The sequence below is a fragment of the Malania oleifera genome, chromosome 7, assembly GCF_029873635.1.
Source record: "Malania oleifera isolate guangnan ecotype guangnan chromosome 7, ASM2987363v1, whole genome shotgun sequence".
In the NCBI taxonomy this organism is placed as follows: Eukaryota; Viridiplantae; Streptophyta; class Magnoliopsida; order Santalales; family Ximeniaceae; genus Malania; species Malania oleifera.
In genome coordinates, this window is record NC_080423.1 from 14,682,133 (window position 1) to 14,754,221 (window position 72,089).

The 72,089-nt window shown below is 35.4% G+C and overlaps 1 pseudogene; it reads right to left on the reverse strand.

Annotated features, from left to right (window-relative positions):
- Positions 1 to 3,963: 3,963 nt before the first annotated feature.
- On the reverse strand, positions 3,964 to 36,602 carry LOC131160761 (multiple organellar RNA editing factor 8, chloroplastic/mitochondrial-like; annotated as a pseudogene).
- Positions 36,603 to 72,089: the final 35,487 nt, after the last annotated feature.

Below are 72,089 nucleotides of genomic sequence, written 5' to 3' on the forward strand. Positions count from 1 at the left end.
AACGTACTCCCTTATGGTTTTCGCAAAAGGTATTGATCAACCAACGTATTCCCATTTGGTTTTCGCAATCCCAAAGTCAAATTAATTTTTGGATTATTTAAGATCCAATCCACACAATTTATAAATTTGAAATTAACAACCACACAGTTATATATGTGCAGAAAATTAAAGAGAGTTTAGGGAAAGAGAGTGAGATCGAGTTTTTTATGAGGTTCAACTTATATCCACCCTACGTCCTCGCCTTAGGTAAGACCACTTAAGTATTCCACTATAACGTTCCTTTACGGGCGAAACAAACCATTACAATCCCTTATTTAGGGTGGAGCCCCCTCTCCAAGCGATACCCCATGCTCAATACAACGTTCCAACAATCTTGAGCCGTCAAGAAAACAAGAGACAAGAAAGATTTCTTGTGTACAAGAAGCACTCATAGAAAGAGTAAGTTAGTACAAGTTTAAGCACATAGTATACTTCAAAGTAAATATCAATATGCAATGAAATTGAAGCTCAAAGTAAACTTATCACCGGTATGATCTTTCTATGATTGAAAGATTCAGAATTTATGCTCAATTCGGTGTGAGAATTTAAAAAAAAACTCAGTAGAGAATATTAGCAAGATGTGAGCAAGATAGCCTTTGAGAATTGAGAGCACTTGAGAGTATTTAATTGCTGAATAATTTCTTGGTGTTTTAAAATCTTTGCCTCGGGGGCTCTATATAGAGTTTAAAAAGTGTATTCCTTGTTCCCCAAGTTTACTTGGAGTGTTTCTCAAGTTTGCACGAAGTTTGGAGCTCAAGAAACCAAATTTAGAAACTTTCCTGCACTGAACTTTTAAAAAGTTTTGAATGGCAGTCATGTGTCTTAAAAGGGTCAGGTGCCTGTCTTATTCAAATTCATATTTATTTAAAAAGTCAATGTACAGTTAGTCACCTAGCAAAACAAGGTCAGTCGCCTCAGTTGTCAAGGTCAGACGCCTACCAGGTTAAGTTGAGCCGACTGACACCCTTCTGTTTGCCAATCTTAAAAAATACAAAAAGGTCAGTTGCCTGTCTGTTTTAGGTCAGGTTCCTGAGCATTTGAAAAACTTGTTTTTTAAGACTTTTATTTCAAAAACTCTTTTTGCTCTCTGGGCCTTTTAATTTAAAACTTTGAAAAACATTTTTCAAGATCTTAAAATAGGTCTCTAGGTTTTTATTATTCCTAAAGAGCTTCAATGCATTCATCTTGAACTTTAGATTGAAGTACTTACATAAGACTTCCTTAAGACTCTAAAACATTCAATTATTGAAGTCTTCATGTATGTCCTTGCTTAGAGTTCATCTTGTCTTGAGCTTCAACATTCTTTGAGCTTTCATAGGATTTGTCAAACTTTGAGCTTTCATAATATTTGTCAAACTTTGATATGAGCTTTGTCAAACTTTGATACAAGTTTTGTTTGAATCACTTGTTTGTAGGTTTACAATGTACTCTTGTGATTACTTGACTCCGGAAACATTACCACTTTAAAATCATATTAAATTCCATTGATTTGTTATCATCAAAATAAGATCTTAAACCTTGTAAGGCCAACAAAAATTAAATCTATGGTTCAAAACCAATGCTCCCAAACATAACTAAGGCTACCAAACAAAGGATCAAACTTGGCTTTTAATGGGTAAAAGTAATAACTATTTATTTTTGGTTTAAATCAATTTAACATATAAATCCAAGATTTGAACAACTCTTTATTTGGGAGCCTGGAGTTAGGGCTACAAATAAGACGACCTTCGAGCATACGCCTTTTTAATTATTGAATTTTCAGTTGATTTCAAATTTAAAATAGAACTTGGATGTACTTGTTCATCTTTTCATTAGAGTATGAGTTGAGTATGAGCTAAGTCAAGTTGAGTTGATTTTTACTATGTTCTAGCTCATAGATCAAATTTTAATTAAAGTATAGAGGTAGAATCGAGCTTAAAAATACTTATTCACTCGAACTTGCTATTGGAATTGCAGACACACACTTTGTCCAGCGGCCAAATATAACAAAAGAAAATACTTCTTTTATTATTACATGATTTATACAAATACAACACGAAAAAAAAAAAAAAAGAGGAATATAGTAGGGAAAAATACAAAAAAAAAAATGATGAAATACACGGAAAATTATGAAATACAGCAATAAATAAATACAAACAAAAAAATGGTTAGCTGTTAAAATTAAATGGGCAGATGAGAGATTAGCAACAAAAATGTGGCTGACTGTTAAAATTAAATGGGCAGATGGGAGATTAGCAATAAAAAGGTGTTTGACTATTAAATTAAATGAGCAGATGAGAGATTAGTAATAAAAAGGTGGTTGACTGTTAAAATTAAATGGGCAGATGGGAGATTAGCAATAGATAGGTGGCTGGAGGTTTGAGTTTAAATGTCACAATCAATGCTCCCCAAGCCTATAAATTGAAGTTTTGTGAAGGAACACAACAGCCCCAAAACTTGTGGCACAACAGCTCTAAAATTTGTAGCATAATAGCCCAAGAATTTGCAGCACAATAGCTCCAAAACTGCCCCAAATTTGTGGTAGCAGCAGCCCCAAAATAGCTCCAATTTGCAGCACATAGCAACCTTAATTTGCAGGACACAAGAGCCTCAAATTTGCAGCAGTAGCACTATGTTATATAATAATAATAATAATATTGTTTTCATTTTATTAATAATTTGTTATTATAAATGTAAATAATAGCATTTGATAATACTATATTACAGGGAATATTGGTATCCTATAAGTCAATGGTGAGGGCTGGGCAATTTGATCCCTAGAGAAGGGCTTTTATGCGAGTGAGTTTTTTAAGCAATTTATGTGGAGAGAGTGAGAATGGAACGTTTGTATTTTGTGTGGGATCGTTTATCCTTGGAAATATTAAAATGTCTGTTAAAATATAAGAAAAAAAGTATAATAAAAGTTTTTATTGCAGATTCTTTTAGTTAATAGTATTTTAATTAATAATTTACATGAGAGCTGGTGAAGAATATTAATGCGTGTATGAAATAAATGAGATATTATTAAAATATTTTACAATCTATCCACTTATTTAATATGAGATATTTTTCACATTCTAGTTATAATTATATAAGAGATTGCAATTAAAAATTGTAAATGAAGTTCTTTCTAAGAAAGAAAAAGAGTGCATAGCCTTAATTGCACTCTCAATCTCAAATTTGAATTTGGCAAACTCGTATGGTCCCAGCTGTTAGGTTTTCAAATTGCCTAGGCTTTTGACTAAGTAATAACCAATTTCAGGTCTCTTATCTCGATGATGAATGAGCGCTACATATGGTAAGAAAAGTAATCTACTGGTAGTATAGACACCTTTTCTTTCTTGTCTCTTGAGTATTTTAATCTATGTTTTGGTTTACGAGTGGGGGATAAGATTGATTATTTATTCCATTAGGACCCTACACTCTACTCCCAAAACAGTATTGCCGTTACCCCTAGGGTGTGGTTCAGGTGATAGTGCGGGCTGTGGGAGTGCCTCTCATGAGATCAGGTATTCAAACTCTCCCGGGTTCGTTTCCGTCCTTAGATTCCTAAAATTTACCTCCCTTTGGAGTTGTGAGATCGGCCTCAAGGGGCGCAGGATTAGTCATGTGCACCGTAAAACAGACACATGAAAATCCGGTGCGTAATCCAAAAAAAAAAAGCAATACTACCGTTAAGCGAAGAAAACTTTACTTCAAAATATCATTTTTCCCAGCACTTTTTTGCTTCTAAATTTGTGCAAATTTGAATAAAATATGACAAAATTATGCTGAACTTCGTTGAGATCCACGAATCTCACTGAAATTTCAAAATCTATTTGGGGGACAAAAATATTTACATGAAGAGGGCTTAAAAGCGAAAAGGAGACCAAAATATTAGTAGTGAAAATAAAATGTCATCATCTAACATCATCTAACAAATCATTCATGGATCGATCACCTTGATCACACATCATCATCATCATCATCATCACCACCATCACTATCATCTTCCAAAAAGGTGGATGAGAGAAGACATACAGTGGAGTTGATTTTGCAAATGACAGACTGACAGGGACAGAAAGTGAAATTAAATCTGAACATTAGAACAGAAAGCCCAAATTTTAGCACACACCTGCCCCAAATTTACAGCAACATTAGTTCCAATTTGCGCAGCACAAAACAACCCCAATTTGCAGCACACAATTGCCCTGATTTGTAGCACATAGCAACGGCAAGTATTAGCTGCTGCCTTTGCAGCAGCATCTTTAGGTGAGGAAATTTTTTTAAAAATCCTAGAAAATTTTTAGAAAACTTTTGAAAAAATACAGAAAATTTCAAGTTTGAAAAATCAGGACATGTTTTTTTAAACATTATTTTGGTTAAAATTTTGTGATTTTGTTTGTTTTTAAGTGTGTGCGTCTCAGTGACATAAAAAAGGGTAATGAAGTATTTTAGACCTTACTTCTATTAGCTATTTTTTTTGTTGGGGGGGGGGGGATTGTCTAACAAGATCCCTTTATTTGAAGGTCTTATTGGACATTCCTAAATTGCAATGAGGTTCTTTAATATTATTTTTAATTTTGTTCATTTATTTAGTCATTTATTTGATTGCTTTTAAAAGGGGTTAATTTTAGGTTATTAAATTTGATTTGAGGATACTTCGTAATTAACTAGGTATCATTCGTAGAACGGGTGTAAAAGGGGTGCTAGTACCTTCTCCTCGCATAACTGATCTCCTGATCCCTATTCTGGTAAAAGTAGACCGAGCCTATTAATTTCTTGGCTTAGGTTTAGTCTAATGACCAATCAAATGATTAGTAATTAGGTGTTCTAATCGCACCAAGGAAAATAGGTTAGTCACGACTCCAAATCAAAATTTTCAAAATTCATTTTATATCCTCGCGGTTTCGGGCCTTGCTCCAAGACATTGAGATAGCTTGGCGAATCCATTGTGGATATTAGAGAGTCGAGCTATTAATTAATTATGAATTATCCCAAATTTGAATTTAATAAGTCTTTTAATCACTCCTTGATATTTTGAGAAAATTGATTGTGAATATTTGACTAGATATATATATTTGAATAAGCATGTGCATAGATGGGTGACATGTGTGCTTTAGGGGGATAGGCTAAATATGTGAGCACACACTTTCATGAACCTTCTACTCGGACTTTACCTTCTAGGATTAGATAGAGGTGTAATATGGTTGGCTTTTATGAGACAAGGTCTTTGGGAGTGCGTGAACCACTCTACTCAATTTGTACTTTGTCCAAGCCCATTAGGCGAGGATAGAGGATATGCTGGGATTCTTTTACCTCTAAGAAATAAAGCTTGAAACACACGTACTGAATTTTTTCTAGTCTTTTGAGTTCCTTTGTGTTGTTTATTTTAGACATGCATACTACTTGGCAAAAATTCTGGAAAGCCTAAATCAACTTATGAACAACCCAGTAGTGGTATGCAATGAAGAGGAAATAGAGGTTCAATAGTATTTTGGAATCCAATAGAATCATTAGAAAATTAGTTAAATCAAAAGAATTGAGGTGATTAAAGAAGGAACTATGGGGCAATCTGTTCAAGTTGACGCATTAAGTAAATTAATCTTCCCAATGGTAGTTCCCACTCTCGAGAGGGGACCTTTTAGTTGCCAAGTCTTGCCTTAACAAAAATGGACGTTCAAAGAAACAATACGACTATAAGGAAATGTAGGGCTACTGAGGAAAGATTTATCAGTTAGAGAGTGCTTAGTAGATGAGACAATTATTAGGAGTCAACAGAGAAAAATAAATTTGACTGTAAGTTGGTGGGAAAGGTAATCTGAATCTTAAATTGAGGATTGTATATCCAGGGAGTTTTCATTAGGTGTGATGAGGTTTTTCTAGGAATTTTGGCAAAGTAGTTGTTTTAGGTTGCATTGCATTTATGAATCTAATGCATAGTCATGCATACATAGCTGTAGCTAGTGGGTCCTTGCTCATGTTCTAGTTTCCTAAAAAAGCAGTGTGCCAGGGTGGTAGAACTAAAATCAGGAGTTCCAACATTGAGCAAAACAAGATAATCTTTCTACATCCTTATAATACTAGATGGAAAGCCAAGACCATGGGTGAGCATTTGGAAAGCTGCATGAAAGGTCTTGAGCAAAGTTATGAGGAGATCTGTCAAGATGTTTAAGAAATTAAGGATTAATTGAATAAGTTAATGAAGATTCTCACTAATATAAGCGAAGGGAAAACTGTGCAATCTCGCAATTAAAGAAGGTCCTCTATTTTCACCAAGATTTACACCTGCTAATGAGCATATGGTGAATTTCTCAATTGGCTCGGGACCAAGCTCATACCTATTTATCCCAATGACACTAGTCCCGGGATTTCAACCAAGAGGAAATGCACAAGCACCACCAATCATCAATCTTGATATCCAAGGAAAGGGAACAAAAAGAGAAATGACTAAAGAGTAGACCCTTGGTTTGGAAATGAATCACAAATATGAAGCATTGGAGGAAGGTTTGTGAGCTATAGAGGGAATAAGCATGTTTGGTTCAATGGATGCTTTTAATCTGTGTTTGGTGCCTAACGTGATTTTACCCCCAAAATTCAAAGTTTCGGATGTCAAGAAGTTTAGTGGATCCAAATTCCCAGTAACTCATTTAAGGATGCATTATCAAAAAATGACTGCACATTCCGATAATGATAAGTTGCTCATCCACCGTTTCCATGATAGTTTGACTAGGGCAACTATGAAAATGGTACATTCAGCTAGATTAGGTAAAGATTCGCACTTGGAAGGATCTAGCTCATGCTTTCATTACCTAGTATAGGCATGTAATTGAGATAGCTCCAGATAGGTTGACTTTGTAGAATATGAAGAAAAGTTAAACGAATCATTCAAAGAATATGTTTGTTGATGGAGAGAATTGAAATGATAGCACAAGTTCATCCTCCGGTTGAGCATAGGGAAGCAATTTCTTTATTTGTCAACACTCTTTAAGATCCACATTTTGGTCATCTTATCAGAAGTGCTCTCTAGAATTTTGCAGATTTGGTAATCACTAGAGAATGAATTGAAGGGGCTTTTAATATAGGAAGAATGAGCAACTTGAGGATCGAGCAGGGAACCGTGAAGGAAGAAATGGACAAAAAATATGAGGAGGCGCAAGCAGTACAAGGACATCCTTATGACGGAAATAATTTCAGAAAGAAAAGGATGTTCATTTAAAAGGGCTCCATGCTAGGTTGGAGGATTAACTAGTTGTCAACTTCAAAGTAAGAAGTGATGATTGAAAATTGAACATGTGTTTGAATACCCATTGGTGATAAAATCAACAAAATCCTTCATTCTTAAAAAGGATGGTTCCTATAAATCTCTTTGTTCTAATGATTTTGAGTTTTAAATTGAATAAAATGCATTTCAGTCTCATTACATCACCTTGTGCCAAATTTTCTCTATTTTGTGTGTGTGTTTTGTGCAGTGATACATTAAATGGTTTTATCAATATAGAAGACTTGGAACTGATACTTGACTTTAATGGGACAAAAAAAAAAAAAAAAAAATCTTAATTGGTGGAGCCAAAAGGGAACTACAATGTTTGATAAGTCCCTAAAATGTACTATTTTAGGCCCCCATTTACCTTTTTTTATCCTCATTTATCTTGTATGTAACCCTTTGTTAACATAGTTCAAAGTTATGTAAGGTTTATTCGTATTTTAGGAAATACAGGTTAAAACCAAGGAGTTAGGCATTATGAGAAGCCAAGGGAGTACTTGGGACAATTATAGCTCAAATCAGATGCTTAGCCAAACTCTCAGAGCCTCAACACACATCAAAGGAGAAAAGACTCTGTTTGACCATGTGGTGCGACCAGCAACACAATGGGTGACCCAGTCACAAGTTGCAGACTCTAAGGTTCGAACTAAGGACGAAATGCTATAAGGTTCAACAAATTAATCCTCAGGGGTGACCAGGTTGAGACACTGAAGCTGACTGAATCAGAGATGCCGAGAGTCTTGACCAACAGATCGACTAGGGAGACCATGAAGGGCGACCAAGTCGAGTTCCTAAGATTTCTTGAAGATCGAGATCTTGCAAGTCTCAACCATCAACTCGACCAGCAAGACCCAATGGTTCAACTAGGTTGAGAGGATCTTAAGTTGAATTCCTGATTTCCTGCGAATCTCGACCAGGGCTCGACCAAGGGAAAGCATAGGTGCGACTTGGTCGACAGCGACGATCTTCTGCGCGAGATTTGCTGCAAACTTTCCTATTTTGAAATTCAAACCTTGTACACCTTAATGGGTATAAATATAAGCTTTGAAGATGCTCTCAGGGTTTCTCTTTGGCCTCTCTTAGATTAGTTACAAACTTAAGACGTCATTGAGAGACACTTAGAGTAGAAATTAGTGTGGATTTTAATACTTGTTCTGGTTCGTGCAAGAAGTATTCGAAGGCCTATGACACAACCTGCGAAACTCTTGTGGTTCCAAGTAGATAGATGATCGTTTGGTTGTAGCTCCAATCGTTAATAACAGACGATTTGAATGCAATGGAATGATCTTTTACATGCTTTAATCTTTACCGCTTTCTTTTACAAGCTTTCCTTTACTACTTTCTTTTACTTTCATGCACTTTTAATGCTTGGATTGTGATGAAGTCTTAGGGATAGGATAACACAACTATTGATTTAGTCAGATATACGTAGTAGGCTACATATACTAAAAAGGTTTTTCGTGATCGTTGAGATGAGGTATACTCCGGTTCCCGATCGTGCTCTAAACGATTGGTGCACCTTTCCTACCCTATGCCCTTGAACGACTCCTTTCACCATCTAGCTTGACCGAACGTAGTTTACGCACATGATAATCAAGTTAGATTCATAACCGAGCACTGCTTTGTAGGGGTAGGGTTAAAGTAAAAGTTACATGCTTTCAGTAGGTTGTTAGAAAAACATATCAAAATATCTTTTTTTTACTTTCTTTTACACAAAGCTTTAATAAACTAGATTGGAAGTGTCTCATAACTGCACTTCAGTCCTTGTGGATCGACACCTGACTTTCTTACTTTCTACAGAAATTGGGATTAGTTAGGCTTTATAAATTGTATTTTTAGTAGTTAAGGACCCAAGTCTTGGCAAGTCTACCAACGTTCCATAGTGATCCTTGTGAAAAATGGACTTTGAATTATAAAGGACCATACGTTATTAGGAGAAGATTTGCTATGGATGGAAATGGTTTAGTGCACCCTATCAATTATGACACTGTAAAAAGATGTTTTCCTGATGTATTGTGAACCACTCGATAAGATCAATAAAATTTCTTCACTTTTTATTCTAAAATTGTGGATAACGTCTTATCATATTTTGATCAAATGATGGGTGGCCTTTTTTGGTCAACAAGTGTATCTAAAAAGAACCAAATAATGCATTTACCATTTGGTAACCCATTTGAGCTTGAATTTGAACCAGCTCTTTCTCAAAGTTAGTTTGTAGAAATTTTTAACCAAGGTTTGAGTCCTTTAGTGTTTGAACAATTCATTTGAGGCAATAATTATCGAGCAAAAGGATGACAGACTTTTTTTTTTTCTGCTACCTAAAAAGGGAATCAAAGAAAAACCCCTTGACAACCCTTTTAAGCCTGAAAAATTTCTTTCTTCAATACACCATCTAGGGAAAATCCCCCACACTGGAGCAATGGTAGAAAGATTAACATGAAGAGTTGAAAAAAAAATGAATGAACTAAGCCCCCTCACAATAAAAAAAGCATAAGATGTAGTAAAAGAGGGGGAGTACAAAAGAAAAAGCAAAATAATCGGGGTCATGTTTCGTAAATGATCATTGGCCAAAGATTATCTTTGATAAAATTGATGATTTTGGGCTTCATAAAATCTTTTTCTTCTTTACTCAATACCCTCAACTTATATTATGGTCCAAATAAAAGTCTTGACCAGATTGACATATATTGTTGTCTCAAATGAGTGGTCAGACTCATTGTTGAGTCTAAACTATGTTATGACCTGATCCTAATAAAGTACGTACGTAACTTGTCCAAATGGCAAGTATGGTCAATATTTTGCAACACTAGGGGTGGAAAATATTATTCTGGGAAGGGATTTTTGAGCCTTGGTTTCCTTTTTTTTTTTTTTTTTAATAAAAAACTATATCCTTAGCCTACGTTTCGTCCTATGTCTGAAAGTCCCCCCTGATATCAGAACACTGAAGAGATACTTACCATAATTTAGGATAAAAGGGTTGAAATGAGAACATCATTGAGGATGACATCAAATTTACATCAGAATTGGATAGTAGACGAGCAAAATCAGTCCAAGTCATCAAAATGGTGGAAATCTTGAGTGGCTACCTTTTGATTAGTCCTTTAAAGTTGGTATCATAACTACGCGATGTCAAAATACTAGTAAAGCCATTTCCTATCAAACAAGTAGAGAAACTAGGTAAACTGACATGGTTGTACCTTTCATTTTCATCCATAATGAAATCGTATTATTTGATTGCATATCTATTCATTCTAATTCAAAATGGTTTAAACAATAAAGGAGTGGTCTTAAAAGAATGTCATGGTCAAATAAATTCAATGAAACTCATTTCCAAAATTCTCAAGATGAACAAGTCCATAGTTTGCCTGAGATAGAGGATACGTCAAGTCCTGAGATTGCAAAAGGCCTGGGGCATTCACATCAAGAAATAAAGTTGATATTTTTTGCATAAGATTGACATTTCATAAACTGGGGCATCGATAGCAAAGATTGAGCTTTTGAGATACATCATGGCTGGAGTTATAGAGTTTTGTTCTCTGATCAAACAAGTGTCAGGATAGAAAGGGTTGCCATGTATTGCATGCATAGCATTAGAAATGATAGGAAACAACATGCATACATATCATCATGTCATGCACCCACTCATTCATGAGATACATGTTTTCTTGCATAAATTTTGCAAACCCATTTTTGTTCCCGCTCGTTCAAGTCCTTATGGTCTAGTAATTTAAATGGTCAAGATTCTACTTTGAAGATGGGGCATCGGTCCTCAGATCCAAGTGGTTATTGCAAAAATACTTTTCAAATACTAGGGCATCGATCCTCAGATCCAAGTGGTTTTTGAGAAAATATTTTTCAAATACCGATGCATTACTCCTCAAATCCAAGTGGTCAGATCTTGACGCATTAAATGGTCAAGATTCTACTTTGAAGATGGGGCATCGGTCCTCAGATCCAAGTGGTTATTGCAAAAATACTGACCATTACTCCTCAGATCCAAGTGGTTTTTGAGAAAATATTTTTCAAATACTGACGCATTACTCCTCAAATCCAAATTGTTATTACAAAAATATTTTTCAAATACTTGGGAATTGGTCCTCAAATCCAAGTGGTTTTTGCGAAAATGTTTTTCAAATAATGGGGCATCAGTCCTCAGATCCAAGCTATTCTTTTCAAAAAGGAAAACAAGAAGCTCTTTTTGGCCTAACTACCTTGCACTTTTGATATTTTTGGATTAAAAATTAAACAAAATCATAACAATTGAACAATTTTTTGTGCAAAAAAATAAATAATTTATAGTTAATGAGAGCAGTCGAGGTAATAAGCATCTCGACAACTACGAGTAGCCCCATCCCTGTCTTCGCCACCATTGCAATGGTTTAGTATTGATTACAAAATTTTCTTTTAGTCAATGAGAATAATTCTTTCATTCGACATGAATGAAACACCCAATTCTTCAACTCAATTGATGAGTTGAAAATTGTTCTCAAAGAGTTTGGAAAAATATCTTGCATGAGAACATTAGAATCATTCATACTCCAATGGTGGTGGCTTGACTGCAAGTCAATCTAAGAAATTAAAAGCACTAATATCTTAAATCTGGTCAAATAAGTTATTGTGTGAGGCAATAGATCGATGTTTGTTACATACAATAGTCACATCGTCTAACTGTGCATAATCAATAGATAACTAAAGAGGGTCATCCTTCTTTTCAAAAATAGCAACAATATGTCCAATGTGGTGCAAATGGTCGAGTAAAGAATTTATCTACAAATTATTGCACTTATTCTTCGATTGATCACTCAACTATGTTGGATTGATACAACAATTAAGGTTCTTTCCATTAGACATATGCATGTGTTTATGTATGAATGTTTGTATGTATATATGTATGTATGTATGAACGTATGCATGCATGTAAAAAAGGTTTACCTGAAAATTTAAAAATAATAAAAATGAAAGGAAAATTTAAAATGAATTCATTCTTTTATTTTTGGCAATAAAAAATAGGTGAAATGAAAATAAACAATGCAAGAAATAAATGAACAAAAATTTATATTTTCACATTGTTGAAATTTTTTTCTTAAGTATTGATACATTTTTTTTTTTGTTTTTAATGGTATTCAATATAAAGATGAAATACAATGGAAAGTAGTTTTCTCATTTTCTATCATCTTATTTTTCTAAAATAAATTTTTTTGTCTAACTAGGGCCTAAAAGCACAATCTAAATTATAGACATATGGAATAAAAAATGAACTAACGGGTTAGAGAGATAGCTAAGCTAGCTTACCTAACAAAGAAACGGGGAGGAGCGATGCATGGTGAAGCAAAGGATAAGAATCCTTCATGTTGGACATACCAATATTTTGTGTCTCAACTCTATGATTGTAAAAAATATGCAATATTTTCTAAATACCTACATCTTTATAACCACAAGTTTCAATCCTTCTTTAGTGATCAAATAAATGCTAACTTCTATTATCTTATTTAAAAAATTCAATTAACATTGCTAGTATGTGCTATCAATATTTATTTGTTTAGGTCAATTCTATGATACAAGTCCAAGGATGTCTATACACACTATTGGAAACCATTGAATTAAAAATTCAGTAGAGGGTAATGTAGGGGATATGGGTTCCACATACCATTTTCAATTCATTATTATTATTTTTAAATTTTAATTTTATGTTAATAATTTGCTAGTAAAATCGTAAACCATATATTTTTCATAATACTTAAAAAAATAAGTTAACTATTTGTGCATTGCGTGAGTTTCTACTAATATCTAGAAGAGATTTGTGCAATGCATGGATAATTAACTATTTAATTTTTCAATCATTGTGAAAAATAGATGTTTTACGATTTTTAAGAAATTTAAGAATACAAAAATAAATTGAAAACCTTCCTGACAATAGTTTTAAATATGGTATAAATAGATGGGACCCATATCATAGCACTCACCTAAATAAATAAATATTGATTATGAGTGATTATAGCACCGACCATATAATAATAACATTGTTAATTGATTTTTTCAGGCAGGATAACAAAAATTAGCATTTATTTGATTACTAAAAATGTTTTGTAACTTGTGATTATAAAGTAATGGATATTTAGAAAATGTTGTATAATCTTCACAACTATCGGGTTTTCGGGTTGAGACTTAACAAGAATATTGGAACACTCCAATGCCTAATATGAAGGGTTCTTCTCCTCTCTGTCTCCTCGTGTTGTTCCTCCTTGTTTCTTGGTAAGCCAGTTTAGTTACCTCTTTAGCCCATTAGCTCAATTTATCTTTCATATATTTATAGAGCGAACTACCCTTGTTAGATCGTATTTGGTTTAAGAATGTTATTTTAGAGAAAAAAATAATAGAAAAGAAAAGAAAACAACTTTTTTTATTTTTATTTTATCATTATATCATATACCCTTAAAAAAAAACTAATTTTGTCAATAATTAAGAAAAAGTTTTTCAAAAATGTAAAAGTTTTGATTTTTCTTCATTGATTTCATACTTTGTTTATTTTCATTTCACCTTTTTTTTATTGTCAAAACTAGAAGAATGAAATCATTTTAAATTTTCCTTTCATTTTTATCATTTTTAAAATTTATTTTTTTTACATACATACATACATTCATTTGTACATATACTAATATATTGTTGTGAAAATAGGGCGGCCTCTCTCAACAATGTGCAGCGGAATGAACATTGTATAAAAGATCACACATACATACTTGTAACAAACAAAATGGTGATAAACAGAAACATTTCACAACCATAGCAAGATAAAGAGAGTAAAGATAAGTGCAACGACACCAGGAATTACGGGGTTCGACGAAGCCTACACCCACGGGAGCAATCGGCAAGAGATTCACTATGAAAATCAAAGTCTCACAATACAATGATCTTCTCTCATTCTGTCACCCTTTCCTATTCTCTTACATATAGAAATTAAATATGCTCAGAAGAACATATATAACAACCTCTCGTAGGTTTCCCTTCGAAAATCCAACCACTCCAACATTTAAATTCAAAATTTAAATTCTTTCTCACAGCCCAGCGACCACTTGTCGACGAGAACAGGACACTTGTCGACGAGCCAAAAAAGGCCACTCGTCGATGATTCTGTCCACTCATCGACAAGTCTTTGAACTCTAAAATTTCCTGACTCTTGGTATCTCCTTGTTGACGAGTGCGACCATACCATAAACAACATATATGCATATATATACTGTCAAAATCCTGAGTATCTTTGTGTATAATGGGTAAATTAGGAAAGTGTGTAAATGTAGGAGATTATATATTATTTTGTAGGGAGATTATTTCCTTATTAGAATAGGTGATTGTATTATAAGATTGGGATGTACATAATGTTAATTTACATAGAGTTGAATAGAATTTGAATTCAGCTAACATGGTATCAGAGCTAGGGTTTCTTAACCTTAGCTAACTATGACCAACATCATCACCAACGGCACCATCAACAGCAAAGGGTCGACCCCTGCTGAAAATATCGATGGCGATTCAGAGATCACATCCGTTGGAGGTTCGAATGGGCTAAACAACACAACTTTTTCACTCGCAGTGGAAAAATTAAATGGAAATTTTTTTCGTGAGTGGGCTCAATCCATAAAATTGGTAATTGAAGGAAAAGGGAGGCTAGGTTATCTTACCGGCGAACGGAGGAAACCCGACTAAACCGAAGTTGTAGCCTTGCAAAAATGGAGGTCCAAAAACTCCATTGTCACCGCTTGGCTCGTCAACTCGATGCAACCTTCAATCGGGAAAATCTACTTGTTCTTACCAATGGAGAAGGATTTTTGGGACGCTGTTCGTGAGACATATTCTGACGTCGAACGTTACTCGCAGATTTTTGAGATCAAGACCCGGTTGTGGCAGATGAGGCAAGGCGAGCGATGATTTATTGAGTATTTCATGGAGATGACCCATCTTTGGCAGGAGCTCAACCTGAGCATCAAAGAAGAATGGGAATGCTCCAGCAACAGCTCACGATACAGAAAACGACTCAAAAACGAACGGGTCTTCTAGTTCTTGGTCGGCCTCAACCAAGATTTGGATGATGTACGTGGATGAATTCTTGGCCAACGACCTCTGCCATCAACCCGAGAGGTGTTCACTGAAGTAAGGAGGGAGGAAAGCCAAAGATGCGTGATGCTGAAGCCACAGCTGGATCGTGTTTGGTCTAAAATACCAGCCCTAAATTCGGGTGGGTTAGACGTCTCAACTCTAATTTCAAAAGGCCTAGGAGGATACGAACAAAAACCATAAAAAGGAAAATTATGGTGCGAGCACTGTCGAAAGCTAGGTCATTCAAAAGAAACCTGCTGCGAGATTCATGGAAAGCCTGCAGATTGGAAGCCGAGACATTATCAAAAAAATCGTGGGTATGAGGCTACCACTGACAGTTCAACTAAAAAATTACAAGGTGAAAAAAACAATAATATCAGTCCAAGTAGTGCATTCAGCCCTGAGCAGTTGGATCAGCTATATAAAATGATTACCTCCATTTAAACATCGGGTCAGTCTTCCACTGGTTTTCTAGCTCACCGAGGTAATTATTTATTAGCCTTAAATACTATATCCTATCATAAATCACCATGGATAATTGACTCGGGTGCATCTGATCATATGACTGGTTCTTATCAATTGTTTTCATCCTATTCACCATATGTTGGAAATGTGAGAGTCAAAATTGCAGATGGTTTACTCTCACCAGTTGCCGGTAAAGGAAGTATTCGCATATCTGACTCCGTAACTTTAAAATCTGTCTTACATGTTCCCAAGTTATCTTGCAACTTGTTATCCATTAGCCAGTTAACAAAAGACTCCAATTGCTCTGCTGAATTTGTTTCATCTTATTGTGTTTTTCAGGACTTTTCATCGGGGAAGACGATTGGTACTGCTAAAGCGTATGAGGGAGTTTACTACTTTGAGGAGGCAAGCTTGAGTGAACAATGTAATACTGTAATTTGTGATTCTGCATCTATTTCTAGAGATAGTGAACTTTTGTTATATGGCATTCTAGGATGGGTCACCCAAATTTTCAATATTAAAAACGTTTGTTTCCGTCTATCTGTTCAAATAAAATGTCTCATGAGTTTCAATGTGAAGTGTGTGAGCTTGCAAAACATCGGTGTGCTTCTTTCCCAACATCCATATACAAACCATCTTGTCCATTTACTATGATTCACAGTGATTTGTGGGGACCCTCAAGATCCCTCAATCACACCCATACAAAATGGTTTGTTACTTTTATTGATGACCATACTCGCCTTTGTTGGGTTTACTTGTTGAAAAATAAAACTGAAGTCCGTTCCATTTTTGTTAGTTTTCATTCCATGATTCAAACACAATTTCAGACTCATATTCAAATTTTACATATTGATAATGGTACGGAATATTTTAATAATGTTCTAGGAACTTATTTGCAAGAAAATGGGATTGTTCATAAGAGTTCTTGTGTGGATACCCCTCAACAAAATGGGGTTGCTAAAAGAAAAAACAGACATATACTTGAAGTAGCTTGAGCATTGATGTTTACTACAAATATGAAAAACTATTTTTGGGGAGATGCCATCTTAACAGCTACACATCTCATTAATCGAATGCCGAGTCGAGTACTTTCATTTTCCACTCCTCTCCAGAAATTCCAAGAACATTTTCCTACCTCACGACTCCCCTCCAGTATTCCACTGAAAATCTTTGGCTGTATGGCATTTGTTCATATTCATGCTCACCATCGCGATAAATTGGATCCTCGTGCCGTTAAATGTGTCTTCATTGGTTCCTCCCCTACCCAGAAAGGCTACAAATGCTATGACCTTGTCTCAAAGAGAATGTTTGTTAGCCTTGATGTCACATTCTTTGAAACCACTCCTTATTTCCCAAAGCCCTCTCTTCAGGGGGTGCAATGGAGTGAAGATCGGTTCTTTGACTTCTTTACCACAGAGTCTATCGAGTCTCCTATTACCATTGACTTTGTGCCATCTATTGAGTCTCATATTACTTCATTCCCTGACCCATCCACTGAGTCTCCCGTTGTATCACATCCTGACCTATCAAACACAAAAGAGCACTTAACCTCAGGGGGAGATGCACGGAAGCAAAACAACACAGACATACTAGTTCACTCAAGAAAGCCAAACACAAAGAACAGAGAGAATCTCATACCTGAGGCACCAAGAGCGTTGGAACCGGTGATGGCTCCGAACAACCATGAGTCTAATGAGCTCTCTTCTGATAATCCTGTACCCGATGACATCAATTTATCTATTGCAGTCAGAAAACAAACCAGGTCATGTACTCAATATCCCTTGTCTAAATATATGTCTTATAAAAGCTTGTCATCAGGATATCGTGTCTTTGTCTCTAACCTTGACAAGATGAGAATTCCAAAGAATATTCAGGAAGCTCTGGAAATACCTAAATGGAGGGAGGCTGTCATGGAGGAAATGTGGGCTATGGAGAAAAATGGGACTTGGGATGTAATGAATTTGCCGAAAGGGAAGAAGCCAATTGGTTGTAAATGGGTCTTCATAGTGAAATGTAAATCTGATGGGATAGTTGAATGATATAAAGCCCGAGTTGTTGCAAAAGGATTCACACAGACTTATGACATTAACTATATAGAGACATTTGCACCGATGGCAAACTTGAATACAGTTCGGGTTCTCCTATCCTTGGCAGCCAACTTAGATTGGCCATTACAACAACTTGACATTAAGAATGCATTACTAAATGGTGAGTTAGAAGAAGAAGAAGTCTACATGACAATACCACCAGACTTTAGCAAGAAAGGTGAAGAAAACAAAGTGTGTAAACTCAAGAAGTCCATGTATGGACTCAAGCAATCTCCTAGGGCATGGTTCGACAGATTTGCAAAAGTAATAAAGAACTAAGGATATCGACAAGGGCAATCTAATCACACCCTATTCTTCCAACAGTCTGAAAGAGGTAAGCAAACAATTCTAATAGTGTGTTGACGATATAATTTTAACTGGGGATGATACAGTAGAGATGGAAAGATTGAAGAAAGTTCTAGCTACTGAATTTGAAGTTAAAGACTTAGGACAAATGCGGTACTTCTTGGGCATGAAAGTTGCTATAATGAAAAAGGGTATTAGTGTCTCTCAGTGAAAGTATATCACTGATCTCCTAATTGAAACTGGCATGCTAGGATGCAAACCTAGTGAAACCCCAATTAAAACAGTAAAGAGGGTCGAAGACTATGGAATATCTGTTGAAAAGAAGAGGTATCAGAGATTGGTTGGTAAGCTAATCTACTTATCACATACCAGACCAGATATTGCATTTGCAGTTAGTGTGGTAAGTTAACACATGCATTCACCAAAAGAAGCTCATTTAGATGCTGTATACAAGATCCTTCAATATCTCAAGGGCTTCCTGGGCAAAGGACTCTTCTTCAAGAAATGTGAAAGTAAGGAAGTAGAGATCTTTACAGATGCAGATTGGGCGGGATTAGTAGAAGATAGAAGGTCCACCACCGGTTATTGCACATTTGTCAGGGGAAATCTGGTAGCCTGGAGAAGCAAAAAACATAATGTAGTGGCTCGTAATAGTGTCGAAGCTCAGTTCAGAGCAGTTGCTCAAGGATTATGTGAAGGACTATGGTTACAAAAACTCTTGGATGAACTACAGGTCTCGGTGAAATTTTTTATCAAACTCTATTGTGACAACAAAGCAACCATCAGTATCTCTCTTAATCCAGTTTAACATGATATGACTAAACATGTAGAAGTGGACTGATTATCAAAGAGAAAGTTGAAGAAGGAACTATTTGTATGATCTATGTACCTACCAAGGAACAAACTGTAGATATCTTTATGAAAAGGTTGGTACGACAGAACTTTGATGATCTCATTAGCAAGTTGGAGATGATTAATATCTATCATCTAACTTGAGGGGAAATGTTAAAATCCTGAGTATCTTTGTGTATAATGGGTAAATTAGGAAAGTGTGTAAATGTAGGAGATTATATATGATTCTGTAGGGGGATTATTTCCTTATTAGAATAGGTGATTGTATTATAAGATTGGGATGTAGATAATGTTAATTTACGCTAGGCCTAGCAAAACGGGTCATAACCCGTCGGGTCACCCGGATCCGCCCGTTTAAAACTGGTTCGGGTTTAAGAATATTAACCCATTTAATAATTGGGCGGGTCACGGATCAACCCGTTTATAAACGGGTTAAGTGGCTAATTTGCTATGCGGCTATGCCTTCGGCCCTTCACGGTCTTCACCTTCACGCCTCAGTGCCGCACAGAGTCAGTGAGTCACGCGGTTCACTGAATCACTCTTCGCCTCTTCGGTCATCACCAACACAATCACACACACTTGAAAAAAAGAAACCACTAACCCTAACCTGCGCTGCGCCGCGCCTCTCCACGGACCACAGTCCACTCCAGTTTCCAGCCTCCTCGTCTGGCCGTCTGGATCGTCTCTGAGAGAGGCTCTCGGCTCTCGGCTCTCAACTCTCAGCTCTCACTCTCTCTGTCTCTCAGATTCTCCTCTCCCTCCGGCAGTCTTTCCTCTCCTCTGGTGACTGGTGCGCTGCTACGCGCCGGATCTGCCAGGCTACCGGTCATCGTCTCCTTCGAACGATCCATAGACGCGCACAGAGGACCAACCAGCAGCCGACCAGAGGTGGTCCGGTGGAGCCGTGGTGTGTGTGTGTGTGTTTTTTTTTTAATTTTACATTTTTTAAAAATTGTATTCATTAAAGGGTTGTATTTTTTTTTACATTCTTTTTATTTAGAAATTAATAAATAAAATGTAGTTTTTTAAAAAATAAAATGTCATTTTTTAAAATAAAAAAATTATATTTTTTAAACGGGTGACCCGTTACCCGCTCGTTTATTAAATGGGCGGGTTAGGGTTGGTATGTGTGTGATCCGTTTAACATCGACCCGTTAATGACCCGGCCCGTTTATGACCCGGCCCGTTAGTGACCCGCCCAAACCCGGCCCGCCCGCCCGTTTTGCCAGGCCTAATTTACGCAGAGTTGAATAGAATTTGAATTCAGCTAACATATATATATGACTTTGAACGTTTGGGAGGAGGAGCAAGGAATATGATGGCAGTGGGTGAATCAACGACACAGTGCGGTAGCCAAAGGCCTGGCAGGGAACACGGGATGCCCCCCCTGCACCATATCAGCCTGTGAAACCTTCTGCAAAACCCAGTACGGGCTTGCTGCTCTTCACAGATGCACCGGCCCCAACAGTTGCTGCTGTGAGCAACTCAGTTGTTGCTAATGCTAGCTAGCTACCAATGGAGCATAGTAAATATGCATGCTACATACCTAGCTGCTGCTTAAATAATTCTTGCTACCAAATAACATATTGAATATAATATGTTGCACTTCGCTTAAAATTATAAGGATGAAGTGCAGTGAAATTTTCTTTCTATAAGTGTAGTTAATAGTTATGATTATTGTGTATTTTAAAATTTGTGTAAGCCCCACACATTTCATCTCTCGATTTTTATTATTATTTTCCTTTTGGAACAAAAAAATATAATATAAAAATAAATAAAAAATATAAAATAAGTTAATCAGATAGAAACATATATATATATATATATATATATATATATATGTATGTATATAAGTTGTGCCCTAAAGTTCAATAATGAAAAGATAGGTCTAAGTGTTGGAGTGCAAATATTATGTTTGGTGTATCTTTTATATACAAATCTAACTCTAACACTATAGTTTAGATGTTGAATTTGAATTTGTATAGATTTGAATGAAGTATAATATAACATTGTTAAAGTTTCGTTAAATTCTAAAGATGGTTTGTATAAATGTCGTTTTTAAACATAACCTAACCTACCAAGCAAAGGTCAAACTTAAATTTTTTTGGGTAAAGAGTAATAATTAAAAGTTTGTCTAAATCAATATAAATCTAATGCTTGAATCACAACTTCCTATTTTGGAGCATAGAGTTTGGGCTACAAATAAGCAAGTAAACACCGCACTTTGTCCGATCATTATATGTAAATAGCTTGAGTTTTCAAAATTGCTTTCCTTTTTAAGTAAGCAGCTTTAGTTTTTTAGTTCCTACTCATGTTGTTTTAGGTGCCTTCTAAGGTATTTGCCTAATAGAGATCTCTCATTTTTCACTCTCTTAGTTTCACTACCCAAAAATAAAAGATACATTCACTAGGCTTTCATACAAAGTGCAGCTTACATTCATCCTTTTTGCATTACAAGATCAACATCTCAGAAAAAAAAGAAAAAAAGAAGAAGAAGAAGGGAACAACAACAAAAAAGAAAAGAAAATTTTGGTCTTTATCTTTAGGCTGTTTGACTTGAATATCGTTCGCCTACTTCAGTTGTATATACGCACAACATAATTTGAAAGTTAGTTTCATAGCGTTTTTCAATGAAAGATTATGGCCCAATTTGGGCTAACTAATTGGTGATTTGGGCCCATTCTAGGCCCAGTATTTTGTTTCATAGCATTTTTCAATGAAAGATTATAGCCCAATTTGGGCTAACTAATTTGTGATTTGGGCCCATTCTAGGCCGAGTATTTTATTACAACACATTGAGGGTTCCTTTAATTGTTTAAGGCCCATAATGGGCCTTTATTTGAAGTGGCAGCCCACTATGGACTGATTTTGGGGGATTAAAGCCCATTGTGAGACTTTCCTTTTGGTTTGAAGCCCAGTTTGGGCTAAGGGGAACCATAGGCCCATTGTGGGCCTTCAGTTAAGTTGCTAACAATTCCCAAATGATTGTTCCGGTAGTCGTGGCATCTTGTTCCCCATGGCCAGCCAGTCCCCACATGGCTCATTCCAACGACCAACCATGGTGTGCATCTTCTAAGAACAATTGCCCCACGCCAACTTGCCTATAAATAAAGGCTGTAGAATGAATTAAGAGAGGCTTTTGGAGGAGCAGAGAGCATTCAGAGAGAGTGGAGAGAAACTGGGAAGAGAAACCAGAGAAAGGAATCATTTAGAGTGAGCTCAGCAGATGAAAAGAAATAAGAGAGGATTTGGAAAGGTAGAAGAGAAAAGTGAAAGGATGCCATTATTGGATCATTGAGTCATTCAAAGGATAGAAGAACTCAGCTAAGATAAAGAAGAAAGGAAAGAAGAATCTTAAAGAGGCTTTTGGGAGGAGGCTTTTGGAGGGCAGAGAGCATTCAGAGAGAGTGGAGAGAAACCAAAGAAAGGAGTATGAGAAAGACAGCTTAGCTGATAGAGAGAATTGAGGTTTTTAGAGGGAGAGATAGGTTTTATATTCAAAATAAGAGTACCGTGAAGAGACAACTAGTGAGCCTTGTGCAGCAGGCTGGCAGAGGTAAGTTGTGTGATGAAGTGAATGCTATAGAATGAATAGAAAATTAGGACTCATTGCATGACTGGAAAAATTCATGATCAAATTAAAGGGCAATATTTTGAAATGAGAATGGAAAATTAAGAAATTGAACTTGATTTTGATAGAAAATGATTTTGAAATTCAAAAGTATTTTTGAACATGCCCTAGCATGCATTTGATTTTTTAAACCCAAAATCAAAATAGAGAAAAAAAAGAAAAAAAGAAGAAGAAGAACCTCCATTCAGTCCCTTAAACCAAAAATTAAACCAAAAATGAAGCCAAATTCCTACCAAAACACCCTATCAAAATGACCCAAAAATTCGGATCAACCTGACCTGAATACCTAAGTCAGGTTTATTGTAGTTACATTAATCAAATTCTCAAATGTTGTTATTGAATATTTGATTGCTCAAACTAAGCGTTATTTGAACATAAATGTGATGTACAGCTAGGCAACAAGCTTCGACTTAGCATATAATTCATGGAACTCATTTTCATCTTGGAAACAAATTTCATTGAAAAATTGAATTCCACTAGTTCAAATTCCAAAGTGCTAGGTTTATTCTTTTGTTCACTAAGATATTCATTGGTTTAGAACTAGTTATCTAAACAAGAAGTCTTCTAATACGTTATTAAATTATCGCGTGCTTAAAAGATTGTTAAAGCAGAAATTTACGAGTGAAAGAACTTTGAATATATTAGATTCAACCATTTGAAGGTCTCTATCTTACTATTACTTATTAAGAAAATTTGATATTCTCATTCTTTGATCAATTGCTTATGCATATGGTAACATATATTTATTTTCTTTATAGGCTAATATCATATTCATCTTGTTGAAAATTCCACTTGTGAGTTTGTCCCACATTGGAAAAATTGAGTAGATGGTAGGTGTTTATACACGTGGTTGGCCCTAAAACCCAATAGTCTTAAACTTTTGGGTCAAGTTGGTGCTCACCTATGTGTATCAAGTTGTTTGAACAAGGTCGAATCTAGAGGAGTGCGAGAGTGTTGAAGGTGAGAGAGAGAAAAGTTTGAGAAGAGTTGAGTTGAGTTCGTGTCTCCTCCTTTCGTTTTTCTATCAGATTATAGTATATGCGGTGTGCTCCGTGGACGTAGGTCAGATTAGACCAAACCATGTAAATATGGTGTTCTCATTTTGTGTGCTTGTTTTGCTTGTGTGTGTGATTATTGTTTTTAGATCCCTAACATATCTCTTTCTATTTTTCATCTAAAAATACTTTAGAGGAAATAATAAAAAAGTCTTGATAATCTATATATATTTTTATTCCAATTTAAAAGAATAGGTAACCTAAAAAAAGGGTGGTTCGCCTATGGTGCATGTATGCACAAGAGTGGCTTCTTAGATAGAGAGATAAAGAGGAATAATTGTAAGGATAGGATGCTTAATGACATATGACTTTCATAGTGTATTTTGACTAGTTGAAAATATTAAAAACTCGATCAGGTTTCTTAAGGAGTGATATAGGTCACAGTTGATGAAACCACTATAAAATCATGAGTTCTTCCTTTGATTGTGGTGTGGTTATCCTTGCTTCTTGGAATTCTTTTGTGTATATACAAAATCCTATCTATTATCTGGTTGTACGACCAACCATTGGTATCAAACATGAAATTCCAAGAGACAATCTTCATATTTGTCTTCGAATCCATTTAGGGTTAAGGTAAGTGATCCCTACAGATGATTTGATTCTTTTGTTTCTTCAATATCATCCTCCTTAGGATATGGAACCCCTAGAGATTATCTTCGTATTTATCCTTGAACACATCTGAGGTAGGACCAGAGATCCCTACAAATGATACAATTTTTGCTCAACATCATCCTCAGCAGGTTATGCTAGAGATGATCTTCATATTTGTCTTTGATATGAAAGGTGGGATAGGAGATATCCCTATGGTTGACTCAATTCTTGTTTTTCTACTATATATATATATATATATATATATACTCAATTCTTGTTTTTCTACTATATATATATATTTAGTAGGATATGATATAATGAGGTTGTATAATGTTATCCTTATTATATTCTAAGTATTTCATGCTTAGAAAATGTGGAAGAACCCTTGCTTTTGTGCTGGTAAAGGAGCTTGAGGTTCCTTTTTAGGTAAATTTCACCTTTAGTTCCATAATGGATGAAGTTGGGAGTCAATTTCATGGAATTAACTATTATCCTTAGTCTATTCTATCTATTCCATGCTTAGAACAAGTTTTGTTGGGTCCTAGACACTCTAGAGAAGAAGGGTGACAATTTTCCTTGCCTCTATATACACACTCTTGGAAGATGAAATTTTGTTACGCCCAAGTCCACCTTTTATATATATATAAATGAGGCTATGGAAGGGTTTAGACAAGAGGTAGAAGAGGAAAGAAGTGTAAGCATTGAGAGAGAAAGAGTGATAAAGACAAAAAAATAAAAATAAAAATGGCGGAGGAACATATAACATATTATTTCATGAGTCTTCTTGAGTTATTTGGATTTTCTTAGTCTCATCGTTTTTAAAGGAATAAACACAAGGTAGAAAGAGTAGAGAGCTAGATTGAGGAAAAGAATAAAGGAAAAATTTAGAGAGCGGAGCAAAGAAACCCTAGGATTTGACGCCTTGACGAAGAAAAAGATTTTGTCAGGGTATGGTTTTTTTTTCTTGAGCTCTTTATATAAGCATGATTTCATGATCAAGTTGTATGTTCCATTGCGTATGATTATATATAAAATGTTTTGTATTTTGCTTAAGACCATGTTTGACTGGAACTTAGTGATATGACGGGTTGACCATAGCCACCAAAAAAAATAAATAAAAAATAAAAAATAAATTACCATTCCCAACACCACCTTACCTTTCTAATATAACTTGGAAAGAGAAATAAGAGTTTAAGAGAAAGTTGAAGAAAGAACAAGAGAGGGAGAGAAAAGGGGCATGGGGTTACTTCAACAGTTCTTGATGACCAGAGGATGGCAGTAGCATGGCCATTGGTGGCCATAGTTGAATTGCTACATGCATGAAATAAACAATTAACCAAAACAAAAGAAAATTAAAAGGGAGGTTTCAGAGTTTTTATGATGGCTAGAGGTTGCCAAAGTGTTGTCAAACAATGGTGATCGAGATTAACTAGCGGTGGTGACCAGAGCTTGTGGTGCCTAGCCACAGGAGGTCAGCTGTAGTAGAAATGTACACAGGCACCCTAGGGTTCTTGTCGTTATGCAATGAGGAAGACAATGCAAAAGGTTCATTTGGGCTTGTCAACCGTTCTATTATTTATTTATTTAATTCCATTTTCATTTGTTAAAAGTAGGAATCCAATAGAAGTCCAAAAAAACGTAAAAATATTCAAAAGTATAAAAAATTAGACAATGGCATAAACTAACAAACAAAAAGTTTTATTTAAAACATCTTTTAGGGCATATTAACTCTACTTATTAGTCTCTTTATTATTATTATTATTATTATTATTATTATTATTATTATTGTTGTTGTTGTTGTTGTTATTTTTATCTAGTATTTTAGTCTCTTTTTGTATGTTTTTACTAGTGAATTTATTTTATTTTATTATTATTATTATTATTTTTGATTACATAGGAACTCCAACCATCAATGAGCCATGCGGACCCCTAGTGCGACACCAAATCTACGAATCAGCGTCCTCCACCCTCAGGTCTTGCTGATTAGGGTAAAGTCTGGATGTGGACACAGCTTTCGTGCATTAATTGGAAGTTCGGCCAACCCGACCCCCGTGACACATCTGCATTACCATCCACGGTCCCCGCTGGTTTACAGAGAACTCTCACCATCCACGGCCATCGCTGACTCACAGAACGAACTCTTACCATCCATAGTCCCCGCTGACTCACAGAGTAGACTCTCACCATCCACAGGTACTGTTGACTCCTTGAGTGTATTTACTTGGAATTGAACATCCGATACTTCTTCTTACATGCCGATGCCTTTCCACCGCATCATGCCCGTGGGGGCCCTAGTGAATTTATTTTATTCTATAGAAAGTTGATCCCAACTAGTGGGACTTAAGGTTTGATTTGTTGTTTTATTTTATTTTATAAAAATTTGTTAAAAATAAAAGAAAAATTCAAACAAATGCATACAAATATCAAAAAATGTATAAAACAATATCAATTTTTTTTTTAAATGCAGAATTTATTTATTTTTGGTAAAAATCAATAATCAATATCCTTTTAGGGTCTTTTGCTCAAACTAGATCTTCTTTTATAATTTTCTTCTCAAATTTCTTCTCCCTTTCTAAATTTGTCCGACATTAACATACTAGTTTTTTTTTTTTTAGAAGAAAACTCTATTATATTTCAAAATCGCATCTTTCTTCATTTCAAATTTCAATTTCAAGGTTTATTTTAATTTCATGTCTAAACTTCCATTTTTTTCATTTCAAATGTCAAGTTCATGGCTTTAAAATCTTATTTGAGCTATACTTTTTTCATTTCAAATCATGAATTTTTGAATTCTAAGACCTCCTTTTCTCTCTTTTCCTTTTAAAGTCTTTGGTTTTACAATGAAGGCCCAATTGGACATTCCTTTTCTCTTGAAATCACACCATTATTGGTGTTAAGTTTGGGCACACAATAGGAAACGTTAAATCTTTTAATTTCTCTTTTTGATTTTGTTTGCTTTAAGACAAATATTCAATCAATGACACAACTATAATTTCTTTATTTTCTACCTCCATCAATCCTCACTCAAAAGAAAACTATGACTGCTAGAATCCCTTGTACTTTCCAGAACTATGTTAAATCTTAATCTCGTTAGTTTTCATTGAAAAAAACATACTAAAAACCAAAACATCTACAAAACAATTAATCAAATGAGGATATTATCAATTTTTTTGATTCATATTAATAAAATGTTCAAGGTCTACCCTCTCCTCAATTGTCAACAACAAACGTGTCAAATCAATACTTGATCTCCATATTCACCTTGCAGGCTCAAGTTATTGTTAATTAAGTCTTAAAATTTGATGGATTGTAATCCAATTAATCGATATTTTAATTTAATTAACTATTTTATGAATTTTTGCTCTATTCAACGCCACCCTCTTGTTCTTATAAATAATTGAATTACTATTTTGCATATTTTGGAAAAGCATAATGAATTTTAGTACTTTGTAGACAAGATTTTTTTCCTAATTTTTGGTAAGTAATACTTTTGGGAAATTTGTATTATTTAGGAAAATTTCAACGCAAATCGTTTTAGCAAAATTTTGATATTTTTCACAAGAAAAATATTTATACTTTTTATTTTTGGTTTTGAATTTGGTTGCTGATGAAATCTTGGGATTTTGTTTTTTGAATTATGTTGAGGTAAGAATGAAGATAGTGATATTGTATTTGAGATGGCTTTTGTTGTGCTGGAATCAGGAGACGCGTGAGCTGAGTTGGAGACACGTGAGCTACAAGCTGGAGATGTTATCCGAGCCATTTAATTTTGATTTAATTTTGATGAATGAAATTTCTCAAATCTAATTCATTGTAATTTATTGTGATTGATTCCAAACTACTTATAAATAGAAGAACTGTGGACACATGAAAAAACAGTGAAAAGAGAGGAAGAAGAGAGTGTGAGGAAGAGAGAAGAGAGGCTTGAGAGAATTATATTTTTTTTCTCGGCGGTTTAAGTGAATTGTGGTGTGCTTCGTGGATGTAGGTCAATCTTGACCGAACCACGTAAATTTCTAGTGTCCCAATTTTTCTGGTTGCTCATAGGGTCCTAACAAGTTATTAGAGACTAGGTTGGAGCAGAAAGACCAGATTGAAGTTTTTCACCGAAATAGAGCTTTGTCCAGTGGCTCGAAATTGAATTTTGAGGCCACCATCACGTTCACCTCACCGAGACGAATCCAACAGTGTTTGAAAGGAGTTCAGATGAAGGCACACACGCCATCACGCGCTTTGACGAAGTAGTACGCCTTGTCACGCGTTAGTAAGCTACCGGTCACGTGCCCTGCATGCGCACCATGTGTCTTCCTCGCCCGGACCGTCTCGACCCAACTTGGCATCCCTCAATCTGACCCGGTAGTCCTCAACCTAGATCCATACCCGATCAGTCCACATCAGTGAGCCAATGATGCGCGAGTCAGCGCCACATCAGTCACTATTGTGTCAGCCACGACATCATCGCCACGTCAATGCCACGACAGAAGGTGGACCCCATAGCACCATGTCAGTGCCATGACAGTAGGTGGGCTCATAGTGCCACATCAGCACCGTTGACTAGGTTTGACCGAACTTTTCGGAGTCATTTTAGGTCCGTTTTTTGAATGTCTTGAAACATTTATAAGGTGTTTGACCGTTTCGGATCCAACCATGCTATCCATTTGAGCTAATTCCATTTTTAGATCAGCGAATCGAGATATCGAACGAAAAAAGCTTAAAGATCAAAATGTTCAATAGCAACAATTTTGATTTCTGGAAGATGCAGATTGAAGATTATTTGTTTGGAAAGGAGTTGAACTTACCATTGAAGGGTAAGCCAGCATCTACGAATGAGGATGAGTGGGAGTTGTTTGATTGAAAAGCTCTCGGAACCATTAGAATGACGTTGTCAAAGTCTGTGGCATACAATATCAAGCATATATCATCCTTCAAGTCTCTGATGGATGCCCTTTCTAATATGTACGAGCAGCAATCGGCTGCTAATAAGGTACATCTTATGAAAAGATTGTTTACTATGACCATGTCTGCAGGTGAAAGTTTTAGCAGACATTTGAATAATTTCAATGAGTTGTCGGATTAACTTGTCTCAGTCGGGATTACATTTGATAGTGAGATTCGTGCCCTACTGATTCTCAGTTAGTTACCCGAAAGTTGGAATGGTATTGTTACTACAGTCAATAACTCTGTAGGGAAATCAAAGCTTGTATACGATGAGGTCGTCAGCATGATTTTAATGAAAGAAATCAGAATGTAGTCAAACCATGGTTCCACTTCGAGTTCAGACTTGAACCTAGAAAGTCGAGGTAGAGGAAATAGGCATGGATGATCAAACAACCAGGACAGATCTAGGCCCAGGCAGTCTAAATCTAGAAATCCTAGAGGTTCTCAGGACACAGGTTGCCAGGGCACAAAAATTATTGAGTTCTAGAACTGTGGAAAAACTGGTCATTATAAGAACCAGTGTAAAAGTATGAAGAAAGAATATGAGATGAGGGAAAAAACAGAAGCAAATGTTGCTTTAGAAAATGATGATATGTTGATTTTCTTTTTAGAGAGCACAAAGGAGTCTTGGGTGTTAGACTCTAGAACTTCATTCCATGCCACTTGCAACAGAGATTGCCTAGAGGAGTATACATCAGGTAATTTCGGTAAAGTATATCTTGACAATGATCAACCTTGCGACATTACCGGCTAAGGGATAGTGAAGAAAAAAAATGAATGGGTTAGTATGGAAACTGAGAGATATCAGATATATTCCAGACCTGAGGAAGAATTTGATTTTAGTCGGTTAACTGGCAGATGAAGGATATAACACAACTTTCATTGGTGATGAATGGAAGATTTCGAAGGGTGCACTGACGATTGCACGAGATAAGAAAAGTGGTACTCTTTATGTAACTTATAATGCATGCATGTCTATTATTGTTTCTACAAGAAATGATGATAGCAACATATGACATCAAAGACTCGAACACCTGAGTGGGAAGGGACTCAGGGTGATGCACTCAAAGGGTAAGTTGAGTGATTTACAATTGGTGAAGATTGACACATGTGAGGATTGCATATTTAGGAAACAGAAGAGGGTCAGTTTCTAAACAAACATCAATACCCTAAAGAAAGAGAGACTTGAGCTAGTCCATTCAGATGTATGGGGACCAACGACCATTTCATCCACAGGTGGGAAGCATTACTTCATAACATTTATTGACGATCATTCACGGAAGGTATGGGTTTACTTCCTGAAATATAAATCTAATGTTTTTGATGTTTTTAAATTTAGAAAGTAATGGTAGAAAATGAAAATGGTTTGAAAATCAAGAAGGTGAGAACAGATAACGATGGTGAGTATGTTGACACCAAATTCAAGAAATTCTGCTATGAGCATGGTATCAGAATGGAAAGAACTGTGCTAGGTATGCCTCAACACAACAGCGTAGCCGAGCAGATGAACAAAACGTTGACAGAAAAAAGCAGAAGCATGTGCATATAGTTAGGCTTGCCAAAGATGTTTTGGGCAGAAGCAGTCAACACAACAGCTTATTTGATTCACAGGAGTCTGTCAGTACCATTGGATTATAATCTACTAGAAGAAGTATGGAGTAAGAAAGAGGTAAGACTTTCACATTTGAGAGTTTTTGGTTGTGTTGCATATGTACATATCAATGATCATGTCAAGAATAAGCTGGATCCAAAATCTCGGGAATGCTCTTTCATCGGTTATGGTGGAGATAAATATAGGTATCGCATTTGGGATGATGAAGAAAAAAGTGATTAGAAGTATAGATTTGATTTTTGATGAAAATGTGATGTACAAAGGTAGACACATAGCATAATCTATAGAGTCCGAAACAATCTTTGTAGATGTGGATGATATTTTAGAAGGTGTAAGGATACGTCAGAAGAACACCGAGAATCCTTAGCAAAATACCTAGAATCCTCAGGTAGAAGAACATGTGGAGCAGATTTTTGCACCACCACCTCCTACTCCAACACCAGAGCTTACGAGATCTTCTTGGCAGCATGTACCAAACAGGAGGTATGTGAATCATTTACTTCTTATAGATGGAGGAGAACCTGAATGTTATGTTGAAGCATGTCAGGCAGGAGATTTGAGCAAGTGGGAGCTTGCAATGAAAGATGAGATGAAGTCTCTTAACTCCAACAAAACATAGGAACTAGCTAAGCTGTCCAATGGTAAGAAGGCTCTTCACAACAAATGTGTGTACAAGATCAAAGAAGAGTATGATGGATATAAGAGGTATAAAGCTTAGTTAGTAGTCAAAGGTTTCAAACAGAAGGAAGGAATTGACTACACTGATATTTTTGCACCAGTTGTCAAGCAGACAACCATTAGATCTGTTTTGAGTATTGTTGTCTCAGAGGGTTTACATCTTGAGCAGTTGGATGTGAAGATGACATTTCTTCACGGTGATCTTGATGAGGAAATTTATATGCAATAGCCAGAAGGTTTCTTAGTAAAAGGTAAAGAAAATCTTGTATGCAAATTGAGAAATAGTTTATATGGTCTCAAACAAGCTCCTAGATAGTGGTATAAGAAATTTGACAGCTGTATATAGAGGAACAATTTTTAGAAGTGCAATGCCGACCACTATTGCTACTTCAAAAGGTATCCTACTAACTATATTATCCTACTATTATATGTTGATGATATGCTAGTCACAGGATTAGATATAGAAGAGATCACAAAATTGAAGCAGCAATTGTCAAAAGAATTTGATATGAAAGACTTGGGTCATGCAAAGCAGATTCTTGGGATGCAGATCACTAGAGATAAGCAACAAGGTACGTTGCAGTTATCTCAGTCAGAGTACATCAATCATGTTTTACAGAGGTTTAACATGAGCAGCGCCAATTCTGTAAATACATTATTGGTAGGTCATTTTTGTCTCTATAAGGATTAGTCTCCTTAGACAGATGAAGAAAAAAACTTCATGGCTAAGGCACCATATGCCTTAGCCATTGGAAGTCTTATGTATGCTATGGTTGGTACCAAACCAGATATTGACCAAGTAGTGGGAGCTGTCAGCAAATATATGTCAAATCTAGGAAAGACACATTCGGAAGTAGTGAAGTGGATTTTGAGATATCTACGTGGCACTATTGATAAGTGCCTATGTTTCGGAAAAAGCGATTTGAAAATCCAAGGGTTTGTAGATACTGATTTTGCAGGTGAAATTGATCATTGCAGAAGCACCACTAGGTATATATTCACTATTGGCATAACAACTATTAGTTGGATGTCACAGATACAAAAGATTGTTGTTCCATCCACTACAGAAGCCAATAAAAAGATGATTTGATTTCAAGGTTTGTTAACGGAACTTGTATTAAAGTAGGTGAGGAATGTTTTGTACAGTGATAGTCAGAGTGCAATACATCTGCCAAAGAACTTCGCATTTCATTCCAGAACTAAGCATATTGAATTGTGTTATCACTTCGTCAGATCTTTGATAGAGGACGGTGTATTGACACTTGAAAAAATCCAAGGAAGCAGAAATTCGACAGATATGTTAACTAAGGTGGTGACTACAGAGAAGCTGAAGTTGTGTTCAACTTCAGTTGGTCTTCATGACTGAAGACATATTTTGAGCACATCATTTATTCATAATACAAGTTGAGGAGGCGTCTCCGTCTCTAAGTGGGAGATTGTTATGCTAGAGTCTGGAGACGCGTGAGCTGAGCTGGAGATGTTATCCGGACCATTTAATTTTGATGAATGAAATTTCCAAAATCTAATTCATTATACTTTATTGTGATTGATTTCAAGCTACCTATAGCCGTGGACACATGAAAAAACAGTGAAAAGAGAGGAAGAAAAGAGTGTGAGGAAGAAAGAAGAGAGGCCTGAGAGAATTGTATTTTCTTTCCCGGCGGTTTAAGTGAATTGTGGTGTGCTCCGTGGACGTAGATCGATCTAGACCGAACCACGTAAATTTCTGGTGTCCCAATTTTTGTGGTTACTCATAGGGTCGTAACAGGTTTGATTTGGGAGACAATTTACAATATATTAAAATTTGGGACATTTATTGGTGAAAGATTTGATATTTATTTCATTCTTAGATCATGTGTGCACTGCGATCAAAGTGCTTTGAATAACTATTTAAATGAATTGTTGTATTTAAAATTTATTAACCGCATGAGAATCCCAAATTTGATATAAACCTTAAGGGTTGTTGGGTTCACAACATCTTTCAAAATTCCTAGAAATGTAATACCTGTGACATCTCATTTTCACATTTGTTTGAACATGAGAATTTGATGTGATTAGTATGTCCACATGCTTAGAATGAAAATATTTCCATGAAACATGGACTATATTCCTAGCTCCCCTTATTTATAAATTTCATAAGAATCCCATTCCCATTGGAATCCTATATTTTTTTTCACCAAATTGCCCTTATTAGTTTGAATTTTGGACAACAGTGCCCTTTCAATCTAATATAATCACATTTTATTGTTATTTTTAAAATAAGTTTTTATATTTCAACTTAGTATAAATATTAATTACTACTAATTATAAAAAAATATAAAACGTTAATTAAAGATATAAATTATTTTTAAAATGCTCATTAAAAGTGTAAATACTTGTGTTAATTAACATTTTAATTGACATTTGTAATTTATTAAATAAAAATAATTTGTTATCTCATAAAAATTTAGTATAATAGTTAATATTTAGAAAATATATCGCCCTCAACTATTTCAATTAATCAATTAATAAGTGTTAAATGTTTTAGATTTATAATTCATATTTTGTATTTTTGGTAGGCTTTGGGTTGAAATGGTTAATCAACTATTAAATGCTAAATGTTTAGATTTATAATTCCTAACAATTGTAATATATGAATTTAATTACGTATGTACTTTTAGTAGGTTTAGGGTTGAAAAATATAATTTTTCTTCATATATTAGTTACACAAGTGTTAAGGTATTAATGATCATTTCTTAAATACTTGCCATTTTTCCCTTGTTGAGCCAAACATAGACATGAAATTCAGTTAACCGATTTGTTTGATTTTGTTTTGGTTCATGTTTTTTTTTTTTTTTTTTTTTAGATTTTTGGTTTTAAGTTTGGTTTTGTTTTTTATGTTCATGAACCAATGGTTACCCGAACCGAACCGTTATATGTATTTATTTACAATATATATTATTTATATTCTACATTACTATATAATAATTTATATAATACATCTTAAAGTTACAAAATAGCATGCACTAAATATTTTTTGGGTGATGAATTTATATAAATAAAGTGTAAATGTACACACAAAATCAAAAAACCAAGTAAAATATCTAATTTTTATTTAAAAAATTATAATGATCTAAAAATCATTTCGGATCAAATAAACAAACCAAACTGTCGATTAACCAAAGGGTTTGGATTGGTTTTGGTTCACAAAAATACTAAACTAAAAGGTTCAATTTAGTTTAATTTCTAAAGGTTCAGTTTTGGTAACTAGACCATGAACACCCCTAAGTGTGAGAGTAAGTGAAAGACTGAGAAAGGAGGTAGATTTGATATAGGCAATCTTAATATGCATGCGAAAATCATGTTTCCATGTGTGGTTGAGGGAGAAAGGTGTATAGATAATATGAGAGGGAGAAAAAGTTTGGTACGGAGAGCGGAAGGCTAGTTAGACACAAATCATGGCTATTGATAGAGTATGTTGAGAGAGAGAGAGAGAGAGAGAGAGAGAGAGAGAGAGAGAGAGAGAGAGAGAGAGAGAGAGAGAGAGAGAGAGAGAAACATTAAGAGGAAGAGGGAGGCTTGAGTGAAGGAGAAATAGGAAATGGAGCTGGAATCTTGTAATTGTTGCTCTCTCTTAGCGTAGAACATAGTTTGTGTATATATATATAAGACTTCTGTACGGTTAGGGTTAGTATAAAAAAATATGATGTAATTCTACTTTTCATATAGTGAAATTCAGCCGCCGCTCGCTCCTATGGATGTAGGCATACTACCGAACCATGTTAAATCCATATATTTTTTATTACTTTATCTTTGTTTTTTTCCATATTATTCATCATAATTGCCGTATGTTTTCTTTTCCTTTATCTTTTCTTTTATTTCCATCACATCCACTGTATGATTACTGATCTGCTGATCTGACTCTAGGAAGAGCTAGAGGCCACCCACATAACAACCCCATCCCAAGTTTATTAATTATCCTCACTTATGGCGGAGGAATACTTTGGTTACACGTAATGTCTTGGGAGATAACAATACCATACAAACTCTCCCAAAAACCATCCATATGCTAAACCATAAACAAACCTACTCTAAACACTATACATACAAACCAACACTTACCTACTGTCATACCTACTTGTTTAGTGTTGAGCTTCTCTGAATAGCTGTGGATACTTCTGATGTATTTTCATCTCTAATTCCCATGAAACTTACTCCACTACGTGATTACGTCAAAGTACCTTCACAAGTGAAATTCTCTTAGTATGTAACTCTTGTTCCTTATGGTCTAGAATCTGAACCGGTATTTCATCATATGCTAACATGTCCCATGATGACACCCGCTATGGAAAAATCTGAGCCATCGACGCATGGTGAGATTGTATATTCCTATGAATGCATGCGTGGTTGGTGGCATCTCACTCGCATTATTGGGTTGTATTCCACCCATGTTATTGGGCTGCTGCATTCCTACTGTGTTAGGCACAGAAGACTGGAAAGGAGGCATGTTACCCTTTTGCACTCTATTTTGCATATTCTCTCTTCTTCTTTCAAAGTTCCTTGATCTATCAGTATTGCGAGGTTTGTCATTGCGCCTACTTCTCTCATTGGCTCGTGCATTGTTTCTTACCCATTCCTTATGGTACTTGGGGTCATAGGGAACAACCTTCCCATCAATAAAAGGCTCCCCTCCATAATCTTTATTCCTAACATCCAAATAAGAATCAGGAAAAACCCAACAGACTCTGGGCAAATCTTTGATCTTGTATGAAAGATCTTTAGAAACAAGGGCTCCAAAAGCAAAGTAGTGCTTTGTCGAGATAGAGTAAATCTTCATCCTAGCTTAATCCTCACTTTCGACCACCATCGTGAGGGTTTTGATGAAGCTATCAATGATATCATCTCTCATGGGGTCACCCTCAGGCTCTTCCATCACAACTAGCCAGCGTTCAAAATCACACCCATCGAGTAAGATCATCTCATTTGGAGGATAGTTTGATAACTTGGGGCTTGGATCGTTGAGAGAGGATGCCATCTGGCGAGTTGAGAAGCATCAGAGGGAAGCAGTTGGCGACCAAGAGAGGTGGCCAACAGTGACCAGGGAGCGGAGGCTGAGAGAAAAAGTAGAGGAAGGGAGAAAGGACCGAGGTCGAGGTGTAGGGAGGGAGGGGGAGGAGCAAACAAGTAGCAAAGATCGTGTTTGCTTGGGTAGGAGAAAGCGACAAACTACACGAAAGGCTGCGTCTTCTGTTGGTGCAAAAACCTAATTTTCTTGGGCGCCAAGCATCACTCAGCGAGCAGAGGAGCTCGCAGGACCTTATAATGACATCCGCTACGAACAAATCTAAGCTGTCGACGCATGGAGAGATTGGACGGCTGAGAGACGAAGCGCCTCCCATTATTGATGACAAAAATGACCAGCTCGCCACGTGTCATTTGGAGACGTAAATCGAAATTATTGCCTCTGACATGGGTAATCAGGGTCGTTGATCGCGAACACAAATCCAATAGCTGCAAAGGAGCCGCGTGGCTTTCATCGGATGGATTGAAGCATGCCACGTGTTTCTATCCAGTGAACCCGAGGCTTTTCATATTTAAACCAAAATTTTTTGTTTGTTTCATTTTTCACTCTTCCTTGTCCAAATCATCTCCTTTTCCCTTGTTCTCTCCTCTCTTCTCCTTTCTTCAGTTTTCTTTCTTCTTAGCTTCCATCTGCTCTCTCCAACTGAAAGTGAAACCTTAGGGTTTCTCTTACACTTTTTTTTCAAAACAAAGACTAATCACCCAGTAGCTCTGCATTTCTTTGTTCTTTCTTCTCTTTGGGAATCTCTCATTCCTTGGGGATATTTCTTGACACCTCAGAGACCTTGTAAAAGGATGGAATCATATACATATATATGCTCCTCACATCCTTCTCTATGACTCGCTTATCCCTTCACTTTACTTTCTTACATGTTTCAGTAACTCCATATATTTCTCCTTGGTGCAAGGTGAAGTTTCTGGAATATTTACTTTCTTAGAGGCGAGCAGTGGGGAACCCAAAGTTGTCTAAGGGAAGGGTGCATCAATGAGAGGCCTCAACCAATGCTGGAGCTAAGTATCTTCACCTTTCTTTTTGTGTTTTTGTATATGCTTGCAGTCTATATGTTGAATCTGGGATTGGCTATGGATGGTTAGGGTTTGATTTCGGGCTCGGGTTTAGGGATGAGTGGGACTTATCCGAATCTAGTGAGTGGGAACCGGGTTGACTTGGGAGAGTCAACTAGGTGTGAGTGAAATTAGGGTTGACTCGTGTGATTCAACTCGGTGCGTGTGTGAGTCAAACCTGGGTTGACTCGAGTGAACTTAGGAAACAGGCTTGGGCTGATTTTTCAAGTGGGCCTGTGGGGGTGTTTAAAAAAAAAAGACTTAGGTTTTTAAATTCATAGGTGGGCTTGGGGTTAGAATCATTGGGTCTTGGTTTTAAAGGAAAATGGGCTTGAGTGTTTAAAAAGTAAATTGGACCCGGGTGAAATTTTTTTATTATAAAAAGTTAGGTTGGTTTTTGAAATGGGAGCTGGGCCGTTTTTAAAATGGGTCTCATTTGATTCTAACAATGGGTCAGCCCAATTTGAATTTTAAAAAGGCCTGGGAGGTTTTAGAAGATAGGCCGACCTAATGTCAATTTTTTTTTTTTAAAAAAGGCTTTTGGTTTACTTAAAAAAAAAAAGGCATGGGCCTGAGGGTTTTATTTAAAAATGGTTGGGTCATCGAATCCAAACCTCAGTTCAGGTCAAATGATTTAGGTCGCTTGGTCAAGTACTCAAACCCGAGTTCAGGTTTGGACTTGGGTTCGGATCAGAGGATCCAAATCTTCGTGAGAATTTGGAATAAGCCTTAAGTTCAAAATTGAACCTGAAGCTGGCGGGAACGAGTACCTGCAATCAGACATGTTGACCTTATAGGTCACACCCGATTTTGATAATGGAAAATACTTGTTATATTTGATGGGTGTTTGAGAGTATGTGCAGGGATACATCTGGCATGACAATATGATGGCACAAGGAGTAAAAGTTGAAGGCACCTGAAGATCCTATTTATGTTGTACTTAAATTCTTTATTCATTATGGGTATGTAATAGTAAATAGGGTCTGGATTGTAATAATCATATGCATCACCAACATGGTAGGAAGGATAAGATCAAGACCGTTGTTGGACCTTAGGGAACACCCTTTGTTCGATCGACGCCGAATTTTTTTAGTGTCATAAAAAAGGCCTAGAAATGACCCTAGGACACTCACTCATGTATATATATGTTTGGTCATTTGATTAGGGTGTTCGCACAAATTGAAAAGAACCGAAATATATGAATATTACATGTTCAGTTGACCATACTCCCAAGTACAAAATCCTCTTGGTCGACCGAACCGGGACCGAGTCAACTATTTGACCACTGCCCAGTCAACTGAACTTGTCTAGTTCATTTTCACTTGGTTTGACCGAACTCCCTAGGAGTCAACAAATTGACCATTTGGTTGACCGTACCCAAAATACATAACAACGCCCTAGTCAACCGAGTTCCCACGTGTGAGAACTCAACTGCCTGGTCGACTGAACTTGCTAGCTCAAAAGGTTCCCGGTTGATAGAATCGTGCTAAAATGAAACCGGTCGTCCGAACTTGTAGTTCATTTTATGTCTAGTCGATCGAACTCAGCACAACACGGTCAACCGAACCTGCTTCGGTCAACCAGTGCTCTCGGGTTGCCCCAATATTTTTATCATGGTTAATATTTTTAAACGAGGTTAAAATAATTAAATTATATTAAAACTTTCCTAATAATTCCATATATGTCTAGAACGGTTATATTTTTGGGGAGGTCTATATATACCCCCTCATTTGGAATAATTAGTATAGATTTAGAAATCTTAATTTGGAGAAATCCTTGAAATTCGAAAATCTATAATACTCATTTTTTAGCCACAAACACTCATTCTTACTAGATTTTATTGCTCAAATATCTTTGTAAGTGTGATTTGAGTGTTCTTGTTCTATAGGTTTGCTCTCTCAAGTTTGTGCTTGTTTGACATTATTTTGGTTGAGAGCAAGACCTCAAGTTTTCCCAGGGGACTTAATTAATAAGTCTTTCCTAAGAAGATTTCACTTGAGCTTCTGAGTATTGCACTATCATTGCAATATCTTAAGAAGTTCGTATTTGATTTTGGTTGCTAAAATACTTTCAAATCATTTTCAAATATCTCATGTGTTTCTTTTTGAGAAAAATCTTTGAAGACATATTTGTTTATGTGCTAATGATCTTTGTTGCAATATTCATTGAGTTGAGTAATATTATTTTTTGAACACAAAGATCAAATCCTTTTGCAAACAAAATCTATACATTTCTTGAAATTTATATGTTGAGAAAAACTATTTGTTGAGATAGCTAAAGTGTTGCTAATATCTTTGTTTGAGCATTGTGATTGAATATATATTGTGTGATATAAGATCATATTATTTGCACTCTCACTCATTGATTGCAATGCTTGCATAAACATTTGAGAGTAGATATCTTAGACCACATTGAGCTCACTTCATTATATCATTTGGTGGTGTATGTGATAGATTATATTGGTACATATTAGCTTATGTAAGAAGCATTTTCATGTACACAAAATGGTATTTCAAATCTGTTGTATTCCAGGCATGGCCCTGAAGATGGAAACTAGCCTTGTTGAATAGTCTCGGATTGGCTTAGACCCGGTTAGGAAAGTTAGGTGCGCCATCCTAGTAAGGCGTTTTGGTTGAGGTTAGCCCCTTGAATTGACCTAAGTATAATCGGCTCTCCACCTGTTAAGTGAGCCTTTAGTGGAATCCTCGGACTTGCAAGCTAGAGGCGGGGACATAGGCATAGTTGGCCGAACCCCGATAACATTTTGTGTGTGTTCTTCACATTTTCAAAATTTACATTTCTACACGTGTATGTTTTAGTTTGAATGAAATGTATGATTTAATTTACGTTTCTTATATTATCTGCGTAGTTGGGATTGTATAAAAAGATCCTAGGTTGCCAAATCATATTGACTTCTGACTTAACCAAGGAGAAAAGTTTAAAATTCCAATTCACCCCCTCTTGGGAATACACCAAAGCTAACAATTAGTATCAGAGGTTCGTTGTGCTAGACTTAAACATTTTTGCAAAAAGATCACAATGACTCAATTTGGTATACCCCCATTCATTGAGGGACAGTCACCTTCCATTCCTCCTTTGTTTTGTGGTGTAAATTACACCCATTGGAAAATTCGAATGAGCATATTTGTAAAATCTATGAATTGGAGGGCCTGATAGGTGATTGATAAGGGAATTTGTATGCCAATAGAAAATGATATAAATTTAATGCATGCAAATTCACTTGCCATGGATTTATTGTACTGTGCTTTAGATACTAATATTCTTCATGAGATTATGGCATATAGTAGTGCACAGGAGATTTGGGTTGAGCTTGAAAATAAGTATGGAGAGACCCAGGAAAAAGAAATTGCCACTCCAAATGATGATTGGGTAGTGGCTAATCATGAACAGGTTGCACTAGTAGATGATGAAGTATATGATTCTTACCCTACCTCATTTATTGATTTATGTAATGAAGCATGTGATAATTTTTATACTGAAACTTATGATATATCATATGTTGAATCATCAGTTGCCTCTAATGACTGCTTTGACAATGACGCATGTATTAATTCATGTGATGTTTACTGTGATGATTCTCGTGCCAAATCATGTGATGTGTCAAATGTTGAATCATCTATTGAATATCATAATAATTTTGTTAATGATGCATGTGATGATTCTTATATTGAATGTTGCAATATATTATGGAATAAATCATCTGTTGTATTTTGTGATAAATCTGTTGATGATGCATGTAATGATATATGTGAAAATGATTGTATTAAATCTTATGTTGAATCATGTGCATCAAATTTTGGAAGCATGACATCTTATGAGAAACTGAAAAGGAAAATCCTTAATGCTCATTAGATTACAGTTAGGATGTCTAAGCAGAAAATCTATCTGAAAAACAAAAGTAAAAAGTTGGTAGCACAATTAGAAAATCTAAAAGATTATCATGCCACATTAGAAAAGAGAAAGATTAAGAAAGTATTGAAAATTGTATGCTTAGAAGAAGACATAGATGATTATTCTAAACTTACACCCAAAGTTAGAAATGAAAAGAATAATCATGTAAAACCTTTTGGAGTAAAAAGAATTATTTCTTTAAAAAATTGTTCATCTTTTGAAACCCATATTTGTCTGCATGCCTCATCTAGTGCAAATAAGTAAAATTTTTCACATGCACATAAAGTATGCTTTTACGGTGAAAGAAAAGGGCACATCATATACATTTATCCATCTAGGAGTGTCAGAGGCTTAAGCAAAGAAATGACATGAGTGATCATGAAAGCAAACCCCGTAGGACCTAAGGAAAAATGGATTTAAATTAAGATTATCAAATTAGTTTATTCTTCCTTAGATCTTAGGATTAGGTTTAGGGGGTAGTGATGACGATAGGCTCGGGAAGTGGTGCGTACTTAAAATTCTTTGAAATATTAGCAAATACGAATGTTCATGAAAAATATCCAATCTAATCACTTAATGAAGAAATATCATGATGATTGGATAAAATATGAAAACATTGGCTGTAGCATAATTGAACGAAATCTACTTCCAAATGGACAAAGCATTATTTGCCTGGTAAATAATTCAAATTGCTTGACTCATGCTTAAATATGAATATCTAAAGTAAAGTATACTTTGTCCATTGCACAAGTTTGAGTTTTAGGAAATAAATTCTTCTATTTAAACATCTTGTCCTAAACTCATCTTAAAAGCCTAAAATGCATGATAAAATGGTTAGTCATCACTCTAGACTTAAAGCACTATTGATCATAAATGACTAAAATATATTGAGTGCTTCTTATAGCTATAATCAAATTAGAGGCATCCACTAGGGGATTAGTCCCTTTGAGTTTAAATTGTAAAACCTTTAATTTTGGTTTAATCGCTCTATTGGAAATCTTTACCAAACCATGATCATATTAGGTATAGATTCATCCTTTCCTTGGTTTGTATCCTTAATTCAAATTGTGATAATATCTAAAGGAAACTTTCCAATAACCAAAGATCATTGTTCACAACATTTGAATATCCAATATGCTCGTTGCCCAAGCATGGACATGATTACCATCACAAAAATATTTTGAAAAATGTCTTGTCTATCCTAAATACTCTTTTGTACCCATTAGTGATTTAAATTTTCTATAATTATTTATTTATCTTCCCTTCACAAGCTCTCAAATCATTAAGTCATATCCTTTAGAGCTTTATGCACTTAAAGATGAGTTGAATGGCTAATATGATCACCTAGGTCTCAATCTAGATGAATATATAAAATTCAAGTAGACCTATGCATATGCAACTTTAAGTCGAAAACCATTCTAGCTCGCGCCTCTCTCACGCATTGAAATATTATAAAAGAAGAGGCAAACATAGGCTTATCACACTTAAACGAATATACATTGTGACTTTTTGGTTAAATAAGCCTAAAACATTCATGCCAAGATTAAACCACTAAAAATCTTATAACTCTTGGCTAAAGAAATTAGAAATTGAAAAAGGCATTAAATGAGTTAAATGCATAACTCAAGAGGAGCTTTTACCTTCATATCTATATAAATGAAAATGATCTCATATTCTTATATCATTTATGTCTTTATGCCTTAATGAATAACCACATTGCATTGAACTCAAATCTATCCTTTGCTCTCTATATTCTTTAATGGATAGATTATATTTTATGAATCGTTAATTACTACTGGATTGCATGCTTGTATTGAAAGTCTCCTACATGGTGGATGCATTTGATGTGTAATTGCATGCTGGTAGTGGATGTAGGTTCTCGTGTGCCTTAAACTTAATTATAAATTACTTAATTGAACCTATCAGGTACATGTTTTATGGGAAAATGTCCGATTTACAGACGACATGCTGTCGAAATTTCAATAGAAATTTTTCTAAAATAAAACCTTGTGCTAAAGATGATTATGATAAAATTAATGTTAAAGTTTTTTTAAAAGGATGAGTGAAACCAAATAGATAATTAAACTTTATCCTAACATAATCGTCAACCGTTTAGAAAGGCTCAGATCCATCCCTATAGGAAGCGCATAAATGATCCATATGCATAACTTTCGTTTATTGCAATATTAAGGCTCTTTTGATATCCCTGAACATTATATCCAGCACTTAAAGCTTTATGTTTTGATATGGAATGTTCGTGGGTCATGAACTCTATTGCATGCCTTAATATACACTTTTCTGATGCAGCTATGGTTTATAAGGACAAATATACTGATAAGCATAAATGTAATTGATTAATAATCAGAATGGTTGGTTTAAATGATTCAAAACGATGGCTTATATTACTAGGCATAATGAAGTAATTCTCCATTTAGTATAAGCAACTTATTATATCTAAGCTAGGATTCCAAACGATAGGGGGAGCATCTAAAATGAACATTCTATCTTGTTATGCTTACCAACACCTTTTAGCTTAGATCCATCTTGAATTCCCTATGGCTATTGCTATTTAGTGTGAAAATTTTATTAAAAATCATAATCTAGGTTATGTTGATTAGCCACAGTCATTTGTTTTGTCATATGATCTTGCATGTGATTGTTAAATGTTTAAAATCATTATGGTTGCGTTTTTCTTGTCATCCTTAGTTTTGTACTTAAAAAAATACCAGAAAAGTAGTGCATGCATTGTCTTTAAAGCTTGTTTTTTAGCAAGCACACCCCCAACACTAGTTTACAAACATTAAAAAGGGGATTTATATTATAATTATATACGTATATACATTTATTTTACTTTTAGCAAGATCAAATTTTGAAACAAACTCTTTTTCCTCTTGCCTCATTATTATTATTTACATATATGTTTTTCAAAATTGCATAACTAGTTCAGTAACTTCATATGAAAATGCATGCGAACTGGTTAGACTGTTTTTATGCTCAAACTCTCTTTTTGTTATCATATGTCGTGTGCTTCTAAATAAAATCTTTCACGGGTTTTATGATATGTTTCAATTGAAATGGTTTGTGCATATCTATGGTATAATTCTATTTCTCATGTCATTTAAACCATTTAAATAACCAGTTATATTGTTTGTAATGCATAATTCTCATATCTACTGCACGATGATGATGGTACTTATGTTTTATATTTTTGATGATACTAGAACTGTTTGAGTAGTTGTGGATAAATTTCTAGGTCTTAAAAACTCAAAATAGGTCATTTTTATACAAGATTTGTTTTGGAATGTCTTATTTTCAAACGACACTCTGTCGAAATTTTTTTAAAAAATTTTCCACACTTATTGTGTATAAAAATGATTTTTACTCATTGCCTAGAGCTGTCATTTTTTATGTCCCTTTTTGCTATTGCCAAAAAGGGAAGATGAAGAGGCAAAAAATTGGGTTGAAATTAAGTTGCACTTAATGCATATTGTTAGGGAGAACCTTCTAAGGCTATACCCATATTTTTTTTGCAAGATATATTTGTTATCATAAAAAATGGGGAGAATGTTGACCTTATAGGTCACACCCGATTTTGATAATGACAAATACTTGTTGTATTTGATGGGTGTTTGAGAATATGTGCAGGGGTACAGCTAGCAGGACAAAATGATGACATAATGAATAAAAGTTGAAGCTACTTAAAGATCCTATTTATGTTGTACTTAAATTCTTTATTCATTATGGGTATGTAATAGTAAATAGAGTCTAGATTGTAATAATCATATGCATCACCTGCATGGTAGAAAGGATAAGCTCAAGACTGTTGTTGGACCTTTGGGAACACCCTTCAGTCGACCGGCGCTGGATTTTTTCAGTATCTTCAAAAAGGCCTAGAAATGACCCTAGGACACTCAATCATGCAGATATATCTTTGGTCATTTGATTATGGTGTTTGCAAAAATTGAAAAGAACCAAAATGTATGAAAATTACATGTTCGGTCGATTGTGCTCCCAAGTACAAAATCTTCCTGGTCGACCGAACGGGGACCAGGTCAACTGTTTGACCACTGCCCGATCAACCAAACTTGTCTAGTTCATTTTCACTTGGTCGACCGAACTCCCTAGGAGTCAACAAATTGACCATCTAGTTGACCGTGCCCAAAATGCATAATAATGCCTTGATCGACTGAGTTACCACGTGTGAGAACTCAACTGTTTGATTGATCAAACTTGCTAGTTCAAAAGGTTCCTAGTCAACTGAACCGCACTAAAATGAAAAATCACCCTAGAACCTCCATGACTGGTTGACCAAACTTGTAGTTCATTTTATGCCTGGTTGACCCAACTCAGCACATCTCGGTCGATTGAACTTGCTTCGGTTGACCAGTGCTCTCGGGTTGCCCCAATATTTTTATCGTGGTTAATATTTTTAAATGGGGTTAAAATAATTAAATTGTATTAAAACTTTCCTAATAATTCCATTTGTGTCCCGAATGACTATATTTTTGGGGATGTCTGCATATACCCTCTCATTTAGCAATCTTAATCCGGAGAAATCCTTGAAATTCGAAAATCTATAATACTCATTTTTGAGCTTCCAACACTCATTCTTACCATATTTTATTGCTCAAATATCTTTGTAAGTGTGATTTGAGTGTTCTTGTTCTATAGGTTTGCTTTCTCAAGTTTGTACTTGTTTGACATTATTTTGGTTGAGAGCAAGACCCTAAGTTTTTCTAGGGGACTTAATTAATAAGTCTTTCCTAAGAACACTTCACTTGAGCTTCTGAGTATTGCACTATCATTGCAATATTTAAGAAGTTCGTATTTGATTTTGGTTGCTAAAATAATTTCAAATCATTTTCAAATATTTTTTGTGTTTCGTTTTTGAGAAAATTTTTTGAAGAAATATTTGTTTATGTGCTAATGATCTTTGTTGCAATATTCCTTGAGTAATATTATTTGTTGAACACAAAGATCAAATCTTTTTGCAAACAAAATCTATACATCTCTTGAGCTTTATACGTTGAGAAAAACTATTCGTTGAGATATCAAAAGTGTTGCTAATATCTTTGTTTGAGCATTGTGATTGAATATATATTGTGTGATACAAGATCATATTATTTGCACTCTCACTCACTGATTGCAATGCTTGCATAAACATTTGAGAGTAGATATCTTAGACCACATTGAACTGACTTCATTATATCATTTGGTGGTGTATGTGATAGATTATATTGGTACCTATTAGCTTATGTAAGAAGCATTTCCATGTACACAAAAATTGTATTTCAAATCTGTTGTATTCCAGGCATGAACCTAAAGAGGGAGACTAACCCTGTTGAATAGTCTTGGACTGGTTTAGACTCGGTTAGGAAAGCTAAGTGCGCCATCCTGGTAAGGCGTGTTGGTTAAGGTCGGTCCCTTGAATTGACCTAAGTGTAATCGGTGTCACTCCACCTGTTAAGTGAGCCTTTAGTAGAATTCTTAGGCTTGCGAGCAAGAGGTGGGGACGTAGGCACCGTTGGCCGAACCCCAATAACATTTCATGCGTGTTATTTTCATTTCCACAATTTACATTTCTGCACGTGTATGTTATAGTTTGAATGAAGCACATGATTTAATTTACGTTTCTTATATTATCTGTGTAGTTAGGATTGTATAGAAAGACCCTAGGTTGCCATATCATATCGACTTATGACTTAACCAAGAAGAAAACTTTAAAATTCCAATTGAACGCCCTCTTGGGAATACACCAAAGCTAAGAAGACACGACCACAGACAAATGGAATTAAGCTGATTAAAGGTTTACCAACTTTCTTCTCTCCTCCCATCTTCTTTTCCAACTCTGTGTGTCCGTCTGGATGAACTTTTGGGTCTAGTTTCTGATGGGTTTGTGCAGGCTGAGGAGCTTAATTGGCACTAAATTTCCCCTCGAACAGAATGGGGAATATTTGCTTTAACAGGTGTCATTCTTTGTGAATTTCCATTTTCCAATTTTCAAATTTCCTCCTAACCAACTAATTCTTTTGGTGCGCAGGGCGCTTGGTGTTCTAGATGGCAGTGGGAGAATGGAGGGCAGGGCATCTGCTTTTTTATTTTATTTTTGCAATTTTCTTTTGTTGCTAACTACCTCTTCCATTTCTTTCTTTTGTGTGTAGGTGATTGGGGAAAAATCTAGCTAGCAAACCAAGAGTGGAGGGCATGGGATCTCTTTTTGATTTTTTTTTTAATTTTTATATATTTATTATTTTCTGTATGAATGTATCCTCGAGTTGCTCCTCTTGCAGCCATTACTTGTATACTTCTGTATTTGGTGCTTTTCTTATTTTTGGTATGTTTGTCATGTTAATTCCTTTATGTATACTCCATTTTATATCCTACAGTGCCTGTGTGCCTAGCACTGCAATTGTACATGTGCCCCCCTCCCCTTTCAATAAAATGTGACCTCACCTTTCTAATATTTCAACTGCAATTCCATGTTACATTTAGACAATTTTGTCCCTAAGAAAAGCCTGATAATTAAAAATGACTTTAAGACCCCAACTAAAGCATCTGGCTCTTAAAGGACCCACTCAATTAAAAATTTTCAAATCCGTATATCTAAAACTCAATTTTTAAACCAAACATGACTTAATTTAGAAATTCATCATGGAACTTAGACTTTGAAAACACCATCCAATCCAATGATGGGGTTATATGTGGGACCTCTAATTTTGCAAATAGCATGATTTCCAACTCAAAAATGAAAGAAATAAAAGACTCAACTTAAAGACCTCGACTAAAAATGAAAATTTAAAATTCATTCTGATCGTCGAGACTTATTTCGAAAAGATGAAATTGACTTTTAAAATCGAAAGGGTTTATTTTAAGAATGCTTGCTTTTAGCTTATTTTGCGACCCTTGAATAAGGAAAAAGATTAATTTTGCAACTAAAGAAATTTTTGTACAAGCTCAGTGTAGAGAGGACTCAAAACTTTCTTAGAGTACTAAGGCTCGACTTGAAATAGTAAGACTATTTTGAAATGACCTTGATTTCGAGAATGAGACTTTAATTTTGAAAAGGACTTAAGATTGAAACAACCAGAGCTTTAATCAGTTTTAAAGTCAATTTTACTACAACTGGTATTTTCAAAAAGGCCTAGTAAAAATTAAGGTGTCTACACAAATGATTCAAGCACCCGTACCGTCAATCAATCTACAAGACAAGATTTAAGAGAAGGTGTACAAGAGATGCTCTCAAAAGAGTTGATTAGTACAAATTCAATCTATATACTTCAAAGCAATTCAAATATGAAAATCAAATTGAAGCTTTAAGGGTATATCACCAAATGGTTCTTTCAATGGAAGAAAGATTTAGAATTTGATGCACAATTTCAGTGATGAAAGACAGTAGTACTTCAGTAGGATTCGTGCACAAGATGAGAGTGAAAGAGCCTTTGAGAGTTTGAGTACAATTGAGAGAGTCTGAGAGCTGTAATTGATTCTTGGTATTTAAATTCATAGGTCTTGAGGGTATTTATAGATTTAGAAAAGTGTCTAACTTGATCCCAAAGTTTACTTGGGGTAGTGTCCAAGTTTTTGAATAGGTTTGAGCCCCAAGCAATCTATTTTTCAAAAATATGTCCATTATAAAATTTAAAATCTGCCGCATGGCAGTAGCCTGAAAGCTTTTAGTTAGGAATCTGTCAATAATTTACATAGTTAATTTTCACAGGTAGTAGGGTGATAGTCACTTGTCATCTTGTGGTTAGTTGTCTGTCAATAATTTACATAGTTTTAAAAAATAGGCAGAAGGGTGACATCAGCTTGATGAAACCTGGACAGGCTTCTCAAAATACCTCGTTAGGCGCTTGTCAAGGTCCAAATAGTAGCCTAATCACCTTTTGTCTGTATATTTAAAAAAAAACTTAATTGGCAGCCTACTGACTATTTTCAGTCAGGCTCCTATCAAGACAAAAAATTCTGGTTTTTTAAATATTTTTGTACTAACTCTCTTTGCTTCTCAATTCTTGGAATGTTAATTTTTTTTTTCTTGAAAAATATGTTTCAAGGTTTAAAATAAGGTCTCTAAGTATCTTTATACCTAATGAGCTTCAAAAAGAAATTTCATATATGAATCTACTTGAAGTACTTACAATATATGTCCTATTGACTTGCTTCCTTTCTTGAACTCCTTGAAATCTTGAAATTACTGCTTTGAGTTCTCCTTGTTTTTGAACTTCAAATCTTTATTGCTTTAAGGTCGCTTTGGATATGAGCTTCATTGATCCTTGAGCTTCCAATATTGATCTTGAAATTGATATGAGCTTTCGAAATTTGATCTCTTGACCATATGAAGTATGTTTGACTTCAATATCTCTTTTTCCTGAAATATCACAACTTTGAAGAATATTAAATAACTTTACTTTATTATCATCAAAATGAAGAGTCATAAGCCTTGTTTAGGCCAACGTTTAGGATAAGTATAAATAAGATAGAATATATAAAATGTAATTTTAGTCATAATAGGAGTGATTTAATTGGTGTTATCCCAAGAGGGGGGTGAATTGGATATTTAAAAATTTTAGGTCACTTTTATTCTAATTCAATCCACAATTGGTATAACTCTACATAAGGTCATTTCTAAACACTTCCAATTCAATAGATAAAATGAAGATTAGATAAGCTTGATAGATAAAACAGTTCCAATATTTCTCAAGCAAACACAAATACCTATCAAAATATTAGTTCAATGAATCCAGAAATAACTAAAAAGCAAGTAAGCAGAGGAATGTAAAGAGAAATAAAAGAACAGTGACACACAATATGTTATCGAGGTTTGGCAACTGTGCTTATGTTCTCGCCTCTAACTAATCAGCTCGAGGATTCCACTAATGTTCACTTAATGAGTGGAGCGACACCGTTACAACACCTTCTCCTTATTGGGAGAGGGAAACCCCGACTCACATTCAAAGGGCTGAGCCCAACCTATACAACTGATCCTTACAAGCTAGATCATCACCTCCCCAGGTCACGCCTGGAATACAATCAACAAATATAAATTTTGTGTACAATACAAGTGCTTCTATACTAAGCAAATGTGTACCACAATATAACCAATGCACTCTTGTATGATAAAAATTTATGCTCAATAGAGTTTACGTAATTATATCTCTCAAAAGAAATATGTAAGTGATAATGATCTTTGAGTTAAAATTTTTTTTTTTATTAAGAACTCTTCAAAGATCTAATGCTTGCAATAATATCGCCAAAAATATTTTCAAGATAAAGTATAGGAGATGTTGAATATAGCTCACAAAAAATATTTTTAGCAATAAACACAAAAAGAGCTCTAGAGTCTTGCAATGAAAATGCCAAAAGGCTCACAAGCTTAAGAGGAGATTTTCCCAACAATGTTTATCAATCAGAAATAATATGGGAAAAGTCTCAATGCTAAATCTCAAGAAAGATTTTCAAATGTATAGGATATGTGAGAGTGTAAGCCTAAAGATGATATATAAGTAAGCCCACAACAATGAAAATCAAACTTCCTTCAAGTTGCAATTGATTTGAAAATGAGGAGTATAAAATGATGCTCTCTACCTAAAATGATGTTAGGAAGAAAGAATCAAAGAGAGAGTGTATAATATGCTTGAAAAATAATGTATATAAGCAATGAGAGCACAAATAATTTTAGAGAGAATTTTTCCTATTCGAGTACCTAATTAAGAGTAATGATGGGGTATATATATAGAATTCCTAAGAAATATAACCTTTGGGGACACAGAGGAAATTTATAAAATGTTTAATTAAAAAAATAACCCTGATTAGCGTAGTAAAAGTTCAAAAAACCGAGAGGGTCGATCGACTGACTATTCAAAAATAAATGCCAATACGTGAGGTACGGTTGACTAAGCATAAGATTTGTTAGTTGAGCCCTCTATGATTTTCAGAAATAAATGAGGCTCGGTCAATTAAGATGATGGTCGGTTTGCTGAGCCAAAGGTGATTTCCAAACCTTCGTAAGTTCGGTTGATTGAGGCTTAACCAATTCATTTTGACTAGCCGGCTGAGTACGCTAAAAAAGCAAACCATTATGGTTGGTTGACTACGAGCGACGTGTTCAATTTTTGGTTGGTCGGCCGAGGCAATATAATATTGCTCAGATGATGGTTGGTTGAGTGAGGTGTTTTGAACACCCAAGGTTCAGTCAGTTGAGGCCCTTTAAAAATAAAGTTTATTGCCCCATTATGTCCTTAATCTTTTTCAATCCTATGTGAATAAGTTATATCATTTAAATTGAAGGGTTGTGGATCCTATAGTCAGTCTATGACCTTTGAACATTAATCCCTATCATGCATGCAATGCATTATTACATACCATATAATTATTATAGACCCGAAAAATATAATGCAATTACAATTGACAGATATGGTCTTCATTCCCTTTTGCTCTTCAAAAGTCACCATGTGGTTAGATCTTTGAGGTCCTTATGGCTTCCTTATGTCCTTACCTTCTGTGCATGTTAAGAGTTAATCCTGTTCAAATGCTCTGTACACAGGTAAGAAACGAAGTGATTTATCATTATCAAAATAGGATCGGACTCATAGAGTCAACAAGAAGGAATATTAGAGACGATATTAAACTTGAAGATAAAAAAGTCAATAGCACTAGTAGGTTTCGAAACCTTTGACCCATTGTAAGACCAACTATGTTACACAAATTAGAATGTTGGGTGACTAAAAAACGACGAATATAAAATGTAAAAGTTGTCAAAATGAGAATGCTAACATGGATAAGTGGTATAACATTAAAAGATAAATTAAGGAATGAACATATTCGTAAAAAGTTAGGCATAACTTTTATAAAAGATAAGATAAGGAAGGAGCGACTTGGGTGGTTTGAGCAACCACAATGTAGACCAAATAGTGCGTTAGAAAGAAAGAGTGAATTAATTGTTGTGAAGCATAGTAAAAGGGACAAGTGTAGACCTAAAATAATTTGGAATGGAATAACGAGTAAAGACTTAATAGCCCTGAATTTTTGGAAGTAAGTTGTCCATAATCGCATCAATTAATGAAATAGTATTCATTAAACCAACTTCACTTAGTCAGACTTAAGACTTGACCTTTTGTTATTATATATTGTTTTATCATAGTAAACTCAAGCACTAGTGTGTACCTTGGGATGTATAAACTATAAATAGTGAAATGAAGGATAAAAAATTAAATTGACTAAATTTGGATAAAACATGTAATGCATCAACTTGTGGTACAGTATAAAGGTTTTAGGGGGACTAAGAGGAAACCTTTATGAAGAGGTGTATTTTTTGTCATTTTTAGACTTTGTGGATCAAAAGAAATGCAAGGATCTTCAATGGGAAAATAATTTTGTACAAGTTTTTTTTGGGATAGAGCTACTTTCAAGACTTCCTTTGTGGTCAATCTTTCGGACACTCCATGATATATTGTTATCGGCCTTTTTTATTTTATCCAAGTATAAATTTGGAAGACTAAACAAAATGGGTAGTTGGAATACTAAAATTGGATACATTGATGCATTGGACACATGGATTGTCAATTGTTACTCACAAAATGAGTTTGCAATGCTTTGATTTTTGTTTTAAATGTAAATTTGTATGAAAAAGGAAAATGAAATCTAGACCCTAAAAGAATATATATATATTTTTTTTGAAGTGATTTGTAGCACTAATTCATTATTGGGTGCTCCTTACTAAGGTATGACTCTTCTAGTTAAGGGATGTAGCCTTTTTCAATAGCTTGTATTTTCGAGGAATTCAAGATACTTGTCACCTTGGATTCATAAGGATTTTTAAATATGGACATCAACATTTTAGAGGGTACATTTCTAAGAATCATACAAAACTGCTCAAATAATATATGCGCCAATCAAAGATCTTTCTAGAGGTGTGATATGAGAGAAAATATTTAATTTCAAATAGGTGCCACATCAGCATTCTGGTTGTCTGACACATATATTATGGGCCTTTTTCTTCTTAAAATTTTGATATCCAATATATTTTTTTATTACATAGGAACTCTAGCCATCATCAAGCCCTTCGGACCCCCTAGTGTGCACCAAACCTACGGATCAGTGTCCTCTCCCTAGGTCTTGATGATTAGGTAAAGTTCGGAATGCGAACACGGCTTCCGTGCATCAGTTGGACGTTCGGCCAACCCGACCCCCAGGACACATCTCCATTACCATCCATGGTTTCCGCTGACTCACAGAAAACTCTCACCATCCACGGTTTCCGCTAGCTCATAGAGCGAACTCTCACCATTCATGATCCTCGCTGGCTCACAGAGTAAATTCTCACCATCCATAGGTACTGCTAGCTCCGTGAGTCTATCTACTTGGAATTGAACCCCCGATACTCCTTCTTACGTGTTGATACATTTCCACTGCGTCATGCCCATGGGGGCTTTGATACCCAATATTTGTTTCAGTATATGAAGGTTCCCTTGTGTGGAGTTTTTTTTTTCAAATGAGTCTATTAATATATATATATATATATATATATATGTATGTATGTATATATATATATATGTATCATGTGGCTAAAAATTATACTTATTTTAAGAAATACATTAAATAACTATCTATATATAAGCGAAAAGAGGTCTAGTAAGACCCTTGTGTGGAGTTTTTTTTTTTTTTTCAAATGAGTCTATTAATATATATATATATCATGTGGCTAAATGTTTTATTTATTTTAAGAAATACATTAAATAACTATCTATATATAAGTGAAAAGAGGTCAAGTAAGACTTATGACCAATGCACATTTTTTGAAAAACACACAAAACAATAAAGAAGTTGCAATAAGTAATTGACTCTAAACAAAAGTAAAAGAAGAAACTCTTTCTTGCCTAGTGGAGATATTAATTATAAGAAGGAAACTAATTGATTTAAAAACTCATTTGTATAAATAGAATTTACTATTAAACAAATTCCATATATAGAACAAACCCTAAAATATCAAATTTTAGGAAGAAAACTCGCCATGTAACAATTGATTGGTATCCACTATTCTCTCATGACATGGTCATTGAATTCGTGTGAATGTGGTCGTTCATAAATAATTAGCTTTGGTCAACATATTATTAAATTTGTATCACTTTATTTATTTTAAAATGAAATATGAAATTAACAGCATGGACCCTCTAATTAATAATCAGCCCTAGTCCTTGTCCTATATAAAAATTCTCAAAGAAGAAGCATAATCTGAACCACAACCATATCTTGGTAATCAAGTTGTCGAACAAGTATCACTCCTCCTCTAGCTGGTGCTGAGTGCATCCAAACATGACGCATGCATCTTCTGTACTTTTCCTTGTGCTTCTCCTAATTTATACTCCTGGTCCTGGTAATGAATCTCTCTCCCCCTTCCACAATTATGTACATACCCTATATCTTAGTCACTTGGGATTTATATTTCTTTTCTATTTTCCTCTTATGCAATATTTTCCTCTTAATGTTTGGCAGAAGGGAAAATAAAGGTTGGGGCTCGTTCTTTAGCTGCTGCCAATGCCTGCCACTTTATTTCTCCGACGCAATGCAGTGATTTTGCATGCACTGTCGACTGCATTAAGAATGATTCTGGTTATAAGGGCGCGTGCAAAATTAATGGATTATGTTGTTGCAACTGATCAATCAAAGAAAGTTTATTATACATACATATAATGAGGATTAATAAATGGATCAGCTGAGGTGTTACACTTCTCTGCGTTATCATCTCTGATTTTATTTCTAAGGTCCATTTGATCATTCTAGCTTGCTTGTTTACACATCTTGTCCTCATTTTTATTTCTTTTATTTTTGAAGAAATATAAAAGAGAATGGTTTCGTTAGATTCAATTCCCGATAACTTCATGAATCGCCATCGTGTGTATATCATGTTTGGGCCCCTTGCAAATCTTGGGTAAGACCTGAAAAATGTCACGTAGGATTTGAAGGATTGAGGACTAGTTTAATTATCTAAGATTCATAATGACACTACGTTAAAATTGAGATATGTTTTTGTAAAATTCTATTGAAGTCTATGGGCTCATTTGATTTTAGAAAATATTTTTGGTTTTATAATTTTAAATTTTTTAAAAAATTATAAAAATGTCAACGAATTTTTTAATTTTTCAAGATTTTAAAAGGTAAAAAATAAAGAGTTTGTTTAAATGTACAAAATGATTTTTCATTTTTTATTTCTAAATTTCACAATGATAAAAAAAAAAAAAATCACATTTTTTTCAGTTTTCAAAATTTTAATATTTCGAATCATGAGTTTTGAAGTTTGAATTTGGGTTTGCATGATTTTAAAAGAAACATTATACGTAATATATAAAAAACTAATGTCCAAAATCCAAATTACATGCTTCCACACAAAAAGATGTTTTCCAATTTTTCTATTTAAATTTGAAAAATTAGAAAATAATTGTCATTTTTTGCAATTATTTGGAAAGTTTGAAATGAAAAATAGAACTATTTTCATAAGCAAATAGGGTCAAAACTATTTATTGTTGTTTGTTTATTTCATAAAAATGGTGGGGAAAAATAGTCAATTTTGAAAAAAAAATTAAAATAAAATATGAAATACATTTTCTACAACTAAATGGATCCTAACATTTTATAGAACATGAATGAACATAAAAATGACCCTTCATAATTTGACCTAATCAAGGGGAAATTAGACAAGGGAAATCATGGCTAGTACTCGTTACAAAAAAAGGCATTTGTAGTGACAAAATTATTAGTGACGGAGCAAAATTTTATACTAATAGTCAGTATATTAGCGACGAATTTATTAACCATCACTAGTGGGCCATTATTAGTGACAAAAATGAAATTGTCACAAATACTAGATTTTTCGCTCAAACTATTGCAGGGAAATATTAGTAACCCTTTTTTTGGGATTAGTGATGAACATTTTCGTCACTAATAGTGGACTATTAGCGACGGTTGTGATCCGTCACTAAAACCGTTGCCCAAAAAACCCTCATTTTGCCTTCGTTTCTTCGTGCTGAAATCCCCAATATTCCCTCTCGATCGCCTGATTTTCCTTTTCCCTCATAGAATCCCCTCCTTCCCTAGTCGCGAGAGTGCAAGGTAGTGTTTATCTTAGCACAAAATCTGCTATGCTATGAGAGTAATCTAATTGTACGAACAATTGATTTGTTGTTTTTGCAATCTGACGACTCGGGGATAGAGTTGTTGCCTAGTGAGAGGGTGTTCTTGCTAGAAAGGGGTCTCCACCTTCCAATGGAGAGAGGCTGCTCCGCCTATTGAACGGAGTGGGTAAAGGAAAATCCTCATAACAAGTTATTGACTTTATGAGTCCTATCCTGTTTTGATTATGACAAATCCAAAGTATCTTACCTATGCACTGAATACTTGAACATGTTTATAATCTAGCACGCACGAATGGTAAGGACACAATGGAAGCCATGAGTAACTCAAAGCTCACTTCACATGATGGCAACTTAAAGAGCAAAAATAATGAAGACTTACATTTTCAGCATGTCCACCACATTGAGCTGGATGTGCTGGAGCTGACAGTGTCCAAAAACTCCTTCCTAATTGAAAATTATGCGTTTGGAGGCGAACTTAGTAAACCTAGTTAATTTTAAGCACCTAGGTATCCAATTCGGGCATACGAGGTCCAAACTGAATGGGGTCAGTTGTGGAACGTCCGTCACATTGAGCTGGATGCCCTATAGCTGACGTTGCCCAAAAACTCCTCCTTAGGAGCTTTTTGCACACTTAGAAGTAAAGTACGAATACAAACAAACTTAGCAAACTTAGTGGATTTTAGCACTCAGGTGTCCAATTTGGGCATACGAGGTCCAAACCGAGTGTGATCAGTCCCGACATGTTCATGACATTAAGCTCAACGTACTAGAGCTGACGGTGCCCAAAAATGTCCAATTTGGGCATACGAGGTCCAAACTGAATGTGGTTAGTCTTGACACATCCGTCACATTGTCATGGACATGTTGGAGCTGATGGTGCCCCAAAACTCCTCCCCGAGAGCTTTTTGCCCACTTAGAAGTAAAGTTAGAATATAAACAAACTTAGTAAACTTAGTGGATTTAAGCTCTCGCGTGTCCAAGTCGGGCATATGAGGTTTGAACTGAGCGGGGTGAATTCCGACTCATCAAACTTAGTTATTTAAAATTGTATGATTTTTTTTAACTATGTCAAAATGTTCGATCATTCTGCTATCAAATCAATATTAATTATAGTATACACACACACACACACACACACACACACACACACACATATATATATATATATGTTCAAAAATCATTTACTAACTTTTTTTATAATTATTACTTTGTAGGGTTTGCGGCTGTCACAAGATCAGGACACTGCCAGACACTACAGTCGGATGCAGCATTTGGCTTTTCTTGTATTTTTTGTTATTTGAATAGAATTAATTTTTGTATTTTAATTTGAATTTGTATTTTAATTTTGAATAATTTTTATTTAAATTTTGAATAATTTATGAATGTTTTAGTAATTCTTGTTTAATTTTACGTATGCTAAAATGTAACTACAGGTTTTTACAGGAATAATGAATGAAAAAACAATTATTTATTTTAAAGTATTAGTGAAGGTTTAAAACTCGTGACTAATAACACCACAAAAAATTAGTAGTCACGGTTTTAAAATTGTAACTAATTGCAAAAATATTAGTGTCGATTTGAGAACCATCACTAAGAGTCCAGTATTAGTGACAATTCTTAAACTATCACTAATAGCAAATCCCGTGAACATTTGTGACGATTCTCAATCCATCACTAATAGTGCATTTTAGTGATGGTTTGAGAACTGTTACTAATAGCAGGATCCGTGAGCACTAGTGACAATTTAATAATCGTTAGTAGTAATGTACTATTAGTGATGCTTTGAGAAATGTTACTAATACTTGGGCTTTAGTGACGATTCTAAGGCGTATAATTGTAGAATTTATAGTGATGGCCGTAGGTTTTTAGTGATAGAATGAAACCGTCACTAAAACTCCATTATTAGTGACGATTAGCAAATTTCGTCACTAAAAAGTATTAGTCACCGCAGATTCAACGACTAATTTAGAACCATCAGTAATACTCACAAAACCGTCACTAATAACCTTATTTTTTGTGGTGAAATTAAGAACTTGGTTAAATAAATATTTATTTTTGCCTTTAAATCAAATAAAAATTACAAAATATGATTAAAATAGTAAAAGTACTATAATAAAAAATTAAAATATATTTCAAATATTATAATAAAAAATTACTATATTTACTTTACTTAATTATTATATTTCAAAAATCACTTTATAAGAACAATCTTATGTATATGACAATTGAATTATAGTAAAAATATTTTGTAAATAACTTTTATTATTTTTTAATGGTTTTTGAAGTTTTATGGCTATTTTTTTATTTTAATTATATTTTGAATTCTTGTGAGCTTTTTGTTTTAATTTTAATTAAAATGTATGGATAAGATAAATGATTTAATCCAAAAAGTTAATCTTTGTTATTTGAAAATGAAAATTAAAAATAGAAATGAAACCAAACATGTCCTTAATTTCCATAATATTTGTTTGCATAAATGAATAATATCTCCTTGGGTTTTGCATTTATGAAACCAATTAATGATATTCCCATAAATAAAGGTTTTCGAAGAAAACTTAGACTTTCCTCGTAAATTTTCTTGGCATGTGAGTTATAAATTCTTTGTTGACTTTTTGAGTCATATCTCGTTTTTGATAATGACAAACACAAATTATTTAATGTCTACCAAGTAGTTGTGCAAGTTTGTAAAGGTCATATCATATGATGGCACTCAAAGACCCAAAGGAAAAATGACGACCCTAGTTGATCTTTATTGTCGTAATTCTTATTCATTTGGGTCTGTAATAATTATTTATTCAAAGGTCTATAATAATCAGTGCATGACATGCATGTAGGAACCATATGCTCTTAAACGACTTTAGAATGACCCTAAGTCCCAGCACTTGCACCTAGGAAAGTCCCCACTATCACATATATTATTTGGGGAATCATATGTTTTGAATTATGGAAAATCATATGACTTTGGGCGACCAAACTTGGTAATGTATCTTGCCTCGGTCCACCGAACGTTGGACTAAGTCAATAAGTTGACTTGAGTTCGGGCAACCAAACTGAATTGGCTATAGTGCCTTTGGTTGACCAAACATATACTAAGACTTGGTTGAACAACTCGGGTGCCTGAACTCTTACGTTCAAAATACCCCTGGGGGACTGAATTGGCAAGTTCGGGCTACCAAACATAGAAATGAGCGACCAAACCTTGAGCATTTGGAAAATTGCGTAGTTCAGCCAACCGAATGTAATTTCGGGCACCCGAACATTGAAGAATTGCTTTTTCTCATGTGTCTATTCGGGCAACCGAACCTTAGGCTCGGTCGACCAAAAGTCTCAGGTTGGCTAATATTTACCAGGGGTTAAAAGAGGTAAATCAAGGTTAATTTCTTAAACTCAATTAAAACAATTTGATAATTGCCTTGGTATCCCCCAACGGTCATAATCCTTCTCTTCTCTATACATATGAGTTCATTTGCATGTTTAAGCAAGGATTAGTGATTTGGATTAGCCAAAAATCCTTTGTATTTTTTAGAGAAATTTTTTTCCTTTACTAAGCCTATACTCTCACATACTACTACCTTCTTGATAATCTAAGCCTTGTGAGAGTACCTAGAGTGATTATACTCCATTCAATCTTGCTAAAAAACTCTCATTGCATTATTTGTTATTTGATTTTCATATTGAGAGTTAAGACTAAGTTTTCCCACTGATTTAATCTAACAAATATTGTGTGGGGAAAACTTAGTTGTAATGCCCCGGCCCTTTATACGGCCCCAGAGTGCTACTACACCTGTATAACACACCTGTCTCTAATAAACATACATACACAACCTACCTTGAAAGGGACATACAGGTGTTTCATATTGATCTATATTCTTATGCACAATAGAAAACATAAACATTCATACAAAATCTAATAGACGTACCAGAGTTCTAACTGTATCCTTACAAACATTCATACATACTTAAAACATAATTTTTTCTTACAATACCCAAAAAGACATTCTAAACTAAGTCTATTACATATACAAAACACTTACATAAATTATACACAATACTGCACTCCAAGTCCTTCTAGCAGCTAAGAGTTGTGCCCTACAGAACCTGAAACAAAGGTTGTATGTTGGGGTGAGACACTTTTCAGTAAGGTGGAATATATTACATCAGTGTGTGACAACATATGTTTAAACCAGTAGAAAAAAAATTGCATACTTAAAGCATTCTCAATCCTGTAATATAGGAGATATATATATATATATATATATATATATATATATATATATATATATATATATTTCTTGCAATAGATAGTTTAGCATCATAAAAAGCGAGAATTCTTGAGGTTAGGGTAGGGTACAGGCCCATACACTGTACAATCCCTCCACCTAGTATTCAAACCTGTGAATTTTTCCGTTTTATTTTTAAATCATGTATATACATATTTAGAACACCATCTAGCTTCGAAACAATCAAGCTATTGCCAACACTACCCCTTGGTTTGGGTTGAGCGATCATAAATCCCTGATCAAGCCCTACTTTGTGCAGGCACTGTCAGTCACTATGGTTACTATAGTCCGACTGAATCTAATCCACTTGGTCCATTGATCCACTAGTGGCCACACCTACCTAGCTGACTATCTTGATACCCACACTGAGAAACAAATATGTGGTTGCACTGTACCTGAATTATAGCAATAGTACCGCGCATGAGCTTTTTAAGGCTTCCATATAATATTGAGCTTTTTAAGGCTCTCATTGTAACAAGCTGCGGTCCCAATATCATATATACAATTTACAGTAAAACATAATAGCATATTTCCAATTCATAAATCATCTATGCAGTTCTAGTATTTTTCACAATCTCATTCATGTATTCTTTCTTGCATTCTTTCTTTCATTCAAATTGTGGTATAAACCGGCACACACTCTCTTGGTTTAACCTTTTTTCACATATAGGGCTCGACATCTAACCAACAACTGTTTTGCATATTTTCTGACAACAATTTGGAACTTTAGTTCCCATAGTTCATATACGTATTAATCAGTTCCACATATTCCATTCCATAACATATGCCACACTCATTTTGGTAAAAAAGAGACCATACATAGTATATAGTTTGAAAAACATCATTTAAACGTAAAACAATGGTTCCAAGCATCTCCTACATCAAGTTTAATAAAAATAAGAAGTTTTGGAAAGTTTGGAGATCATATGCCAAAACCTGACATTTTACCAAAACCGTAAAATCATAAAATCGACATTTCTACCTGGTGAAACTTTGCAAATAAGCACTTATATCGTACATATAAACATAAGCTACAGTTCTAGTGGTTTAGTTTTCTAAAAATACTAATGTAAACAACTCCCCTTACCTATTTCCTGAAAATAGACGAACATTCAAAAACCGACCCTTGACCTTTTTCACAAACTCAAGAATCTGCTCCACTAGTATTAAAGATCTTAGCTCCCTAATCCTCGTGGTAACCTTCGATTGTCGAAACAGGCGACGAATGGTGAAGGATCAAAGAGAGAGAGGGCTCACCAATGAAAGAGAGAGAGAGAGAGAGAGAGAGAGAGAGAGAGAGAGAGAGAGAGAGAGAGAGAGAGCTCTTGTGATTTCTTAATCCCTAAACAATGAAAAATGATATTTATAGACCCCTTGACCCGGTCAAATTCGTTGACAAATTGGTGCCTTCGTAGACGAGCCACAAAAGGCTTTTCTTCGATGAACCTCTTCCTTTGTTAATGAACCCTAGTCTGATATTTTTCTTTTCGGTCAGGATCTCTTCGTCGCCGAGGCTCTGAATTTCGGCGACGAACCTTATAAGAGCATTCGTTGACGAGAACCTTGGCTTTGTCGATGAAGCCTGCTAAAAGTACTTTTTTACCCTTTTCTTATTTATTTTCTTATTTTTTGGGTTTCAGTCTCTACAATCTCCTATCCTTATAAGAATTTCGTCCTTGAAATTTGTTAACTATTTCTAAGCATAACCTTACCTTACGACTCAGTTCTATAGAAGAGTCGCCAGCCACCCACAAAGTGGCTCTGACCCAAGTTTATTACATACCTTCACATATGGTGGAGGAATATTGTGGTTACAACGTGATGCTTCGGGAGATTACAATACACATAACCATATCTAAAATAACCTGAACCACCTATTCTACCTTACATACATACATTCTTACTTACATGCTATTCTACTTACCCGTGTATCTCTAACTGTCTCTGGATAACTGAGGGTGCTTATGGCGTATCTCTGACTCTAATTCCCATGAAGTTTCCTCCACTATGTGATTATGCCATAGCACCTTTACCAACGGTATCTCCTTAGTCCATAACTGCTGCCCCTTCTGACCTAGTATCTGTACCGGAACCTCTTCATATGCTAATGCATCACTGATCTCCAGAGGTTCGTAACTCAACACATGTGAAGGTTCTGGCACATACTTCCTCAGCACTGACACATGAAACATGTCGTGAACTCTAGATAGTGCTAGGGGTACTGCCACTTAATAAGCAACTAGTCCTACCCTTTCCAAGATCTTGAATGGCCCAATGTACCAAAGGCTTAGTTTCCTCTTCTTCCGAAACCTCCTTACTCCTTTCATCGGAGCGATATTCAAGAATGCCATATCTCATACCTCGAACTCTAGCTCTCATCGGCGAGTATCTGCATAACTTTTCTGCCAACTCTGAGCTGCCCCCATTTTCTTTCTAATTAGCTCGACCTTTGTAGAGGTTTGCTGAATCAGTTCCAATCCTAGAATCCACTGCTCGTCTACTTGATCCTAGTACAATGGAAACTGACACCAATGACCATACAATGCCTTGTATGGTGCCATCCCTATACTAGCTTGGTAGCTGTTATTATGCACAAATTCCACAAGTGATAGATACCGTATCCAACAATTCCCAAAATCTAGTACACATGCCCACAACATATCCTCTAACGTCTGAATAGTCCTCTCAGACTGTCCTTCCTTCTGTGGGTGAAATGACATATTAAATGTAAGTTACGATCCCAAGGCATCCTGTAGACTCTTCCAGAATCGAGAAGTGAAATGTGGGTCTTAATCTGAAATTTGAAATGATAGAAACTGGGATACCATGGAGTCGTACAATCTCTTGCACATATAGCTCTACTAGCCTATTTAGAGAATAGGTGACTTTGATTGGAATGAAATGTGCAGTCTTTGTCAGCCGATCTACTACAACCCATATGGAATTTTGCCCATGTACCACCGTAGGTAACCCCAATACAAAATCCTTTGAGACATGCTCCCATTTCCACTTGAGAATATCAAGTGGCTAAAGAGGTCCTACTGGCCTCTGGTGCTCTACCTTAACTTACTGATATGTCAGGCACTACTCTACAAAACGGGCAATCTCTCTTTTCATGTTAGACCACTAGAAAGATTTCCTCATATTTTTGTACATCTTCGTACTTCTTGGATGTACGGTATAGAGCAAATGATGTGACTCCTCCAAAATGAATCGTTTCATCTCGGCGTCATTTAGTAAACAAACCTTGTCGTGGAATCTCAATATCCCATCATCAGAGATATTGAAATCTGACTTTAAACCACCATGTACCCCTTCCACAACCTCTACTAGCTTTTCATCTGTCATCTGAGTTGTTTGGATCCTCTTATGTAAAGTCGGCTATACCACCAAGCTAGTAAGAAAGCCTGGTGATTTCCTCCCACTACTTCTAAGCCAAACCTTTCAAGGACCATACATATCTAATGCTGAACTCCCACTGCTGATACTGATGCATCAATGGACTTCCGAATTAGAGCATCAACTACCATATTTGCTTTTCCTGGGTGATAACTAATGGTACAATCATAGTCCTTTATCAACTCAAGACATCTACACTGCCTCATATTCAGCTATTTCTAGGTCAAAAATATACTTCATACTTCTATGATCCGTAAAAATCTCGCACCTTTCACCATACAGGTTGTGCCTCCTAATCTTTAATGCATACACTACCACTGCCAATTCCATATCATGTGTCGGGTAGTTCTTCTCATACTCCTTGAGTTGATGAGAAGCATAAGCAATCATCCTTCCTTGCTGCATTAGAACACACTCGAGACCTTTCTTAGAGGCGTCACTCAAGATAACAAATCCACCATCCCCAAATGGAATGGTCAGAACTAGAGTAGAAATCAACCGCTATTTTAGCTCCTGGAAACTCAGCTTGCACTTATCCATCCAATCATATTTCATGTTCTTCCTCATGAGTAGCATCAATGAACCTGATAAACTAGAGAATCCTTCTACGAACCGTTGGTGGTATCCTGAAAGAGCCAAAAAAATTCTAACCTCTTGAACATTCTTTCGTCTCACGCAGTCCACTACCACTTCTATTTTACTCGGATCCACTGATACCCCTTCTTTGGACACTACATGCCCTAGAAATGCAATCTGTTCTAGACAGAAATCACATTTCTTTAGTTTAGCGAATAACCTCTTCTCCCCTAGCATTTGTAGTATCAGTCTCAGATGAACTTCATGTTCTTCAGCACTCCTAGAATACACTAGGATGTCATCTATGAATACCACGACGAACTGGTCTAAGTATTCATGAAAGACTTTGCTCATAAGATCCATAAATGCTGTAGGTGCATTTTTTAGGCTAAAGGGCATAACCATAAATTTGTAATGGCCATACCGAGTTCAAAAAGATGTCTTTGATACGTCCTCCGCTTTCACCTTCAGCTGGCGATACCCAGATCGTAGATCGATCATAGAGAAGATCTGTGTGCCCTGTAGCTAGTAAAAAAGATCATCAATCCCGTTTAACAAGTATTTGTTCTTTATCATTACCTTGTTAAGCTCTCTGAGGTCGATGCACATCCTCATCGACCCGTCCTTCTTCTTTACACATAGCACCAGTGCTCCCCAGGGCAAAACACTAGGTCGAATGTACCCCTTATGTAGTAGTTCCTAAAGCTGCTTTTTCAACTCTCTCAATTCTACTAGAGCTATATGATATGAAACTTTTGATATTGGCACCGTACCTAGAACCAACTCTATAACAAACTCTACCTCACGATTTGGAGGTAATCCTGGCAAGTCCTCTAGAAACACGTTTGGGAACTTGCACACTACAGGAATCTCCCCCAGTTTATGTTCTTCTTCCCACATGTTATTCATAAATTCCAGGTACCTTTGGCATCCCTTCAGGATTAACCTCCTAACCTGTATAGCTGAAAGGATCTATGGTGCTGAACGCACACATGACCCTAAGAACTTGAATTTTTGTTCCCTTAGAAGTCTAAACACCACCTCTCTCCTGTGGCAATCGATAGTGGCATAACTGGTAGATAACCAGTGTAGTGACCCAAAAAATAATAGTATTTAAATAATAAGAGGGAGGAAAATGGGAACAGGAATAGAAGGAGGCCGCGTTCATCGATGACATTGCACTTTGGAGATAATAATAATAATAAAAATTTCATGAAATTTCTAGACTTCGTCGACGAAGGCAAGATTTCATTGATGAGAAAATATCAAAAGGTGGATTTGGGCTGCCTTGAATTTCGTCGACAAAGGGTAGGGTTCGTTGAAAAATTTACTAAAGGACTCGTCGACGAGGTGACGTGTCTCGTCGATGAATCTAGCCCTATAAATAGTGAAAAATTGGATTTTTATTTAATTACAATGCCTCTCTATCTCTTCTTTCTCTCTTCTACGGCTCCTCTCCCTTCTCTCTGCGATTTCGGCCCCGCCAGTCTCCGGATCGACGATTCGAAGCCACCACGATGCTCCTAGCCAAGTTCTCTGCAAGTTTGCCAGAGTATATCGTTGGTGAAACAAAGTTGGATTTCATCTTAAATTCAGGGTAGGGCCTTTTAGTCCATTTTTGGCTTTCTGACAGTTATAGGAAATAGTGTAGGCGAAGAAATACTAATATTTTGTTCTAAAAAATGTTGTTTTCAGGGTGTTGTGTAGGAAGCCCTGCGGGTGTTAGGCCAGTATACCATAGGGGCTTTCCAGTAGTTAGGTAAGGGAAATATGCTATGCTAGGTATTTAAAAAAAAATATTATACGGTTTATTAAATTATGAAAATTATGTATTAAAGTATGGTGTGGCTTGAGAATTTGAATATAGTACGGAGATATGTTTACGAATTTCAGTACCATGATTTTATGAATTTCAGTACCATGATTATACAAATTCTAGTACCATGATTATATGAATCTCAGTATCATGATTATACGAATTTCAGTATTATAATTATGCAGTTTCAGTGTTATGATTATACAGTTCTCAATATTATGACGTATGAATTCTTGTTACAGTTTTTTCAGTATCATGATTATTATAGTTATTTCAGAATCATGGTAAATCAGATAGTTGTATATGGAGATATATTATATAGTATCAGACCCTGTTGGACTATGCAGTTACAGAGCACGGTACCATTGCTACAAATATTATGTTATGTTATGAGTGCAACCACCTATTTAGATAATATGTGGTAGTAGGTCAATCACTTAGGCCTTTGACATGGATAGGCTTCCCATCAGATATGGGTTGAGGTGGGCAGATCATACCGATGGAGTATAGTGATTTACCCTGGTCAGCCAGCCAGTGTAGATCCCACCTATGGGCCTCACAACCCTGTCATGAGGGATTAAATCATGACACACAATTATCCACAAGGAAAGTTTTCAGTTGCTATTACGTATGTACAGATTTACAAAAACAGGGAACATACTTATATACACTAGAAGTATTTTGAATAGTAACCTGCAATACTGTTATGTTAAGCTACATGGAAAGAGTGGTATATTTTATTACTTGTACTATACTTACGTATCCAGTTATACACGATTATAGAAAAACATATTTTCATAATAATGTAGCTCATTTGCCACACACTAGTAATAGCATATTTTGTCTTACTGAGCGTTGGCTCATCCTAGTGTTGAGTCATTTTTCAGGTGATCCAAATAGGCGAGCAGATCAGGCTCGTAGATAGAGGGGTTCCAGTACTGCCTTGTTAGCAGATAGTGAGTATGTTTGTGGAGGATTTTTGTATATCCCAGCATAGTTGGGGATATTTTGGGAATATTGATAAGTATATATTTTGGAAAACATGTTAGCACTCTGGTATTGTATTGTATATAATTACATATGGTTATGTTTATTTGATTCCGCTTCTTCCTGCTTAGGCTAATGATTTGGGTTTACCCTTAGTATGATATTAGAGCATGTAGAATATCATAGTATATATAAAAAAAATATGGAAATTAAGTAGGTCGTTAAAACCAGTCCATCCCAAGGATGATATCAAAGCCATGCATGTCAAATATGGTATGACTGACTGGTAGTACCCTCTCCTGAATTTCTAATCGAAAGTCATGGATTACTTAACTACATACGACTACCGACCCTGACGGCGTAGCCACTACCAGTTCATAGTTTAACTGTTGAACCTCTAATCTACTCATTTTAATAAAATCCTCGGGAGATAAAGGAATGCGTTGCCCCTAAATTGAATAATATAACAACTTTATTGGAAAACATGTAAATGATACCTATGGCTACATCTTTTGTGTTCTCTGTGTCGCTAGGAGTCAGGGAATACATCCTTACCTGGGTTGTACCATGCTGCGCCTGGGCACCTCCTCTATGTGGCTGTTGTGCGGCTCCACTGTTCCTTAGTAGGCCACAATCTTTAATCTAATGCCCCATCTTACGACACCGATAGCAAGCCCCTATACTCCACCTACAGTCCCCTAGGTGCTTCGTACCACACGTAAGGCAATTTGGAGTGGTTAAGGTACTCTGAAATGTACCACCACTACTCTTCTTTCAAGTGTCCTACCTCTCACCGGAATAAGAACTGGGAGGCGCTGGCCTCTTTTTCGGGATCTGCACCTCAGAATCCTCCAACAGACCTTCCTCTACTACAGTGGCTTTGTCTACCAGGGTAGTAAAATCCTACAACTGAAGGATCGCCATCTATTTTCGGATCTCCTTCAGACCTCTCTGAAATTTCCAGACCTTCATTGCCTTATCCGGTATCATAAATGGAGCAAATTGGGATAGCTCCTCGAATATGGTAGCGTATTGCTGAACTGTCAGCTGCCCCTGCGTCAGACTCATAAATTCCTCCATCTTTGCATTTTTGACCGTGGCTGGGAAGTACCGTTCAAAGAATATTTCTCTAAAATAGGCCCACATCATCACTATTGGAATAAGTCGATGCTCCTCCAGCATCTTTACTTATTCCCACCATCTCTGTGCCTCGTCTGTTAACTCGAATGTTGCAAAGACTAATTTCTATTTCTCAATGCAGTTTATAACATCTAGGATTTTCTCAATCTTTCGGATCTAATTCTCAGCTCAAATCGGATATGCAATTCCTATGAAAAAATAAGGCTTTAGTCGAGTGAATTGACCTATAGAACAGCCCAACTCTGCCATGGGACGGTCTTGCCCTCTATTTGTTCACACCACCTCAGCCATAAGTTGCTGTGCAAAATCTCATAGTACCACTGTAGAGTCGCTACCAGCCTTATGGCCGACACCCTCGCTACTACTGCCTCCTATGTTGGCAGTATTATCCCTGGACTCCATCCTGAAGAAGCAATTGTAAAAATTGATTAGAAGCTTAATAACCTACTTATCAGTTAATACCAAAATACCATAAACTCATTTCCTTAGATCAACATTCCCACTACTAATGTACCCTGATAATTCAACATTCTCATTCTAACTCAAGTTTCGCCCCTCCACTTGGAAACAAAATCGTCAATAGATTTCCGTGATTTTCTGAACCCTTGATTGATCTAGAAAAACAAAGAAGTCTATCAATGGATTTCTTTGTCCAGGTATACAAAGCTAAACTCGAAGATCTTATTCTCATCCTATATTCTGGTAAAGTCTAATCTATAGAACCTAGCAACCTAAGCTCTGAATATTTCCCTAACCAGGCAATGTGAATCACATCACACTTTCAGCTGGTTAAGGCTCTAATACCAACTGTAACGTCTCAGCCCTTTATACGGCCCCAGAGAGCTACTATACCTATATAACACACCAATCTCTGATAAAAATACATACACAACCCACCCTAAAAGGGACATACGGGTGTTTCATACTGATATATATTCTTATGCACAAAGGAAAACATAAACATTCATACGGAATCTAATAGACATACCAAAGTTCTAACTGTATCCTTATAAACATTCATATGTACTTAAAACATAATCTGTTCTTACAATCACCAAAAAGACATTCTAAACTAAGTCAATTACATATACAAAACACTTATGTAAACTACACACAATACTACGCTCCAAGTCCTTCTAGCAACTAAGACCTGTGCCCTGCAGGACCTGAAACAAAGGTTGTATGGGCGAGGGGTGAGACACTTCTCAATAAGGTGGAAGATATTACATCAGTGTGTGACAACATATGTTTAAACTAATAGAAAGCAGTTACATACTTAAAGCATTCTCAATCCTGTAATATAGGAGATATATATATCTCCTATATTACAGGATTGAGAATGCTTTAAGTATGTAACTGCTTTCTACTATATATATATATATATATATATATATATATATATCTTGCAATAGATAGTTTAGCATCATAACAAGCGAGAGTTCCCGAGGTTAGGGTAGGGTATAGGCCCATACACTATACAATCCCCTTCGCCTGATACTTAAACCTGTGACTTTGCCCGTTTTGTTTTTAAATCGTGTATATGCATATTTAGAATTCCGTCCAACTTTGAAACAATCAAACTAATGCCAAAACTACCCCTTGGCGTGGGTTGTGCGATTATAAAGCCCTGATCAAGCCCTACCTTGCGCAGGCACTGTCAGTCATTATGGTTATTATAGTCCGACTGAATCTAATCAACCTGGTTTTTTAATCCACCAGTGGTCAAACCTACCCAGCCAACTATCTTGATACCCACACTGAGAAACAGATATGTGGTTGCACTGTACCTGAATTATAGCAATGGTACCACGCTTAAGCTTTTTAAGGCTTCCATATAACATTGAGCTTTTTAAGGCTCTTATAGTAACAAGCTGCAGTCCCAATATCATATATACAATTTACGATAAAACATAATAACTTGTTTCCAATTCATAAATAATATGTGCAGTTTCAGTATTTTTCACAATTTCATTCATGCATTCTTTCTTTCATTCAAACTGTGGTATAAACCGACACACATTCTCTCGGTTTAACCCTTTTTCACATATAGGGCTCGGTATCTAACCAGCACCTATTTTCCATATTTTCTAATAACAATTTGGAACTTCAGTTCCCATAGTTCATATACGTATTAATCAATTCCGTATATTCCATTCCAAGTTATATGCCACACTCATTTGGGTAAAAATAGACCATACTAAGTATATAGTTTTAAAAAACATCATTTAAACAGAAAACAAGGGTCCCAAGCATCTCCTATGTTAAGTTTAATACAAATAAAGAAGTTTTGGAAAGTTTGGAGATCATATGCCAAACCCGACTTTTTACCAAAACTGTATAATCGTAAAACCGACATTTTTACCCAGTTAAACTTTGCAAATAAGCAATTATGTCATACATATAAACATAAGCTATAGTTCTAGCGATTTAGTTTTCTAAAAATACTAATGTAAACAAATCCCCTTACCTATTTCTTGAAAATAGATGAATGTTCGAAAACTGACCCTTGACCTTTTTCACAAACTCAAGAATATGCTCCACTAGTATTAAAGATCTTAGCTCCTTGATCCTTGTGGTAACCTCCGATCGTCGAAACGGGCGACGAACGGCGAAGGATCGAAGAGAGAGATAGCTCACCAGATCTAGAGAGAGAGAGAGAGAGAGAGAGAGAGAGAGGAAGCTTTTGTGATATCTGAACCCCTAAGTAATGAAAAATGATATTTATAGACCCCTTGACCCGATCAAATTCTTCAATGAATTGGTGCCTTCGTTGACGAGCCACAAAAGGCACTTCGTCAACGAACCTATTCCTTCGTCGACGAACCCTAGTAAGATATTTTTCCTATCGATCGGGATTTCTTCGTCACTGAGGCTTTGAATTTCGGCGATGAACCTTATAAGGGCATTGGTCGATGAGAACCTTGGCTTCATCAAAGAAGCCTTCTAAAATTACCTTTTTCCCCTTTTCTTATTTATTTCCTTATTTTGTGGGTTTGGGTCTCTACATTAGGAGCTTGTGAGTCTTTGCATTCATATTACAAGAAACCTAAGGCTTTTATTTTGTGTGTGCAAAATATTTTTCACAAGCTATTTTCAAATATCTCTTATGCTTGATCATTGAGAAAATATTCTTGAGATATTTTGATTGTTATTGG